This window comes from Nicotiana tomentosiformis, chromosome 11 (genome assembly GCF_000390325.3).
Source record: "Nicotiana tomentosiformis chromosome 11, ASM39032v3, whole genome shotgun sequence".
Lineage (NCBI taxonomy): Eukaryota > Viridiplantae > Streptophyta > Magnoliopsida > Solanales > Solanaceae > Nicotiana > Nicotiana tomentosiformis.
Genome location: NC_090822.1, coordinates 120,398,275 through 120,470,363, shown reverse-complemented (window position 1 = coordinate 120,470,363; position 72,089 = coordinate 120,398,275). Strand labels below are relative to the sequence as shown.

Sequence of the window (72,089 nt, the reverse complement as noted above, 5' to 3'; positions counted from 1 at the left end):
CACATAGGAATTTAAAACCTATAGGTATATTTTCTACCCTTAATATAAGTTAAATGCTATAGGCATGCTTTCTAAAGGATAGAATACCCGACCCCAACATCCAATATATCCCACATAACTATTTTTACAGGAATTATTATTACAGGCCTAACAGAAAAAGATAAAAGATAAAGATATACACTGGCCACAGGCCCAGTGATATAGTGTAACTAAATACAGTGTGAACCCAGGTGTATTTGGGCCTTCAGAACTTCCAGAAAATGGATGAGGCCCATAAGTTGCACCTACAACCCAGCAACAGTGAAAAATGGCCATGTTGCGTGTGATACTTGACTAATCTTGAAGGCAATACTCACGCAGCCCATACTCTTGACGGTTTTAGAGGACTAGGCTCAACTAGACATACATTCCCTAGAGGCAGACCTTTTAAATGCACATGCTAAACACACAGTGTATGCTTTTAGGAAATGAATCATTCAACGAGATGTGGAGAGGACGACTTCAAACAAACTGCACAAGTGATAAGCTAGGCAATGTGTGTTATACCCTATCATGCTTGTCACTAATTCAAACAAGAAAAAAAAATGAAACCAAGTCTTAATGGACCAAAATTTGCACCAAACGAGTGGCTAAAGATCTATAGGCAGATTCATTACTAACAAGAAAGAGGCAGGTCTTAAGAGGTTGTAGATATCCATTCTTACCATAAAAACTTAAGCATGAATGCACATAAAAAGATGTTTTTCAATTCCAGGCCTTACTAACGATAAAAAACAATAGGAGCAGGATTTTTAGCAAACTTAAGGTCATGGTTAAAGAGCACATGCAAGGCCTCTTGTTAAATAATAGGTGAGATGAATCTGTAAACCATACTCTATCAATCCTAATCAATTTCAATCACATTCTAAGTTTAATAGAAACTAACAAGCTATTGACATGGTAGAACAGTCATCAAAGAGTTACAAGTTAAACACCAAATTCAAACAATATCCTCATCTAGTCGATTGGCTAAATCTAATTATATAAAAAAACAATCGAGCCTAGTCCTGATTATAACAGTAAATATCAACAACTGAACTTCATAAGGTGAACCAGTAGCAAAGATTTCCTACGAGCATGCTTTGACTAAGAAAGTTAAGAAGAGAACATGATTGGAAAACCATTCACGGTAAACTCTACAATTAAGCGGACAAGAGTAAAGTGGAATGGCTAAGGATACTAATCAGCCAAGATGATAACAAGAACAAGTAGTAGAAATTGAAAAGAGTTCCAAATTTTGTTCCCAGAACCTTGAATCCTGGAAAATCAGAGTTCATGAGGACCTCCAGGGATCCCGAGCAGTGCTTATGCCGGGAAAGGTTTAAAAATTGATAACCCGTTGGCCTTGGCTTTCAGCTGGCCACAAATCAGTCAACCAAGTAGTGAAACCAGAGAGCAACAGAGCAACTAGAATCAACGAGTACAAGTGAGAGACGAATGATGTACGACCTAAGGTCTACCTCTAAAAGGGAAATGGGAGAGGGGCTTATATAATACTAGCATTAGGTGAAAAAATAAGGAAAGAAGATCAATCACATGAAAATAAGGGAAAACACCACATGCAAATCGATTTCATGTCGTATTAGGGCAACAAATGGTGCATACCCTATTTGAGCAGGAATCGATAGAGATCTGCTGAATCGAAAAGATATTCCTTTTCTTTTGATGTACATAGCCTGAATCTTGAAAAATCTCAAAAACAGGGTCCATTCGGACTCGATTCATACAAAATACACTTTACATAGAAAGAGCAGTATCAAATATTTTCATCTTTGAGAGGTAAGTACCTAGAAAAGGTGTTAGCAGTTTGGATTCAGAAGAAAAGAAGTCTACAGCTAAGAAGAAGAAGAAGAAGAAAAAACTAGGGCTAAACTATAAAAATTTCATTTCATAACCTCAATCGGATAATTACATTTGACCTGTATCCTCAGCTAACAGACAAAACTATCTAACACCATATAGGGCCCATTCTGCAAATACTAAAATATAAATAAGACATCTTAAGGGACTTAAATGTATTCAAGAGATACTTACACTATTGACCTTCTAATTAACTTAACTACTCGTACAGTTCTTTAAGAAGCTAATATTCTTCCTTAACCTTCTTCTTCTAATTTCATATCAGTCTTTCCCCTTAAGAGCTTCCTTGTCCTCAAGGAAGAAAACTAGGGAAACGAATTCTCATAGCTTGATAGTCTTCCCATGTGGCCTGGTCAAGTGGAAGCTTGTCCCATTGCACCAACACTTGAGTGATTGCCTTATTCCCTTTCTGCACCATGCGCCTATCCAAGATCTTCTGAGGTTGAGGAAAGTAGGGGCTAGAAAGCTCAACTACATAAGGATGGTTGATTATATCAGGTAAGCTATGGCATAACTTCAGCTGGGAAACATGAAAGGTGGGGTGTAACAGCAACTGAGGAGAAAGAGATAACTTGTAAGCAATAGTTCCCACTTTCTGAAGGATTTGATATGGTCCATAGTACCTAGCAGACAACTTAGAAAAATGATAGCCAACCATAGAGACTTGTCTGTAAGGTTGGACTTTTACATACACCCAATCCCCTTGTTGATACTGTTTATTAGACCTGTGCTTATTAGCCTGGTCAGTCATTCTTTGTTGTGCTCTTTGCAAATGGTACTTCAACAACTGCAACTTGAATTCTCTAGTGAGTAAACTTCTATCTACCTCTTCCATAGTAGAGTCTCCAGCAGCATAGGGTAAGTGTAAAGGGGGAGGTTGCCCATATAAAGCTTCATAAGGAGTAAATGGAATGGAGCTGTGGAAGGTGGTGTTGTACCATCATTCAGCTGTGGCCAAGTATAACTGCCAGTCACTTTGAGAATCTGAACAAAAACACCTGAGATAGGTCTCTAAGCATCTTTTGACTACTTTTGTTTGCCCATCTGTTTGGGGATGATAGACAGTAGAGGTGTTAAGGGTGAATCCCATCATTGAGAACAACTCTTGTCATACCTTACTGGTAAATATAGGGTCTCTATTATCCTCAGGTATCCCATGTAGTCTGTGAACATGTTCCATAAATAGTTTTGCTATATCACTGGCTGAGTAAGGATGAGACAGCCCTATAAAGTGTACGTATTTAGTCACCCTATCTACTATCACCCAGATTACTATCTTGCCCTTGGATTTTGGGAGACCCTCTATAAAGTCCATGCTAATGCTGCTCCAAGATGATCGTGGTACCTTGAGAGGTTGCAATAGTCCAGGATAGGGTGCAGTATCATATTTATGTCTTTGGCAAACATCACAGGCTTTGACATGCTTGTGAACATCTTCCCTCAATTCTTTCCAATGAAATAAAGCAGCTAATTTCCTGTAGGTGTGATCAATCCCTGAATGTCCCCCTACTGGAGTGTCATGCCAAAGTTGAATAATACCCTTTCTTAGTTCTGGATTAGCTCCCACTACTAACCTTCCCTTCTTTCTTAATTGGTCTTGTATCCAAGTGTATCCTTTGGCATCCTCTTCACCCTCTTTGAGCTTCTGTATCAACTCTTGTAAGTCAGGATCTTGGTTCCAGCTTTGTATGATCAAGTTTAATAACTCAGTCTTCATAGTTGATAGGGTCATAGAGGTTAATTCTATCATTGGAAGCCTGGACAAAGCATTAGTTGCCTTGTTTTTTTTTTCCTTTCTTGTACTCAATTGTAAAGTCATACTGCAATAACTTAGTGATCCACTTCAATTGAGTCCCAGTATGCAATTTCTGTTCTAACAAGAATTTAAGGGCTTTTTGATCTATCTTTATCCCAAAGGGTCTTCCTGTTAAGTATTGTGATCATTTGTTCATAGCCATCACTAATGCTAGTAACTCTTTATCATACACAGAGAGTGATTGCTGTTGAGTGGAAAGTCATTTACTGAGAAAAGCAATGGGTTGCCCCTTCTACATCAATACAGCTCCAATTCCCACATTACAAGCATCAGTCTCTACTACAAAGAGCAAGAAAAAATCAGGGAGTGCTAGTACTGGTGCAGTGGTCAACATTTCCTTGAGTCTCTTGAAAGCTCTCACTGCCTTGTCTGCCCATTTGAAATATCTTTCTTGAGCAACTCAGTGAGAGGTTTGCTAACCACTCCATAGTTCCTCATAAATCTCCTATAGTATCCAGCTAGCCCCAAAAACCCCCTCAATTGCTTGACAGAGGTAGGTTCAGGCCAATTCTGTATAGCTTCCACCTTCCTAGGATCTGTAGCTACCCCTTCTACTGAAATGTAATGTCCCAAATATTCAACCTTAGTTGCAGCAAATACACACTTGCTCTTTTTTGCTAACAACTGATTCTGAGCAAGTAATTCAAAGGTGACTCTGAGGTGATGCAAGTGATCCTCCAAACTCTTACTATACACTAAAATTTCATCAAAGAACACTAAGATAAATATCCTAAGATGTTCTTGAAATATGAGGTTCATCAAGCCTTGAAAGCTAGAGGTACATTGGTTAGCCCGAAGGGCATGGCAAAATATTCATAGTACCCAGAGTGTGTCTTGAAGGCTGTCTTAGGAATGTCAGAAGATGCCATCCTAATTTGGTGATACCCTACCCTCAGATCTATTTTGGAGTAGACTTGAGAGCCCCCCAATTCATCTAACAACTCTTCTATAACATGGATGGGAAACTTGTCTTTTACTGTCACTTTATTCAAAGCCCTATAATCAACACATAACCTCCATGAACTATCTTTGTTCCCTACTAGCACTAGTGGAGAAGCATAGGGGCTTGAGTTGTATTGAATAATCCCCTGGTTTAGCATCTCTTGAACCATCTGTTCTATGACATCTTTTTGGATAGATGAGTCTATAGGGTCTAGAGTTAACAGGAGAACTACCCTCTATTACAGGAATATGGTGATCAAACACACCTCTTGAAGGAGGTAATGCTTTTGGTTCTCCAAAGATCCCCTCAAATTCTTCAAGCAACTCCTAAACAAGTACAAGCCCCTCATTCTATTTTTCAGTTAGCTCGAGAGGTTCTGTTTCTGCACTCCTCACCTGAACCATGAAGAACTGTGAGGTTTCTACTGTTGTTTTGTTTAGTGACTTAGCATCAATAGTTTTGAATCTTGGTTGAATTCCCTATAGTGTGAGCAGTTTCCCTTGATACTCAAATTCCATCTGCAGCCTTCTAAAGTTAAATTTGATATCTTCCAAAGGGCACATCCATTGCATTCCCAAAACTACATCATTATTGACAATAGGAAATATTAAGAAATCATCCTGAAATACTGCACCTTGCATCAACCATTTAAATCCCTTGCACATCTTGTCAGTTGAGACCTCTCTCCCATCACCCACTTGTACTAACTGTGGTCTAATCTTGGTGATTTCATATCCTAACCTCACAAAACCTTCTTCATCAATGAAATTGTGGGTTGATCCACAATTAATGAACACTTCAAGAGGCTTTTGTTCTGTAAAACCTCTGAGCCTCTGAGTTTTGAACCCCATTGTACCATTGATTGCCTGTAAGGATATATCACAGTTATCCAATGCTTCTGTTAGCATTTCCTTATATTCTTCCTCATACTGTCCTTCTATTGTCTCCTCTCCTTCCTCTATATATTCTTCAACTCTATCCAGTTCCAGTGAGAATAATTATCTCTTTGCCTTGCACTTGTGACCAGGTACAAACTTATCATCACAGAAAAAACATAGGCCATGGGCCCTCTTTTCATCCATTTCTGCTGGGGTCAGTCTTCTTCTTCTATTAGTATCCATCTTGGCAGTGATAGGTCTCCTGGTAGTGCCTGTACTGCCCTTCTCTAGATTATTCTGACTGTATCCCATGCACATAGATGAATTGCTCAGATGAGTTCCTGAAGAAGTACCCCTATAGCCTTGCTTTGTGCAGCAAAATTAGATTCTTGCATCCTTTCTAGATAGTAGGCTTGGGGTAGAGTGCATGGATTTCCAACCTTTACTGCATTGCTTAGTTCAGGTTTAAGGTTGTTCAGGAAAATACTAATGGCATGCTCCACTGATAGGTTAAGTCTGGTCATGACACTGTTAAAGGCTCTTTGATACTCCTTCACTGACCTTGTGTGCTTGATATTCATGATCTCTGTTATAGCATCAGAATATTCAGCCCAAAGCTATTAGTTAAAGCCCACAGATATTCTTCCCAATTTGGAAGAGGCATTTGCCCCCTACTTCTCATGTATCCTAGGTGCCACTGCAATGCATCACCTTCAAAATGTAATGATACCAGCTTCATCTTTTGTTGGATAGAAATATCTTCCTCTGCAAAGAACTGCTCCACTTTATACAGCCATATTCTTAAGTCATCACTATTGAATTTAGAGAACTCCACCTTAGTATATTTAGTGAAAGGAATGTCGGGTAAAGTCACATTATGGTTGTTCTGGGGTGCTGGATATTGATTGATGGATGTATTGTGGTAAGGAATGGGAGTGGGCAAATATGGAGTTTGGTGATATAAGGGAGGTGGCATATGTGTCGGTTGAACATTATAAGAAAAAGGGTACTGAGTGTTTTGAGCAAAAGGATTATAAGGAGACTGCATTCCAAAGGTCATCGGATTAGCTTGGTAATACCTACCTTGGTCAGGAGGCATGTGAAAGGGCTTCGGTTGACACAAAGGTATTCTAGACTGAGGGATGTTTTGGGAACTAATATTCTGAGTAGGTGAAATATAGTGTTGTTGTGTTTGGTCTGTGTAAGAGGTAGCAAGGTGGTTGTAATTTTGGGGTAGATTTTGGTTGTGCTGAGCATAGCTACCCTGAGGTTGACTATTTTGAACAGCTATAAATTGGGAATTCAGGTTGTTGTTGAAATTGGCCATACCCTGGGAATTGGGGATTTGGGATTGATAGTATTGGATCTAGGGGTTAATGGAATTACCCCCAATTGTATGCAAGTTAGAACTAGGGGGTATAACAGGTACAGAACTTTACAATGAAATAGTACCCCTCAATGGACCAGTACTTGGTGAAGGAACACTAGTTGAGGGATTCAGTTGATGCGTATTAACAGAGTTGTGAGCATTCAGAGGAAGAGGAGATGGAATCGTCAGCTCCCCAATCGCTAGTAGAGTACCTGAAGGAGAATACAGTTCACTACCACTGGGAGTGGGGTCTTTGTCTCTTTTTGATCTTTTCCCCCCATTAACAACCTCTTGCAGATCACGCAGAGCCAGATCCTGAGCCTTGAGGACCTATTCCTGTTTTTCCTCGAATTGTTCTTGCCTACGATTAAAGTGGATCATCTCTGCGTACATTTTGTCAAGAACATCCATCACCTCCGACATCTCTGCAGCCAAGGATTCTACAGAGCCAAGATCTTACTCTGATACCACTGTTAGCAGAATGGATTCAGAAGAAAAGAAGTCTACAGCTAAGAAGTAGAAGAAGAAAAAACTAGGGCTAAACTATAAGGATTTCATTTCATAACCTCAATCGGATAATTACATTTGCCTTATATCCTCAGCTAACAGACAAAACTATCTAACACCCTGTAGGGCCCATTCTGCAAATACTAAAATATAAATAAGACGTCTTAAGGGACTTAAATGTATTCAAGAGATACTTACACTATTAACCTTCTAATTAACTTAACTACTCGTACAATTCTTTAAGCAGCTAATATTCTTCCTTAACCTTCTTCTTCTAATTTCATATCAAAAGGTAAGAAAATCTTTGACTCACAAAGTAATGAGAGGGGAAGGGTGAAAAGACATTGTGGTTGCTAGGATTCTTCATGAAAGAGAGAGAGAGAGAGAGAGAGAGAGAGAGATGAGAGGGGGTGGGTAAAGGGAAAATGGTATTAGGGTTGGGGTTCGCCGGATAAGAAAGAGGGGAAGAGTTGGGAGTCGTTGATCATTTATGACAAAGGTCAAGGATTTTTAAGGGGTGTTGGGTCGGGTGTGTCGGGTTAAGGTTCGTATTTAGATTGGGTCCATGTGTTGGGTTGCCTTGTTGGGTTCAAGGAAGTTGGGCTTAGGGGTTTTGGACCTCTTTTTTGTCTGAAGTTTAGCCTAATTGGGTTGTATTTTAAAACACATAAAACTAATTAAAAACAAATTCTAAAAATAGCTAAGAAATACATAAAAATAACATTTATGAAATTAAAGACCTTAAAATAGTAAATTATGATTATAAAAATATAAAAATATTATTTCACATAAATAGTGTAATAAATATAATAATGTGAATGTATAGGTTATTAATGCAAATAATGCACAAATAATATAAAGTGTAATACAATTGCAGGAAATGATATAAAATTGTCATAAAATATTATAAAATTATTAGTAACTATTTTGGCCAGTTGGTCACTCATAAATGATTTTAAGAAAATAATAAGTAAGTTGCTTATTAGTTGTAAAATGCTAGAATCAATTGAAAATGTTTATGATATAAATGAAAATTATTTATATAAAACCTCTATAATAATAATTTAAGAAAAATTCTTATGAAGTAATAATAAGGTAATAAATTGAAATTTTAAATATATCATGAAGTAACAATGCAGGGAAATATCCTATAAATAATACTTAAAAATATAACAGCCCACAAAGGCTAAATGAAGAAGCATGAGGGCAAAATTGAGTATCAATAGCCTGCACCCACGGTTAATACTTGACTCCAGAGGGGTGGGTCCTTGCCCAAGAGCTGATCTGATCTAAGTCAGTGATCAATATCACTTAGCCCAATATAGGGCATGGAGCATGTATCGCCTCATAATCAATACCACTTAGCCCAACATGGGGCATGGCACACGCGTCACCTCACTATCAATATCAAATCGGCTCTATGGCCAAGATCAGTCATCAATTCGCTCAAGTCTCTATATGCCAACATTTCACAGAAATATAATTCAATATACCACAAGGAATATACCAATATGCCACAATTCAGCTCAAACTCGTATCAGGCACAAGGACACCAACGACATGTGAGATAACATATAAAAAGTGCACAGAAAGAGAGAGATATAACACACGGATATAGTATCATGACTGAATAGTATGACTACGGCTAAGGCAAATAGCTCAACATAGCAAAACCAATCCTATCATGTCTAAAACAAATAAGCAAATAGCCTAGATATGATACCTAGCATAAATTATATCTCACATAGTCATACAAATAAAGAAAATATGATATCAAAGAAGTATGATAGCAAAACAAGGGATATAATAGTCTAAAATATACCAGGATCATGAATAACCACGATGCACGCATTTACGCTCGTCACCTCGCATATACTTCCCCTCCCCCAAAATAACACAAACATCACACCCTACGGGTAAATTACCCTCAAACCAAGCTTAGTCAAGATATTTGCCTCATCCGAGCTAGTCTTTAACCTCGTATCGCATCAAAACCTCGATCTAGCCATGAACCCTCGATCTTTGATGCCATAAGAACGATCTCAATCCATAAAGCTTTGATCTTTGAAGTACTTCCCAAAAGTTGATAAAAGTCAACCCAGGCCCACGTACCCAAAATCAGAAATCGATACCAAAATCTGAACACATATAACCTGCCGAGTCCAAATATGTAGTTAGTTTCCAAAACTGGGCCCAAATCAATACTCAAATCCCCAAAATACATTCTCTTAAAGTGTAGGCAAAACCCCCCAAAGTTCTTCCTTATATTTACCAGTCAAATGCCAAAATCGAAGATACAATCATGAATAATACTCAAAATCCGAGTTAAGAACACTTAACAATCGCTCCAATCTGAGCTCTCAATCTCAAAATATGATAAAATGAAGCAAATCCCTCGAATATAACATCCTGCTAGGGATTTCTGCTTCTACGGTCATAATGGTCACTCCTGCGACATTGAATCTATGGCAAAACCTTCGCAGATATGAGATTCACTTATCATGTCGGCCGCCCACTTCTATGGAAATTCGCATCTACGGATGAGCTTTTGTGCATGAACCCTCGCATACGCGGCCCCGCACTCCAACGCATATGCAATCCACCTGGACCACTGCCATCTCCCGCTTGTGTGCACAAAGACTCGCACATGCAGATCCTCAAGTGTGTTGTTACATGCCGCAGGTGCGATGCACCAGATTGCTGCCAAAAACCAGCAATGCCTAAATGTACTCAAATGATCCGAAATCAACTCGAAACACTATGGAGCCCCACAGGACCCTGTCCAATCATATCAACAAGTCCAACTATATTATTTCAAACTTATCCATAAGCCCCAAACACCGTAATTAACATCAAAACCAAGAATCATCGATCAAGATCTACCTCTTAAGTTCATAAACTTTTAACTTCAGACCAAGTATCCGATTCAAACCTAACCAATCCGGAACGAAACCAAACTTTGCACACAAATCCCAAATGATGAAACGGACCTAGGAACAACAATATTAACCCAATACCATCAAAGTCAACTCCCGGTCAAGCTTGTGAATTCTCCAAAACTTTAAATTGTCAACTTTCGCCAAATAGAGCCAAAACCTTCTAGGAACATCCAAAATCAAATTCGAACATATGCCCAAGTCCAAAATTGCCATACGAACCTATTGTAACCATCAAATCCCGATTCAGAGGTTGTTTACATAAAAGTCAAACCTTGGTCATCTCTTCCAACTTACAGCTTTTGAATTAAGTATTACTCTTCCAATTCAACTCCGGACATCTCAAAAATCAAAACCAACTATACATACAAGTCATAATGCATAATGTGAAGTTGCTAAAGGTATGAAACCCCTGAACAAACCACTGAAGCTCAAAACGACCGGTCAGGTCGTTACATTCTCCCCCACTTAAATATACGTTCGTCCTTGAAGAATCATTCCAAAGTTTCCAAATCACTGAATAACTCATCATACACATACCTATAGGTAATCTCATGACACCTCAAACCACATAAGGCCATTGCACAATCCGGACTGAAATTTCTTCCTTCAACTTTATCTTAAGAATCTATAGGACCAACTTCTAACTTCTGGAGATTTCTCTAAGATATGATTCTTAAATGAATAAACTGTATAAACCTCAACAAGCAGTATCAAAGCATACATATACTCCCAAGATGTAACCATACGATGTACCATATGACTCATATGCTTATGGTAATGACTTCTTACCACAATAGCTGCTCATTACCAAATCCGGTACCGATAATATACTCATGACATATGAAACCTTATTCCAACCCTCGCAATACTGTAAATGATGAAAGAACCGTGTAAAAACTCGTGAACCACTTATTCCCTCTTATACATCTGGTAGTACCTCCAACCCAAGTACCTGTTTTGAAGAAACCTTCTATGAATCTGAAGTCGTTCCCTTCATCTCTCAAACGCTACCTCCCAGAACCGATAATGATATAGAAATGCTTCAAGTCTCTTTCACATACCAACACAATTCTCGAATCTTTAGTCACACACAAATTCAAAAATCTTTATATACCACATATTGAATCTTGAATCCATTAGAACCTTCTCGAGAGTCACCCACTCAGTCATGTCTCGAATACATAACTAATCATGTCAGATGATTAGAGCACCTCTAGCACATAAATACTTTGAAAAAAGACAACCACTTGAATCCTTCCCTTGCACACTACCTACACATAAGAATATTAAACATGAGTCCTCCCACAGTCTCCATATATCACCAAGGTGAAATACAATACGCACCCAGCAATACCTTGCTCGAATCATCCTCAAGGTCATCCTCCTAGGATCCTATCTAATCTACAAGCATCCCTAAGTCAAGAATTTATCTCATCACATGACTAGGTGACCCAATCTCCTCTAGTAGACTCCCCCACTTGGTCTCAAGCCACAATCACGTAATCCAAGAACTCGTAATGACTGCTCCTCCTTAACTGCCATAATCCTACATTGTTACTCAGCTCAATTTCTCATAAGCCCATGCTACACCAACCATAATGTATCCCAAATCATTGACCCAAATGCACGTAGAACCTCATAAAAGTCGTGCCATTTTTCTCAAGCGATTCGAACCCATATCATAGCACATGCACCTCACCTGGTAGAAGGTAGAACCCTGCATAAAAACCTCATAAGAAATCAAGCAACCCCCAACTTTCTCACAGGAGATAGCCCACCTGCGTAATCTCATATCAACAACTTTCCATGACCTTCCATGGGTTACAACTTCCATGTAATCAATGACTCCTTCCTAGTCCACACTTGTCCACAAGCTGCAAAAATCTATTTTCCTTCCACCAATGTACAACTTGAAGACCCTTCATCACATCCAACAGAAGACGGTATGCATACCAAGATGATAATCAATCATTCACAATCCATTAGTAGCTCAAATAAACCCTTCTCGTTAAATTCGAACTCTCAAAATATAAGAAACCACCACCAATATAAAATGCCCTCAATAGTGCATAATTACCCAACTAGCTTCAAACATCCTCGAAATTCGTGTCAATCCTAGCACAAAATCCACAATGATATGCTCTTTCTTCATAACCATCTTCCGAAGTAACCACGGTCTCTGATGCTTATTCTCGACATTTTGACAATCAAACACCATGAGACATGCCCAATGAAGTTGTCTCAGAATCATTATACCTCTATATATCACCCCTACAAATAAAATACCAAAATTATGTGCCTCATCAAGGATCATCTCCCTCGAATCATCAACACTGGGAATGCAAATCCGGCCCAAAAATTGCAACACACCATCCACACTAAGAACCACCTCCTTAGCACTACCTCGCATACCGTGTCCCTGGGGACGAACAAATAGAAACCATCATTCTGACAATCCTCAATGTTCTCAAACAAATATGACCGTGCAACAACATAAGCGAGAAGTATACTAAGCTCAGAAATACCCTATCTTGCAACTCTATCAACTAAAGCCTGAACATTTATAGCACAATATCTTTCTTCCGAGGAACAAATGCCAAACTCCAAATCGTAAATCAGATAAATTTTTCTCATGGGGTTGTTACTCCCGCAAGCTTAAGCAATCACCCTGACATTCTGTACCAATACCGCATCAAGACCAACGCGTGAATCATCACAATACAATGTATAAGGCCCCAAACCCATGGACAACACCAATACTAGGGCTAAAATAGGCGGTAATTCACCTGTGAAGAGACAATAGTGGTCTGACCTTATACACAAAGGGAAAATATCCCGCACTATGTATGCATAATCATCAAATCTCGTTGGTGCCCATCTAACATCGAGTACTCAAAATCGCGTACAAAATGAGTAGGAAAGAATTGAAGATATAGGCTTAAAGCCAAGATAAAGTCGCACGATAAGGATTTAAGAAAGATGAAGTTTCCTAAAGCCCTATAGCCTCTTGAAGATAAGTACAGAAGTCTCTATACCAATTCATAAGACTCTACTAGGCAAGCTCATGACTCATGAGACATATGTGAACCTAGTGCTTTGATACCAACTTGTCACAACCCAAACTCCCACCGGAGCTGTGACACTGCCTAACCGCTTGCTAGGCAAGCCAACAATTAATGAACAATAATAAACTCAAATAACTGTATTAAATGGTCTCAATAGAGGAATAATCAATAATAACTGAAGTCCACAGTCACAATACAACTAAAACCATCCCATGAATTGTTGTCATTGAGTACATTAGCTCAATAGAACAAGTAAATACAAGATCTGAATCAAATACAATATTGTCCGAAAGACTAAACAGTGTTAACATAAAATAAGGAAAGTGACTTCAATGCTTGTGAACAGAACAGTAGTGTCACCTCAAAATCTCCAAGCTAATCCAAATTTGACTCACGCGCAACTACCACGATCAGCAACACTTAGATCCACACACGAAGTGTAGAGTGTAGTATGAGTACAACCGACCCTATGTACTCATTAAGTAGCAAGGCTAACCTCGGGCTGAAAGTAGTGACGAGTTCGTCAAGGTCCAATGCTCATTTTCCACAGACAACAATAGTAATAACAGCAGAATAATAGCATATGAAGGAAAACAACTCAAATAATAACAGACTCAGCTTAGCTCAACAGAAGGAAAAATAGACATACTTTTCAGATATAACAGTCAAGGCATCAACTTCCACAAAATCAACTTAGATAAGAATTTAACAAGATAGATAATACAACTTTATGCATGCATGTCAGTTATACATACCAAATAAACAAAGAATCACAGTTTAAACATCATGTGTATATAATCTTAGCACATTCATAGTGTCTGACACAAAGTACCCCGTAATCATACTCCAAGAACACTCACGGTGCCTGTCTTAAAGACCATGGACCCTCAGAGACACACATACACACATACATATACTCAGCACTGTACAGGTTCCTGACACAAGTATAGCTCCACTCGGGTATTGTATTTTACCTCGTATTATTATTATTTGCCGTGGATATTATTTATGGACGAGATTATTATTTTTCCTAACATTTCTGACCACCTTTAAAAGTTAAAACAATAGAGAAAAAGTCTGATAGATGATATTGTTATCTATTTGTTTTTGTATATATAACATGAATAGTGTACATAATACAAGAATTTAATTTGGGGATGCTGATCATAATTTTCTATTGGTCAATACGCACCCACATTCCACGGCTAGGCACGCCGCGGTGAACGACAAAGAGTAAGTAGTAGCCTGGAGGAGACTAATAACATATCAACCATACACCCATGTAGTCATGTCTGCCATACTACTACCAATTTTAATGTTCAAGAATACCACGCTAAGTGGCTTAAGGCATTAGTAGTTAACAAAACAATACACTCAATACCAACCTTACCAGGTTTATTTCCTATCGTAAGGCAAGGATGATGATCTCAAAAGTTTACATTTATCATCTCGTTCACGTTAGGGATGCGAAGGCGAAGCCGCCTACTCTACAATCAATCCCTGCGGTCAGTCAATTTCCAGATGTTTTCCCAAATGAACTCCCACGCCTTCCTCCTGAAAGGGAGATTGAGTTTAACATTGATGTATTACCTGACACTCAGCCAATCTCTATCCCTCCATACATGATGGCCCCGGCAGAGTTGCGAGAGTTGAAGGCGCAATTAAAGGACTTGATAGATAAGGGCTTCATTAGGCCTAGCACTTCACCTTGGGGTGCGCCAGTCTTGTTCGTGTGGAAGAAAAATGGGTCGTTAAGGATGTGTATTGATTATCTTCAGTTGAATAAGTTTACTATAAATAATAAGTATCCACTTCCAAGGATTGACGACCTGTTTGACCAACTCCAGGAGGCCAAGTATTTCTCCAAGATTGACTTACGTTCAGGGTATTATCATGTGAGGGTTAAGGAGAAGGATACTCCAAAGACGGCCTTCCGGACAAGATATGGGCACTATGAGTTCTTGGTGATGTCGTTTGGGCTAACAAATGCCCCAGCAGCTTTTATGGATCTCATGAATAGTGTATTCAGACCCTATCTTAACGTGTTCGTGATCGTATTCATTGATGATATTCTAGTGTATTCTCGTTCAGAGGCGGAACATGCAGGCCACTTATGGATAGTATTACAGACCCTTAACGATCGTAAGTTATACGTTAAGCTCTCCAAATGTGAATTCTGGCTCAACTCAGTAGAATTCCTTGGCCATGTGATATCTGACGAGGGTATTAGTGTCGACACTCAAAAGATCGATGCAGTAAAGAATTGGCCGAGACCTACAACGCCGTCAGAAGTCCGCAGCTTCGTGGAGCTAGAAGGATATTATAGGTGGTTTGTAGAAGGGATTTCCTCTATATCAGCACCATTAACTAAGTTAACACAGAAATCTACCAAGTTCCAGTGGTCTGACACTTGTGAACGTAGTTTTCAGGAGCTAAAGAATCGATTGACATATGCGCCAGTGCTCACTCTCCCAGAAGGAACAGAAGGTTATGTAGTATATTGTGATGCCCCAGGTATACGTTTGGGGTGTGCATTAATGCAATGTGGGTAGGTGATTTATTATGCATCGAGACAATTGAAGAAACATGAAAAGAATTACCCGACTCATGATTTGGAATTGGATGAAGTAATATATGCTTTGAAGATATGGCGGCACTACTTATATGGAATCCATGTTGACATTTACACATATCACAAGAGTTTACAATACATCTTCAAGCAGAGGGAGTTGAATTTGAGGCAGCGTAGGTGGCTTGAATTACTAAAAGACTACGATGTCGAGATATTGTACCATCCTGGTAAAGCCAATATTATGGCAGACGCTCTCAGTCATAAGTAAATGGGAAGCTTAGTACACATTGAGGCAGGTAGACATGGGTTGACTAAAGAGCTTCATCAGCTGGTCAATATAAGAATTAGATTGTTAGACTTTGATGAGAGAGGTGTTACTGTACAGAATACATCAGAATCATCTTTGGTAGACGAGGTAAAAACACGGCAATATGAAGATCCTACCTTTGTACGATTAAGAGAGAGCATTCAGCAGTGTAAAATTACGATTTTTGAGATCGGAGAAGATGGGGCACTGAGATACCAGGGCCGATTATGTGTTCCTAATGTGGCAGGGTTGTGAGAGAAGATTATGATTGAGATTCATCAGTCCTGATATTCCATCCATCCCAGCTCGACAAAAATGTATCATGACGTTAAGGAGCAGTATTGGTGGGAAAACATGAAGAAGTCTATTGTAGAATTTATAGCCCAACGTCCTAATTGTCAACAAGTAAAGATCGAGCATCAGAAGCCCAGTGGGTTGATTCAGAATATAGAGATTCCGGCCTGGAAATTGGAGGTGATCAATAAGGACTTCATTACTGGATTGCCTCGCTCTTATCATAAGTTTGACTCCATCTGGGTGATAGTTGCTCGACTTACAAAATTTGTCCATTTTCTACCAGTTAAGGCAACTTACACGGCTGAAGATTATGCGAGGTTGTATATCGAGGAGATTGTTAGGTTTCATGGTGTGCCGGTATCTATTATATCAGACCGAGGAGCTCAATTTACGGCTAACTTTTGGAGGTCTTTTCAGAAGGGTTTAGGCACACAAGTGAATCTCAGCACTGCATTCCATCCGCAGACTGACAGACAGGATGAACGTACCATTCAGACACTTGAAGATATGCTACGAGCATGTGTTCTAGATTTCAAGGGGAATTGGAATGACCATCTTCCACTCATAGAATTTGCCTACAATAATAGCTACCATTCCAGCATTAAAATGGCTCTATACCAGGCATTGTACGGGAGGAGATGTAGATCACCAGTTGGAAGGTTTGAAGTCAGTGAAATAGAACTATATGGGCCAGATTTGATTCACCAAGCCATTGAGAAGGTGAAAGTGATACAAGAGCGACTGAGGACGGTGCAAAGCAGGCAAAAGTCTTATTCTGATGTCCAACGTCGTGATCTGGAGTTTGAAGTTAGTGATTGGTTTTCCTAAAGGTCTCACCGATAAAGGGTGTTATGCATTTTGGGAAGAAGGATAAGCTGAGTCTGCGGTATATCGGGTCGTACAAAATTCTTTTCCATGTATCTATGTTGAGGATATGTATTGGAGACCCTTCTCGGGTCATCCCTATCAAAGATGTATAAGTTACAGAGAATCTATCATATGAAGAAGTGCATGTGGCTATATTAGATCAACAAGTCCGCAAGCTGAGAACATATAGCTTCCGTAAAAGTATTGTGGAGGAACAAGAATATGGAAGAAATGACATGGGAAACAGAAAAGGAGAGGAAGTCTAAATACCCTTACCTATTCCAGATTGAAGATATCGAGGATATCGGGGGTACGCAGGACGCATTAGAAAGTGAAACGACTCTATGAGGTAAGCAATAGCTTTAGAATACTCTTCCTTGATACAAAATAGTGATATACGGATAATGTACATATCCATAATGCTTTGTATAGCCTTGTGAGGCCATAAGTTGGGTTTAACTGCTTGCAAGTTTGGCTAGTGTCCATTTTATAGGGGAAAACTCAGCCGGAAATTTCCATCGGAATCCACGATGAGTTAGACTCCCTATAAACAATTACATTCGAGGATGAATGTTCCTAGGGGGGAGGGTGTTACAACCCATATTCGCATACGTTAATTCATGTCGTAAGTTAGTCGACGTAAATCCATGAAAAGATTATCTTTGAGATGATAAAAAGTTAATCCTATTGGTCTTAGGTATTACAAGGGTATATAAGAGTGGTTAATACGTAGCAGAAGTTAGAAGTTAAACAAATCGAAGAAAACGTGTTTCGTCGGAGGGACCAAAGTTAAGGATATTAAGAATTAAGAACAATGTCACGTATATGTCCGGAAGGATAAAGGTTAAGTGACTAGAAGAAAATGCGTTTAGACAATGTACGATAGGTAGGGTGAATATATTATTTCAAACATACATATTTTATATTACTACACATTACCATATATTATATAGATAACAATTATCTATCAACAAAGGAATGGAAAATGAGGTGTTTGCTTCACCACCACATTTAATGAGCTACTTGCTTGTCATCGCCTTGATGAGCAAGTGTATGAGTCATACAAAGCATATATATCTATTTGTGCGCCCCATAGTACATAAGGTAATTATACAACTTGAGATCTATTAGGTTGCTGATTTTTCTTCACAACAAAAACGTTCCAGCACTTTAGAGCCTCATTTAGCTTGGAAAGTTTCTCATGAACATATGTAGAAACTTAGTTGACCTTAGAAGGTTTCATACACTATTTTGGATGTTCTCTCGAACAAGAAAAAACATTTTCAAGTTGTTCCTTTTGAATCAAGGGAAAGAAGGAAAACTTCTAGCATCTTGAAGCTTCACTTTGCTCAATTAAACCCTATCCACAAGCAAGTACTAGTTGAATTAATGTGGGAATAAGAGTTATTCTTGTAAATATATGGTAATAAATCCCTCTTTCTTTATGTGTGTGAGATTTTGTAAGTGTTGGAATTATTAGTACCATAAAATCATATGGAGCAGTAACTAGAAATAGTGGACTAGTATTGGATATAGTTTCATTAGATTGTGAGAGTTGCTCTTGCATATTTTTGAAGAGGCTGAATAGGTGGTAATGGGTTATTGATATTGTATTGTTGTTGGTAGTTTAATATCATAAGTATAATGTTGTTGTGTCTGTATACATATTCACAGGAGAAGAAAGGGATTTAAACTATAGTTCGTTAATCGTAACCAAACTTACCGCTCGTAACAATTGTTAAGTTATTTGGGAGGCTTAATATGATTATTGTTGATGTTGTTTGGGATTTTTGGTGGTTGTTGTAACTGGTGGAAAGTCATATAAATAGGGAAGATGCTGTTGTTTTATAATAAAATAGGTCGTGGTCGATATATAATAGTTACGACGCTTAAACGATGATAATAGTATCATTTCTCTTATTGTAGACAAAGGAACAGTGACCTTTGCATAGCTTGAGTTTAGGCAGTATATACAAGGTATGTGAGGCTATCCCTTTCCTTCTTTTGCTTGACTCCAATTGTACATAATATAATGAACTAGCATCCAAAGATATTCCACTCTTCGAAGCCAGCAGTACTTACATTGGTTCCCTTCTTATGGAACGATTGATGTTGATGTTACTTCTCTTATTCTTATGTTATCAATGTTGTTGGTACTTCCTGATTCTTATAAGATTCTTGATGAAGAGTTAGTCCTAATAATGTGTACCGAGGTTACCGACCTTACGTCACTCCAAAAGGTTAGTAATGTGATTCCAATGAGTCTAGCATGCATTATATATATGTACCTATTTTACCCTACCGAGCTGCGCTATAGTCGGTCGGGTACGGCACCTATTGTGCAACCACTGATCGGTTGGGTTTTATCGAGCTCCACGTGGCCGAGTAGGATTTTACCGAGCCTTATGATGGACGGGTACGTTTTATCGAGCCTAATATGTTCGAGTACGATATGATGATGATGATACCCGCAGAGGCATATGTTTTGAAAGTTTATGTATATGTATATATATTTATCTACCATGTATTTCATGTCAGTAGCTCTCAGAGGTACTCAGATGTTACAGGTTATATATTTTCTATCCCTGTTTACATTATTGTTCTTATTTATGCTTTCATGCCTTACATACTTAGTACTTTATTCGTACTAATGTCCCCATTATCTTTGGATGCTACATGTCATGCTGCAGTTCCTGATAGACAGGTAGACGCAGCTCCCCCACCACAGTAGGCTGCCCAGTTCAGCGGTTATTGGCAAGATCCCTTCTTCGAAATTGTCATGGTCATGGTATGCACTTTTGTTATAGATATTATGGGTATGTCGGGGCCTTGTTCCGACAATGTTGCAGCACTTATGTTCCTTTAGAGGCTCATAGATAGGTGTCGTCTCATGTATAGTTTTGGATAACCTTGTTGGTTGGTTTTTGTTGTATATAGCTTCATGACAGACTTGTCGGCCATGTTACATGTGTTCATGTTGCTATCTATCATTGTTAATTGTTTAAAATTCATATCTACCATTTATATTGGTCTCCTCGGCCCTTATAGATAATAAAGAAGGTTAGATAAAATGTATGTTGGTGCTCGGTAGGTATGGCCCGGGTACCAGTCATGGCCCTCCAGTTTGGGTCGTGACAAACTTGGTATCAGAGCAAGTCTGTCCTAGGGATTGTCTATGAGTCGTGTCTAGTAGAGTCTTGATTATGGGTGTGTAGCATGCCACATTTATAATCAAGAGGTTACATGACATCTAGGGTTGTTACCTTCTTCGTGAATCTAGATCGTGCATAGAGTTGAGTCGTAATTATTCATCTCTAAAATTCATCTTGTTTTCTTTCAGCGATGCCTTTGACTAGGAAGCAAGCGATTAGTAGATGGCTTGATATAGCTGCGGGAGAGGGTACCATTCAAGTGCCTCCAGCCAGAGCAGGCCAAAGTGAGGCTCAGAGAGAAATGTCGTCTCATACCTCTTGTACTCCGTCTCCTCCAGAGGATATTATGAGGGACCCAACACCTCCAGTTACTCTGTCTGGAACTACAAACCACGATAAGCACAGTGCGGTGTAGTTGTTGACTAGATTGGTAGCCGCTCAGGCTCAGAGGCAGAATACCGGTACTGCTGATAAACCGGTTAGTGCGAGAATTCGTGATTTTATTAATCTTGACCCTCCAGTGTTTACCGGATCAGACCCCAAGGAGGACCCACAGACTTTTATTGATCAGGTTCATCGTACACTGCGAGTTATGCACACTAGTGATACTAAGGCAATAGAATTAGCTTTTTATCGGTTACGGGATTTAGCGATTTTCTCGTATGATAGTTGGGAGAGATCCAGGGGTCTGAATGCTCCTCCAGCTGTATGGAAAGAATTTTCTGAGGCCTTTCTTCGTCACTACTTGCCAGTTGAGATACGACGAGCTAGAGCTGATAAGTTCTTGAATCTTTGACAAGGTAATATGAGTGTGCGATAGTATAGTATGCATTTAGATTCTTTAGCAAGGTATGCTCCCCATATGGTGGCCGAGATGAGCGATAGGGTGCACATGTTTGTGAACAGGTTGGGACCACATATGATAAATGAGTGCACAACAAATTCTTTGGTGAAAGACGTGGATATTTTCCGTATTCAGGCTTATACCTAGACACTAGAGTATCGTAAGCGCCAGTAAAGTGTAAATAGGGAGCAGGATAGGGGTCAGCATAAGAGGGCAAGATTTACAGGGTATTCTGATGACTTCGGAGGTAGTATCAGGCCCCAATCTTTGAGGAGTTCGGCACCACCTATAGCTAGTTCTCCTTCACAGTTTCAGAGGCCTCGGTATGATCGATTTACCTATTTTGGTCCAGGTCAGAGTTCGTGGGCATCAGGCTCACAATATCATAGGGATACTAGTCATACAAGACCCCCAATACCCCATTGTGATTAGTGCGGCAAGGCCCACTATGGGATGTGCCTTCGAGGTTCTGATGCGTGCTATTCTTGCGGACAGCCTGGCCTGATGATGCGGGATTGTCCTAACAGAGGAGATGGTTATATGGCTCAGCCAACTGGATCTATGTCTGGTTCTTCTTCATCAGTTGAACCTTCAACACGAGGTTTTCAGCAGTCAACAGTTCATGGTAGAGGTAGAGGTGCAGTGCCGAGTTCGAGTGGTACTCAAAATCAAACCTATGCAACTAGTAGGTCGACAAGATCTCGAGTCGTCTCCGGATGTTGTTATAGATATATTGTCTGTGTTTTCTTATGATGTATATGCGCTGATTGATCCAGGATCTACATTATCATATGTTACACCCTTTGTTGCTAATAAGTTTGGAATTGAACCTGAATTGATAAGTAAACCACTTGCGGTATCTACTCCGATAGGAGATTTTGTGATTACTAGAAGGGTATATAGACAAAGGAGCAGTGACCTTTGCACAGCTTGAGGTTAGGCAGTATATACAAGGTATGTGAGGCTATCCCTTTCCTTCTTTTATACAACTCTGATTGTAAATAATATAATGAACTAGCATCCAAAGATATTCCACTCTTAGAAGCTAGCATTACTTACATTGGTTCCCTTCTTATGGAATGATTGATGTTGATGTTACTTCTCTTATTCTTATATTATCATTGTTGTTGGTACTTCCTGATTCTTATAAGATTCTTGATGAAGAATTAGTCCTAATAACGTGTACCAAGGTTACCGACTTTATGTCACTCCAAAAGGTTCAGAATGTGATTCTAATGATTTTAGTATGCATTATATATATGTACCTATTTTACTCTACCGAGTCGCACTATAGTTGGTCGGGTATAGCACCTATTGTGCAACCACTGATCAGTTGGGTTTTATCGAGCTCCACGTGGCTGGGTACGATTCTACTGAGCCTTATGATGGACGGGTACGTTTTACCGAGCCTATTATGGTCGGGTACGGTATGATGATGATGATGATGATGATACGCACAGAGGCATATATTTTGAAAGTTTATGTATATGTATATGTATTTATCTACCATGCATTTCATGTCAGTAGCTCTCAGAGGCACTCAGATGTTACAGGTTATATATTTTATATCCCTGTTTACATTACTGTTCTTATTTATGCTTTCATGCCTTACATACTCAGTACTTTATTCGTACTGACATCCCCATTATCTTTGGATGTTGCATGTCGTGCTACAGGTCCTGATAAACAGGTAGACGCAGCTCCCCCACCATAGTAGGTTGCCCAGTTCAGCGGTTATTGGCGAGATCCCTTCTTCGGAATTGTTGTGGTCATGGTATGCATTTTTGTTATAGATATTATGGGTATGTCGGGGCCTTGTTCCGACAATGTTGCAGCACTTATGTTCCTTTAGAGGCTCATAGACATGTGTCGTCTCATGTATAGTTTTAGGTAGCCTTGTCAGCTGGTTTTTGTTGTATATAGCTTCATGAAAGACTTGTCGGCCATGTTATATGTGTTCATGTCGTTATCTGTCATTGTTGATTGTTTAGGATTCATGTCTACCATTTATATTAGTCTTCTCGACCCTTATAGATAATAAGGAAGGTTAGATAAAATGTATGTTGGTGCTCGGTAAGTATGGCCCGGGTGCCAGTCATGGCCCTCCAGTTTGGGTCGTGACAAATGTTTAAGTGTGGGGTGGTGATGTTAGGCAAAAATGCTATATTTTTAGTACATTACTCGGCTTACATGTTGTTAGTTTAGTGGTTAATTGTGCGACATTTGAGCTAAATTATGTTGTTTTATGTGTAGGATCATCGAAAGACAAAGATGAGTGAAGGTTGCACAAAAAGAGGAGGAAAATGCAAGAAAAGAGCACAAAAATGACAAGTTCCCAAACCATGCTACAAACCAGGCTTCGCGAGGTCTATAGCCAGGTTGACCACGATATAGACCAGGCTTCGCGAGGTCTATAGCCAGGTTGACCGTGCTATAGACCAGGCTTCGCGAGGTCTATAGCCAGGTTGACCGCGCTATAGACCTGGCTTCGCGAGGTCTATAACCAAGTTGACCGCACTATAGACCTGGCTTCGCGAGGTCTCTAGCCAGCTTGACTGTGCTATAGATCAGGCTTCGCGAGATCTATAGCCAGCTTGACCGTGCTACAGACCAGGCTTCGCGAGGTCTATTGCCAGGTTGACCGCGCTACAGACCAGGCTTCACGAGGTCTATAGCCAGCTTGACCGCGCTATAGACCAGGCTTCGCGAGGTCTATAGCCAGGTTGTCCGCGCTATAGACCAGGCTTCGCGAGGTCCATAGCCAGGTAATTAAAAGTCGCCGGTTAAAAGACTCCGACCCAGATTTGGACTCAACCCTAGCCTATAAATACTCCCTAAACATGTCTAAAGAAGGGAGGGCCGTTTTCAGGGTGGATACAACCAAAAAGGATTGTTTTTAGGGCAGATTCAACCAAAGGGGCATTTTTGGAGATGGGATTTCGACCTAAGGAGGCAAGAACACACCAGGAGCAAGGCAGTGATTTCTTCTATGTGTTTTTCAATTCCTTCTTCCTATTTGCATTATTCGTTATGAATTCTAGTATTGTAGTTTTGTATACTATTATGAATAGCTAATTTGTTATCTAGAGTTTTGATAGAACATTTGTAGGATAAATTCTTGAACAACTGTAACTAAGCCTTAGTTCTATGTGGGATTCGACTCTGGACTTGTAAACCGGATTATATTTGCAACGACCACTTAATTCTTTCTATAAGGCATAGTTGGGCGTGATCAACCTGCAATCATGGATTCTGAAAATCATTCATGGCTGCAGGCATAGCTACGTATCGTTGGAGAATATATTGTGTACATAAAAAATTATATTTAGTATATAGGTCAAAAGTTACTTTTATATACGTAAATTAAATCTTATACTTAGCAAAAATTTTGATTTCGCCGCCGAGTAATGCAAGCAAAACTTGGTTATGGTATTGTTCGTGCAAATGTGGAGAAAAGGACATCTGGCGATTGCATAAATAACGTAACTGGCGATAATTCGATTCGAGGATGATGATAGTTGAAGCAATTTGAACCATATTCACAACTTGCTCCAAACCCTTAATCATCACCTTATGATACCTCATGGATCAAGCTCATTACTGAAAAATAGTAAATCAAAAGATATAATTTACCCAATATAAAAGGATCAAATTTGCCACTTGTACTATTTGTGCAACTTCTCAGATCTATATTGGATCACGTTGTTTAGTTCGTTTCAGTTATCGTGTTTTTCAATTGTTACTATTTGGGAGTACTACTTGTTCTTTTCTCTCTCTTTTTTTTCTTCTTCTTCTCACCTTTTCTGAGGCGGGTGACTGTTGAAAACGGCCTCTCTACCTTCACTAGGTAGGAGTAAGGTCTGCGTATACAATTTCCCTTCCAAACCTCGGCCCACCTGTGGTAATTAGGAGTTACAAACATACGGGTCGGGTTGGATATGGGCAGGTCAAAAATGGGTAATGCAAAATAGATAAATTATCCGACCCGATCTATATTTAATACGGATAAAAAATGAGTTAATCGGCGGATAATATGGATATTCATATTAATCGGGGGAAGCGGACATGGTAGTGAGGCTCGACTCACAAGTCATCCCCATAAGAGAAAGTTTTAAGTACCTAAGGTAAATCATCCAGAGAGATGGGGAGATCGACGAGGATATCACGCATCGTATTGGGGTGAAGTGGATGAATTGGCGGTTAGCGTCTGGAGTCTTGTGTGATAAGAAGGTATCACCGAAACTCAAAGGTAAGTTTTACAGAGCAGTGGTTAGACCGGCTATGTTGTATGGGGTTGAGTGTTGGCCAGTGAAGAATTCACATATCCAGAAGAAGAAAGTTGCCGAAATAAGGATGTTGAGATGGATGTGTGGGCATACTAAACTAGATAATATAAGAAATGAAGATATTCGAGAGAGGATGGGCGTTGCCCCCGTGGATGACAAGATGCGGGAAGCGAGGCTTAGGTGGTTCAGGCATGTGCGGAGGAGAACCATAGATGCCCCGATTAGGAGGTGTGAACGGTTGGCTTTGGCAGGTACGAGAAGAGGCAGAGGGTGGCCTTAGAAGTATTGGGGCGAGGTATTCAGGCAGGACATGGCGCGGCTTCAGATTTCCGAGGATATGGTTCTTGATAGGAACATATGGAGGTCGAGCATTAGGGTGGTAGGTTAGGGGGTAGTCGAGAGTTCTTCCCTCTTTGTACCAGGTAGTCTGATAGAGTTTTGTTTAGGTTTGTTAGCGGTCTATGTTGTGTCCATATTATTATTTTGCATAGTTTTATGTTATTATACTTTCACTTATTCGTTGTTATTATTATCTTTCAGGCATCTTTTGTTGTTACAGGAATTTTCTTTTGTTTTTTTTCTGATATTATTATCTCTTATGTTGAGCCGAGAGTCTCCCGGAAACAGTCTCTCTACCCTTTTCGGGGTAGATGTAAGGTCTGCGTACACTCTACTCTACCAGAGCCCACTATTGAAATTTTACTGGGTATGATATTTTTCTTGAATATGATCACTTTTGAAAAATTCCTACTCTCTAAAACTTGAGAAACTCTTAATTTAAGACTTTAAATGTAAATATTAAACTCATTAGTTATTCATTAGTTATATATCCATTTTCTAAGTAGATAATATGATTTTTATTCATATTTGACCCGTTTTTAAAAAATTTATTATCCAACCCATTTTTAGTGGATAATATATATGCATAAGTGTTTCCTTGTATCCATTTCACCACCACTAGTGGGAATCTATCTATCTATATATAATAGGAGAAGCAAATTCATATTATTATGCCAAGTGTCAAAACAATAATTGAACATGTGTTCACTTTTTGGACAAATCTCCAACGAACTTGGAGTTTAAAAAATAATTTTAAATAATGAAATATTTACAAAGAAATGGAGGGAAAAAAGAAAATAAACACCTGATATAATTCAAAAAGAATAAACGAATGCCCCCCCCCCCCCCCCAACCCACCCACACCCTTCTTTGTTAAAAACCTGTAGTTGAATTATGTGTCCACTTTTTGGACAAACCTCCAACTAAATTGGAGGTTAAAAAATAATTTAAAATAGAAATAATTTTAAATAATGAAATATTTACAAAGAAATAGGGGGGAAAAATAAAATAAACAACTGATACAATTCAAAAAGAATAAACGAGTGCCCCCCCCCCCCCCCCTCTTTGTTAAAAACCTGTAGTTGAATTATATAATATTAAATAAATTAAATTAAATTAAAATATAAGAAACCTCCCCATGATCCCACGAAATGCGAAAACTGCTGCATAAAAGTTACAATTAAACCTCTCAAAATTAAGAAATATTAATTACAAAGAAATGGGGGGAAAGAAGAAAAAACAGTTACAATTCAAAAAATAATAAACGAGGGTGTTTTTCTTTTTCCCCCTATTTCTTTGTTAAAAATCTATAGTGAATTCTATATTATTTAATTAAATTAAATTAAAAGATAAGAAACCCCACGATCCCACGAAATTGCAAAATCAAGCCTACAAAAAGGGTAACAAATTAACATAGCGAAAACTGTTGCAGAGATCAGTGTTTTCTTTTTGGGAGAAGTTTTAAACTCATCTAATTTCATCAAATGATGACTAGATCGACGAACCATAGGTTGTTCTACTATTTTCATTAATATGAATGGCAGGAGATCTGTACAAATAAGGACCAGATCGAAGAACCACCGATTCCGATGACATGACAGATTTGTGATGAACCAAAAATATCATCTTTAATTTAAATATTTATTTATGTATTTTATGAAAATGTTGGGAGCTTACCTGCTATGAGTTACGTATCACCTGAATAGTTGATGTTAATGTCGTTCCTATTCTAGAAATATATTGCTTATGAGGCCACTATTAGTATTGTTTTCATGTTATGTTACGTTGATTGGATTATGTATGTGTTGTTAGGATTGGTTTCTGGAATTCTCTGGCAGGTGGATAGTCCCAGTTACAAAGGAAACTCTGGCGAAATGTTTTGAAATTTTGGGAGTAAGTAAAATTCGGGAAATTGAAATGTGCGAAAGAAGAGATAAGTTATGTTATGTGTTTGGGGACGGACTCTACTTCTCATCCGAGGACTATTAACATGATGGATACCTATTGGATATGATAGTAAGTGTACGAGGCATATTATAAGTGATATGAGGTCTAAGAAAAGTCCTAAGTGTAAGCCAAGTTGAAAGATTTCATAATAGACTAAAGTTCCAAATGAGTACGCACAAGACCAAACTTTGGACGAGAATATCTACATATATATAAGGAGTTATGTGATGGATAACCTATCAAATGAAAGATTTTCGAGTCTAGTTTCTAACGCTTCAAACCGTTCGTCATTGGATACTCCTACAAGAAGTTATGACCAAATTACCAAACGCTAGCTATACTACCGCAGCGCCCGGCGCGCCGCGCCTATGAGAAATTCCAGAACGCTCCGAAATTTCATTTCCATAAACTTTTTGCACAGTCGCCCTACGGCGCCCCACGCGCCGCGGCTGTATAAAAATGGATTTTTATGACCCGAACCCCATTTTATTTAACTCGATTGGGGTTCATTTTTTGGGCAATTTCTGGTGTTTTAGAGAGAAAGGAGAGCAATTCTAGAGAGAGAGAAAAGGGAAGAACTAAAGATTTCACTACTCTTCCATGAATCAAACCTTGAATTCGCATCAAAGGGTTGTTAAGGCTTCAAAGAGGTAAGAATTTCTTTCCCCAATTCTTCAATTCGAAATCAAACTAGAAATGGGTAATTAGTAAGATGATTCTTGGATGTGAGAGTATTAGTTATATATGCTTGTACCAATAAAGTTTGTGAAAAGATTTTTGAGTTCAAATGGGTAAAGATTAGGTTGAAAATGGTAGAAATCTTTAAAGACTTTAATTGAGGATTTGAAAGGCAATCCGATGTCGGAATTCGATAATTTTGGCATGGTTGAACTCGTATCGGAACGGGTGTTCGAATTTCGTAAGTTTTTTCGAAATTCGAGACGTGGGTCCCACTTTAGATTATTTTTAAAGAGAATTTTGGATTTTAATCCGAAAAATTAGTAAATTCATATTGAATTAATTCCTACGATTCGTATTGAGTATATTAAATTATTTGTGACTAGATTTGAAGCTTTCGGATGCGAATTTACGAGGCAAAGGTTTATTGCAATCTTGAATTTGGTTATAAAGCGAGATAAGTGTCATGGTTAACCTTGACTTGAGGGAATTAAGAACCCGCAGACTATGTACTATGTGAATTTCCTGTGAGCGGTGTATATGCGAGGTGACGAGTGCTTATGTGCCGCCGAATTATCTGTTTTTCCGCTTTCCCTTAATTATCTCTTTCCATGTCTTAATTGTTATATGCTCTAATATATTTCCATGCTTAACTGCTACCTGTTAATCAATGTCTTCTCCTGTTAATGATCTTAGCTTTTTTCATAGTTTCATGATCTCTTACTATTTGCATAAGTTAGTTTATTTGCACCTTCTAGTTATAAATTTCTGGACTGGTCTCACTGTGTAGTATTACTTATGTAGATTGTCATGTTGTACAAGGTTTTCTATTTGGTTCAGTTTGGTATTTATTAATCGTAAAAGCTTTTTGTGATTTGAATTGTTAATTTTACTGTGCACATTGAGTATTTGGTATTGATATGGTGGGATCGGGTTGCACGCCGCAACAGGTAAAATAAGGATAGATTGACATGGTGGAATAAGGGTGAATCTGTAATGTACGGTGGGATCGGGTTGCACGCCGCAACAGGTGGAATAAGGGTGGATTGTTGGGTGAAATAAGGGTGAATTATGATACCAATATTGTGATATGGTAGGATCGGGTTGCGCGCAGCAACACACATATATATAATTTATTGTTGTTAATGTTGTTACAAGGAAATAAGAGAGAATTATGTGATGTACAGTGGGATCGGGTTGCGCGCCGCAATAACCTATGTATTTATATTTCCTTGCGCTGTGTTAGTTTACGGTATTTTCTTTTGAACTTTAAGGATTGGTAATTTTGAACGTCACTGGCCTATTTCCTAAAGTTATAGTTATTATTTTCAAATTGACTGCCTTATTTCGTTCTGTATTTCCTTTTCTGTCCTTATTATATATTGCGTACAGGTTGTAGTGTGAGTGACTCGCCTTAGCCTCGTCACTACTTCGTCGAGATTAGGCTCGGCACTTACATACTACATGGGGTCGGTTATACTCATACTACACTCTACACTTCTTGTGCAGATTTTGGCATTGGTCCCAGCTGATCGAGAGGCGTAGCAGCTCGGACTGGTTCATTGGAGACTCAAGGTAGATCTGTTGGCGTCCGCAGACCTTGAAGTCCCCTTCCATCTTTCCCTATTTTTACTATTTCTTTTCGTTCAAAACAGTTGTATTTCTTTCAGACTTTGTTTGTAGAAAATCCTAGAAGTTCGTGAATTGTGACTCGAAATCCGGATTGTAGTAAATATTATGGGCATTTATATTATTCCGCACTCGTTTTATTTCATTTTGGCTTAATTGACTTCATTGATTGAAATTGAATAATAATTGGTTTAACGATTCTTTAACGTTGGTTTACCTAGCAAGTGAAATGTTAGGCGTTATCACGGTTCCGAAGGTGAAAATTTCAGGTCATGACAAGATTGCGAAAGAAGACGACCCAATTGGTGGTTGTGGGCATGAAATCTGATGTTTGTCACATAGAAAACAGGTTCTTTGTTCTCCTTTTTTCATTTTTATTTATCTTCTATTTGAAATTTGAATTGAATTTTAGTATAGCCAAATCAATTTGGTAGACGAAATCTGGTACCCGATTTTGACTTTCGCCAAAACAATTGAGTTGAATGATGATACGAGACTTTTTAATGATTGATTGGTACAACAGACAAAAGGATACAAGAAGAATGAAGGAAGGTGTTAAGCAGAGAATCAAAAGTGTTCCTTCTCAAACATCACTTCACAAAGTGCTCAGTGTTCTCTTATTGAATGAGGTTCTTCATCCGATTTTGTGTGTTATCTGCTGTGTATAAAATACTCAGTGAATTTTTTACTATTCAGTAATCATATATTTGTTGATTTCATCCTCACCTGAATCAGAAAGTTGATAAACACAAGTTGTGGCCTCAAGAATTTTCCTTGACCAAGAAAAATGGCATTTGATTCAGGATAGTTATACTGAGTAGTGGCTAATCAGGGACTTTTTTCAGTACACATGCTCATATATTGTTGGTTAGAGATTCATTTGGAGCATTCCTATGATGGTAATTCCATTGACTGCCCGTGACTCTTTAAATCGCTATATAACTTATGCACACTTTTGTTGTTTTTTAGCATTTTCATTTTTGACTTGTGGCATAGATGGTTTATAAGGTTTAGTACATGTGTGACAAGAGGGATACATTTAAGTAATGATTAACTGGTATTTATAGTTTCATATGCCATACCTTGAAATTTGAGAATGATGGAATCAGTCTTTCCATTTCAATATGCACATAAATTTAAACTTATATATATGAATGAAGCAAATGATTTTGTTTCTCTAATCAGTTTGGTGTGCAAGAAATATATTATTTGTTTTGTAATTTTGATCTTAAAACTTTATGTGTCCTCCTTTCTTGTATCTTAATTGGCTCAATCATTCATCAAACTTTACCTCAAAGAATATATTTGAACTTTTTTGGATACTTAACTGGAGGAAAAAATGAGATATATATATATATGTGTGTGTGGAATAAAATGAATTACCTTACACTGAAGATCTGTGAAATATGATTTCAAACATGACGTTTGAGTTTTCTTTCAGAAAAGCTTTAAACACTAAACCCTCTCTATATTTTAATAGTTGGATCGCTGCTGGAAATAGAACAATCCTTAAGAAGATTGATCTAAATGCAAGTGAGGATAAAAGGAAGTATTTCATACAATCCCAAATAACTGACACTCTAAGTTTAAGTAGGCAACATCCTTTAAATTCAGACTCGACTTCATATCCCACTAACTCAAAAAAGACCAATAGTGTACAAGTAGAGAAAAATAAATAACACAAGATGCCTTCATTTCAAATCAGTGATTGATGTTTTATATGCAGAAAAAAAGAAAGATGAGTTGAATCGCTAAATTATAAAGTGGCGTGATAGTGCTATAGTAAATAAGGTTGTTCGGCCGAAAGATTTGACTGAACAACCGTGGAAATAGGTGAGAAAGAAGTTGATGAGTAAATGGTTATGAAATCACCGAATAGGTAGATTGAAGTGTGAATGTGCAGAGAAATTTGCAATTTTACTGTTCCTCCTTATGAAGAAAAGGTTTGTGTTCATGTGTTTTCTATATTAGTTGTGTGCGAATATGAATGTGATAGTGAATTTGTGGAGTTTTTGAGGTCGCTCTGTGATGTTCAAAGTTGCAAATTCAAACAAGTAGAAGGAAAATTGGCATTGTAATGTTCCAAGCAGTTTTATTTAAAAAATATTAAACTAATAAGATATCACTATATAAACCGGTCAGTCAAACCTCATAGAAGTTGTAAACATGCATTTATGAAGATTTTTCCCGGGATTGCACATGGATGGTTTGCGAGGTACAAAGATAAAAATAAATTAGTGGCTATAAGAGACTCATCAAGATATGTTGGGTGGTCCGGGAAGCATCTCAAGTGAGTTCCTCTCATTGTCATTATCTACTGCTCTATTTCGAATAGGTTATGAATGCAAAATTTAGTTATTAGATTGTGCTTCTTGGTGTTGTAATTTGGCGTGTTTACCTCTAAAGTAACTTTCACTACTAGAAAAATGCTAATTTCTAACCGAAATTTGCGACTGAATATATAATGGTTTTGTGACTGTAGTAGTCGGAAAATGATTTTAATTTTATTACCTATTTTTCTAAAATAATATTGACTGCTATTCCGACTAAAGCAGTGGAAAAACAACCCGGAAATTTCCCGCCTTCACATTTGCGATCAATTCAGTCGCAAAGTGAAAAGTCAAAAAGATATGTTGACCTCATAAACTGACTGCATCGGTCGGAAATATAAAATTTAAACAAAAAAATATATTTTTGACACTTTGCGACTGCGGTAGTCGGAAACCCAAATTAAAAAAATAGATCCCTATTTCCCCAATTTCTTTCAGCGATCTCTCACTCTCTCTCTATATTGTTCCTCTCTACTTTCTCTTCCACTGACCTATCGACTGACGGCAGCAAACAATGGTTGAAGATAACAGCAAATGGTGGATGACGACGACAGACATCAGTGCAAAGATCTGTGAAATCCCCTCTTCTCGTTAGTTTCTCTCATTCTTATAACCTAGAAACTTTGTGAGTTTAGTCATCTAGTAAAATTTCGAATTTCTTAACAAATAATTTCACTTGCATTGGTATTTATCAGTTAAATAAGTAAAAAAATATTCTGTAATTTTGCTTCATTAATGGCTATTTTGGTGAAGATTTGGTTTGCATAATTTCATGGACATATTAAGGGTGTGACTGAGATGGGATAGGAGACCATGTGGTAATGAGGAGGAAGTTCAGGCAACTCTTGTGAATTTTGAAGCTGAAACATACTGTAGTAGGGAAGGATCTGTTTTAATGAGAGGAAACAAAACTTTATACAAGAGATTTTTAAGCCTATCAGCACTTTTTTAGCACGAAATACTTTGCCAAATGGGCTGGAAGATTGATTATACAAAGGAATCTGATAAAACTTGCATAGTAGTGTTCTTTCATATTATTTTTCTTTAATGAAAATTTTGGGGCTGTGAGCCGTAAAACTTGCATATAAATCCAGTAGTTGGGGTTGTGAGCTGTGAAGCTTTGTTTATTCAAAATCATTGGGAACAAGACTATTGGTATACATCTGGGGTTCTTTCTTTTTGGATGAAAATGAGATCTAATTTTCACTACCTCATCCTAATTGTTGAGACAAAAGATGTAACTTAAGTAAGGGGTAGTTTAGTCTATTTATGTGTTAGCAAATTAGTGCATAAGTTAGTCAGTTAATAGTGCATATGATTGGTTAGAAAGGTGGTTAGAGTAGTTAGTGGAGTTGTGTATATGTACATGTTATTCAGGTAATGCAAAGGCAGAGCATTCATTTCTTTCACTGTTGCATTCATCTCGTTGCTCCTCCTCTCTTCTCTCTCTCTCTTCTCCCTTGTCAGTTAGGGCTTATCTCTCTCTTTCAATCTCCATCTCAGCATGGTATCAGAGCTCGAGCACTGAGTTGAAGCTCACAAATCGGTCTCTGCTTTCTCTCCTACTCTATCACTTTCTTCTCTACTCTGTTTTTCCTTCTCTGCAGTCTCAAACAATTGAGACCTCACTTTTCTCATTTGAGGCCCAAAATTATTCAACAATGGCGATTGATGATTTGGATCACAAAAATGCAACAGTCACAGCTGAAAATGCATCACATGCATCCTCCGATGATGAATTTGAGGAAGGAGTTACAGTTGCAGTCACTCATCCACTATACCTAGCTCCGGGTGACACAAGTGGAATATCTTTGATTTCATTCCATCTAACTGGCACTGATAATTACTCCTTATGGTATCGATCCATGCGGATTGCATTACTTGGCCGTAATAAACTGGGTATTGTTGATGGCAGGTGGCCAAAAGAGCGATTTCGTAAGAAGTATTGGTATCAATGGGAACGATGCAATGCAATTGTGTTGTCATGGATGATGAACTCAGTTGCACTAATCCTAATCAATGGTATTGCTTATGCCACTAATGCACAGAAGGTGTGGATGGATTTACAAGAGAGGTTTGACAAAGTGAATGATACTCGTTGCTACAATTTGCACAAAGAAATCGCCACCCTAAGTCAAGGTACTTCCTCTATTTCTGTCTATTATTCAAAGGTCAAGGACTTTTGGGATGAATCTGACTCTGTTATACCCACTCTTGACTGTGATTGTGTCAAGACTAAGGAGTTTATTGTGCATCTTCGAAAGCAAAAAGTGTATCAATTTCAAATGGGCTTGAAAGATTCTTACTCTCAAGCTCGTAGTCAAATACTTATGATGAAGCCACTTCCTTCAGTGAATCAAGCATATGCCATGCTTATGAGTGATGAAAGATAAAGAGTTATAGCTGCTTCTACTGGTATTTTAGGATCCTCACCTACTGTAAATGCCATGCTTATGATTCAACTACACTATATAGTGCCAAACCTAGTTTCAATCCAAAATTTAGGAAGAATTACAATATTTGAGTTTTGCAAAATGAAAGGTTACAGTAAAGAAAACTGCTACAAAATAATAAGTTATCCATTAGATCATAAATTCAAAAATAAAGGGGGAGCTGGTGCTTATAATGCAATGGTCGAATCTGGATACACTATGCCTATGTACTCCAATCATGTCTCACACCAGGCTTCTCGGCAAACTTCAATGCCTCATTTGCGTGCATATCAAAAGCCTCAACAGATCATGAATCAAGGAGTTGAATTTTCTCAAGCTGTGAATCAGGCACAGGGTCATTCTGGCATTCAAGCTCTAGCACGATCCTCCTCTACACAGGCACAGAGACCTTACACGGATTCCTTTCCACAGACTCAATGAAGTGTGTTCCCTTTCACTAAAGACCAGTATGATCAGATAATGCACATTCTGAATAACTCAACTTCAACTTCCTCTGCTCAAGCAAATGTGGCAGGTACTAGCACTGCTCTCTTAGAATCTACTAGTCCACAAGAATGGATTATTTGTAACAACCGGAAAAAAATTTTAAGTATTTTAAGACCATTAAGAAGATTGGCGGATACTAAATATATCAATTCGGGTATGAACAAGACTGGTAATTTGAATGATATCAATTTATCATGATAATATATGTATGAGGTATATTAAAAATTGTTAAGGGTCTAAGAAGAGCCCTAAGGCTAAGTCAAGTTGAAAATTATATGATTGGATAAAGTTTCAAGTAAGTTTGCATACGATCTAATTTCAAAAGATCATAACTCTTCAGATATGAGTAGTTATATGGTTTATAACCTATTAAATCAAAGCCTTTTGAGTCAAGTTTCCAACTCATCAAACCGTTCGTCATTTAGAGATTTCTACAAGAAGTTATGACCGTTTTACTAAAGAGTAGCAGAACAGCTACGCGAGTCTGCGTAGCCTACGCACCATTGCGTAGGCAAAATCAGTATGGAAGTGAAGGGGAGGGTTAAGCTGTGTATCCAATCTGCATAGGCTACGCAGCCAGCCTACGCAGCTCATTTATTTAATAAAACAGGGGAGGTTCGGGGAGAGAGAAAAAGATAATATTTTTGGCTAAGTTTTGGGTTCTAGAGAGAAGGTGGAGCATCCTCAACCCAAATACACATCAAAGGTGAGTTTTATGATATTTTTATAATGGATTAACACTATTTAATGGTAGTATTAACATCTACATGGATTGAAATTCATAGAAATTTCTCTAATCTTCAAGAATCATTCAAAAGGGTTCAAGTTAGGGTTTGAGCTACAAGAGGTAAATTCTCCACCCTACACTTAAATACAACTATGGATTAAGTATTTAGAATGTATTGTGAAGTAAAAAGTACCAATTGGTTGAAGAATTATGCTAATCCTTGAAATGGGTATTGTGAGTTAGGGTTCTTGAATGGAGAAGAAGAATAGTGAATTTTTGAATCTTGTTAGGATGGTCGGTGATTCTAGTGCTTAATAGCTTAATAATGATTAACTATTGAATCATATAACCTAGATTGGGGCTTAAAGGCTAAGGATGAAATCTATTAAGGATAAAAGGGATATGTATGGGTGAATTGGGCTTGTTGAAGACTTTAATTGAAGATTTGAGGGTCGAGTTGATGTGGGAATTTGGTGAAATTTATATGGTTGGACTCGTGGTTGGATGGGCATTCATATTTTATAATTTTTGTCGGATTCCGAGATGTAGGCCCCATGGACGATTTTTGGATGAAATTTTGGATTTTTATGAAAAAATTATATTTTGATATGGAATTAATTCCTATATTTTTTATTGACTGAATCGAATTATTTGTGCTAGATTTAAAGTGTTTGGAGGCCAATTCACGAGGCAAAAGCATAGCGAAATAGAAAATTACACAGGTTGAGGTAAGTAACAATTTTAAATCTGGTCCTAAGGGTATGAAACCCCGGATTATTGTATTATGTGAGTATTTTGGAGGTGACGCACATGCTAGGTGACAGGCGTGTGGGCATGGACCGTGGGAATTGGGACTTGGTCCATTCCGTGAAACTGGAAAGTTGAATAAGCTTGTTGTTAGCTATGTGCCCTTTCTGTGCTATAGAAATTTGACAGTGAATCATGCTTAGGCTATGTGTTGGTGCTGTAAAGACCACATAGGCCATGCACATGTTGAATTATCTGCTAAATTGTTGCTTATACTTAGTCACAGTTTACTTGTTTATTTTATCTTAGTCTCTATTGTTTATTATTGATGAATCATATTATTGTTGTTTGGGCTGATTTGCACGATCATTGAGAGCTCGAGAGACTGAAGAGATTTATGACTGAGTGAGGCCGAGGGCCTGATTGTGAGATATTATAATATAGCACGTGAGTTGTCCGTGTGGATCCAGATATTATACTATAGCACGTGAGTTGTTCGTACGGATCTAGATATTATACTATAGTACGTGAGTTATCCATGCAGCACGTGAGTTATCCGTGCGAATTCAGATATTGATAATATAGCACATGAGTTGTACGTACAACACGTGAGTTGTCCATGTGGATTATAGCGCTTGGGCTGTAGGAGCCCCTTCGGAGTCTGTACATCCCCAGTGAGCGCAGGTACCTATTGAGTATGAGTACTGAGGGCTGAGAGCTGAGTGATTGAGTTGTTGTGATGAGTTGAGTGACTGTTGCCCTGAGAGGCTGTACTTGCTTTTCATTTGTTGTTGCACTTAGTTGCTATCTGTCATTGTTGTGAAATTTCTGAAAGATTTTATATCTGGATTACCTGAACTTGAACTGTATAAAACAGATTTGATTTAAACTGCCGGATTCGAAGCATGTCTATTCTTTGCTGGATTTATTAAAAATAAATTATATTTGTATAGCTTGTCACTACCTTCTCAGTTCTTTATTTATTATTGTTACTTACTGAGTTGGTTGTACTCATACTATACCCTGCACTTCGTGTGCAGATTCAGGTGTTCTCGGACATAGAGGGTGTTGATTTCTTTTGCACAGTTGATTTTTTCGGAGATTCAGGGGTAGCTACCATCTTTCGCAGACCTTGCCTCCCCTTCCCTATCTCCTTATTTACTGTATCTGGTCTCAGACTATTATGTACTATATTTTCCAGACTTGTATTCATATTATATTCTCATGTACTCAGTGACACCGAGTTTTGAGAGTATTTATATTTATACTTGTGAGATTTCTTCCGCTAAATTAAATCATTATGTTTTCAAATTTAAAAGATATGTGATTTATTGAGATTGTCGGCTTGCCTAGTATTGAGATAGGCTCCATCACGACGGGTGAGATTTTGGGTCGTGACAAATTGGTATCAGAGCTCTAGGTAACATAGGTCTCACAAGTCATAAGCAGGTTTAGTAGAGTCTTGTGGATCGGTACGGAGACATCTGTACTTATCTTCAAGAGGCTGTCGAACCCTTAGAAAAATTTTACTTTCTTGTATTCTATCGTGCGGAATTGATTCAGCTTGAAACATAACTATTTGAATTTCTTCCACGTATTCGTGTGCACATGTGAGTGCTCGGTATCAGTTGTGTATCATCGGCTTGTGATTCCAAGAACGAGGTTCGAGATGAGTATTCTGTGTTTTGATGATGGGCCAGTCTGGAGGACTTGAGGTCGGGGTTAGACCGCATCTTAGGCTCGGTAGTTTTGATTGTGAGAACTTGTACATTGGACTCATATGTCCGGTAATGTCCCTACGAGTAGAATTTATGGCTTGATGAGCGGTGGAAATGACTATATGATGAGTATGATGTGAATGTGGCATGTGTCAGGTGGGTTGAATGAGATGGATAAAGTTTACTTGTGACTCAAGAGTCTGCTATTGGGTACTTGATACCTGTTTTGATATGATGTACAGTCTTGAGCTGTGAGTGCGTTGAGGGATCTGTCATGTTTTTTAATTATGGAGCGAAGTAGATTTTCATGTCGTGTTGATGAGTTTAAACTCAGAAATATTAAGTGATTCAGTGGTAATTGTAGGTGCGAAAGGGTATAGCAAGATGTCAATTTGAGGCTAAGCAGGTGGGTTATCTCCTGCGGAGTAATCTACGTATGTGTGCTCCTTATAATGTTGAGTGGAGAGTTTCTTTTCTACCAGCTAGACGTATGTATTGAGATTTGAATTTGAATCTTGTTGAGAAAGTTGACTTGACTGTCACAAGAATAAATATGGACTTAGCGGATGCTTGAGGTATTTTATGGTGAGTGTTGCATAAGCTTGAGAAGAATTTTCGTTGAACTGACTGTGGTATTATGGCAGTAATAAAGTATGATATTGTAAGTTATGGAGTGTTTTGTTGTATGATTTTGAGCCAAGTGGGGGAGCCTGCTATTGACAATTCAATTTCATAGATATATGTTAAATTTTAGTTTTGGTCTGAGGCATACTTGTGGGTTAGTTATGACTTGCAGAGGTGAAAATCGAGAATGACTCGGGTAAGAAAATTCCTGGATACGGGTTACATTGTACTTTATGAAAATATATAAATTATAGAATGATTAAGTTATTATTTTGAAGGATATAGTGTGCAAGAATTATGAATTTGATTGGTCATGTTAAGGTAAGATTACTTCTTTGAGTGTTGAGTGTGCTAAAGGAACACGTGTCTTTCGGCCCGTTTGGGCGGAGCAAATTAGATTTGAACAGAGTGAATGACTCTCGAGAGGGTTCTAATGGATTCAAAATGTATATGTGGCAATTGAAAAATTTTTGAATTTGTATATCACTAGAATCGGTTACTTACACTGGATAGTATCGGGACGTGCGATAATTCTGTTTGACTATGGATTCTACATTTCAGTATAAGAAAGGAAAGAGGAACAATTTTAAATTCACATAAGGTCCTTAAGAGTGGGTGTCTCGGTTGTGGTTTTTATGGAGGTGCTTAAGAAGAATATAGTGAGCTTTGGGTAAGGATCGTAGTGTTTTGACAAGGAGAAGTGTCAACATGAGGGTAATTCAGAAGAAACTAGAAGAAAAATAGGACAACTGGGTAGTAGGCTAGACCAGTATGGTAATGGTATGTTCGGTTCTTTTGGGATAATTATGATATGGTGAGACTTTACAGATATTTCTATGGCAATATTCTTGGGTTTGGTGACCTGCGTGGATTGGTCGAGTTAGAGGAATTCTGTTTTGATAGCTTGGTTATGTGCAAATGTATTTGAAAGTGTTCTTGATGGTTTCTACTATGGTTTGAACTAGATATTTCTACCTGTGTGGGAGACATGTTGTACATTGTGAATTCCTCATGGATGAGAGGAAATGGAAGGCTTCTAATTGATCGGGTATGTAATATACTTGTGACTCAGAGTTAATAAGGAGGTTCTCATGCTTGTCACATAATGGCATAATAGATGTAGTGTGTTGTGCGGGATTAAGACTTACAATACAAGGTGGCAGTTCATTCTGGAAAGCAAAACCACGAATTATGGGCAGAATGGTCGATTTCAGATGTTTAGATAGATATTATAACTACTCGGTAATCCCTGAGAAGGGTGTGTATTTCAAAAGGGGCATTGTGTTTTGACTTTCGGATGTCATCGGTATTATAGTACTCACCCGGTTGATAGACTGCTTATATTCCAATTATTGTTATGTGGCACGGAAGAATTTTGAAAGTATTCCTTATGGGAAGATCATGAATGGATGATGTGTTAGTCATTCTAGTGCTGGAGTTGGGATCAGTTATAGTGATTCATGTGTTTGATGAATTTGGAGACTGGGAGTTCTCAGAAGTATATTGTTTCGGGTTGCGGCCTGTCTGAGGTGAGTATTTTATTTTAACTCAGTGGAGTTACTAGTTGCGTTAATTATTTGTGATATCTACACGCTATAAGTGTGCATATATGTAAGGTTTGAGCCAATGTGCGGGTATCGGGGCAAGTATTCATACTCAAAAGAATGCTTAGGATATGATATGCCTAGTGTTGACTGTTAAGCGTAAAGTTATAATGTTTCTCATGTCCGTACCTTTGTTGAGAACTATCTGGGCTACATTTGAGGTTACAAAGAGGCTAATTCCCCTAAATAAACGGGATAGTTACTATTTCTGCGTTAACTTGCCCATTTGAAGTATGACAACAAACTTTGCACATGCTTATGCTATGGCGTGTTAATTATACCGGTCCAGGAGCATGAGAATATTATTTCATTATCATATACATGTGTACTTGTTTAATTGCTCTTGTATGATATGGTGGGACTGGAGGCCTGTGACCATGCTAGGCGATTTATATTATTGGCACGTGAGTTGTCTGTGCCGTGTGTGGGAATTTTATTTCAATGATAATTTATCTGATTTATTAATTTCCTTCCTCTACAATTGTGCATATGCTCCTACGATTATCCTCTTCACAAAATTTGAGGAGTTGGTTGTAACATTGCGGTTGTGGTGGTGCTTGTTGAACTTGCAATACGGTTCTCTTCCTTGAGACATCTCCTATATTTGGGTACACAGATAGCATAGTTGTGGCTTGAGTTATATTGATGTGGCGTGTCTGTGGGATAGTTGTGTTTAATAAAATAAGGTCATTGAACCTAGAATGGGTACTATCATGCTTGATTATGGTATATTCGGGAAGATAATATTGAAAGTCGGCGTAGGAGAGGATTGTGGTTTTGGTTGGGGCGAGAGAGCTCCATCACTTGTTGATCTGATAAGGGGTTATGAGATTCCACGTGTTTCTTTTATTATCAACAGTGTAGGAAAGTTTTGGAACGAGGTTTTGTGGGATGTGGGGTTTAATATAGTACTTGGTTGGTTTGGAGTAGTTACCGATATCGGAAATGGTGCTGCGAGTATGCGAGTTATGTGATATATCATATGATCACATCGTGAGTTATGGCTATGGCTTGATACAGTTTGTTCGGACTTAAACAGTGTGTGGATGTGAGATTCGGGTCTTGAAAAGAATTTTGGATGTTAGAAATGAGGCTCCAAGGTTTTTGGGCTAAGGTTAAATTAGTGATTTTCAGTTATGTTGTGTTGTCAGGCCTATATAGAATATGATGTCGTGGGATCACCCCGGATATATGCGTAGTGTGATGACCCAAAAGGTCATCTTGTGTTTTAGAACTCGAATCTGTGCTCTTAAGCCTTAAAAATCTCATTTTTATCCTCCTCGATTTGCATGCGCAGTCCGAGCATGTTTCCGGAAAGCTTTTGTGTTGAAAATTGATGAAAATAAGAATTTATGCCTTAAAAGTTGATTTTAGTAGACTTCGGTCAATATTTTTGGTAAACGGGCCAGGATCTGTATTTTGACGGTCCCGGTGGGTCCGTATCGAATTATGGGACCTAGGCGTATGCCCGGAATCGAATTCGGAGGTCCCTAGCTTGAGTTATGAATTTTTGAAAAAAATTAAAAGTGTGGAAATTAATTGATTTTAAGAATTGATTGATGTTTGGCATTGTTAGTGCTGGGTCCATATTCTGGTTCTGGAGCCCGGTACAGATTCATTATGATATTTAAGACTTGTGTGTGAAATTTGGTGAGAAACGGAATTGATTTGACGTGATTCAGACGTCCAGTTGAGAAGATATGAATTTTAAAGTGTTCTTGAGAATTTCATTTGATTTGGTACTAAATTCGGAGTTCTAGGTGTTATTTTGGCAATTTGATCGTGCGAGCAAGTTCGTATGATGTTTTTAGACTTGCGTGCATGTTTGGTTTAGAGCCCCGAGGGCTCGGGTGAGTTTCGGATAGGCCACGGGATGTTTTGGACTTTGGAAATCTGGTTTTTCTGCAGAGTCTAGGTTCTGGCATGTCCTTCTTCGCGTTCGCGAAGGTACACTCGCGAACGCGAAGAGTAAACTGATGAGGCCGGAATTTCTTCATCGCGAACGCGAAGGCTTGATTGCGAACGCGTAGCGATGGGGGCGTTACCCTTCGCGAACGCGACAAGACCATCGCGAACGCGTAGTGTTAGGCACTGGGGAGGGGGGTCAGCCTTTTCTTCATCGTGAACGCGAACAATGACTCGCGAACGCGAAGACCAGTGAAGGGTAGCCTACACGAACGCGAGCACTGTCTTGCGAATGCGAAGGCTTGGCAGTCTATACTCTTTGCGAATGCGATAGTGCTCACGCGAACGCGATGAACACTGTCGCCCAGCACTTAATAGAATCCAAAAATTTATTTTTCTCAAAAATCAAAAGGCGAGAGGCGATTTTTCAAGAGTCATTTCTTCCCCAAAGTGTTGGTAAGTAAATCTAAACCATTTTCTTTCAATTACCCATTACATTTCTTGAATTTTTAACCTATAATCTAGAGTTTTCATGGTAGAATTAGGGGTTAGGGTAGAAACTAGGAATTTCGGAAATTTGGGGATTTAGACCTCAATTTGAGGTCGGATTCCAAAACAAATTATATATTCGGGCTCGGGGATGAATAGGTAAATGGATTTTGGTCCAAACCTCGGGTTTTGACCAAGTGGGCCCAGGGTCGATTTTTCAACTTTTTAGAGGAAAATTTGGGAAATCTGTAATTATTCATTAAAGTTGATTCCTTTAGCAATATTTGATATTATTGAGTCATTTTTGAATAGATACGAGTGTTTTGGAGGTGAATTCTAAAGGAAAAGTTGTGATTGAGAATTAAGTGGCCTTCGAAGCGAGATAAGTGTCGTGTCTAACTTTGGCTTGAGGGAATAGGTATTATGGGTTCATTTGCTACGTGTTTGGTTGTTAAATACGATGTATAAGTGAGGTGACGAGCCTCTATGCATTGTTGTCAAGTCATAGCATGCGAGTGAAATTCTATTCTTGTCTATTTTGTAGCCTTAAACTCTACTATCCATGCTTAGCGGGTTATTTGAAATGTTGGGTGACTTATATCTTGTTTCACTGAGATTTGGTAACTTTCGAATATTGATTCAAGGTTGAGGTTACGTTGTGCTATTGATTATGGGTAAAATACTGGTTTCTTTATGATACTCATATCTATCCGTTGTGATTGATTCTGTGATTTGTGAGGAGGAGTGTAAAGCACGAAGGGTGATGTCGTGCATGCATTATTTATATTGTGAGAAAGAGTGTAAAAGCACGAAGGGTGATACCGTGTATATTATGTGAGGTTTAATGCACGAAGGGTGATGCCGTGTCGTTCTATTTATTTATTTGGTGAGGTTGAGAGTAAAAGCATGAAGGGTGATGCCGTGCCGTTCTATTTATTTATTTGGTGAGGTTGAGAGTAAAAGCACAAAGGGTGATATCGTACCGTTCTATTTATTTATTTGGTGAGGCTGAGAGTAAAAGCACGAAGGGTGATGTCGTGTCGTTCTATTTATTTATTTGGTGAGGTTAAGAGTAAAAGCACGAAGGGTGATGCCGTGCAGTTTTCCTTTGTTGTTTTAATTACTCAATTCATTTAAGGATTTTCGGTTTAATTCTGTCTTTTCATTATTCTTGCTCTTTATATTGTATTCCCCCACTGTATGTTCCCTTCTCATTATTTCTGCGTTATTTCTTTATTTACTGTTGTTGCCACTAGCATGATTATACTGTTCAGGTTATATGTGGGTGTCTTGTCCTAGCCTCGTCACTACTTCGCCGAGGTTAGGCTCGACACTTTTACCAGTACATGGGGTCGGTTGTACTGATGCTGCACGCTGCACTTTCTGTGCAGACTTTAATACCGGCTCATGTTGATCGAGATTTTTGCTATTGGTCCGATGTAGGGAGACTCAAGGTAGATCTGTCGGCGTTCACAGACCTTGAAGTCCCCCGCCTATCTTTTATGTCACTGTTGTTTTCTTTCATTCAGACTGTTGTATTTCTTTCAGAATATTACTTATAGTAAATTCTAGAATGCTCGTGAATTGTGACTCCAGATCCGGGTGGTAGTAATTAATGCAGTTTTCTGATATTTCGCACTTATTATATTTCATCTTAGTTAATTATTGTTAATTACTGAATGGGAATGAGGAATTGGTTTAATGATTCTCTAACGTTGGCTTGCTTAGCAAGTGAAATGTTAGGCGCCATCACGGTCCCGTCGATGGGAAATTTTGGGTCGTGACAGTTGGTATCAGAGCACTAGGTTACATAGGTCTCACGAGTCATGAGCAAGCTTAGTAGAGTCTGAAGAATTGGTACGGAGACGTCTGTACTTATCTTCCAGAGGCTACAGAGTTTAGGAATAATTCTACTTCTTACATTTCTTATCGTGCAGCATTGATTTATCTTGAAACATATCTCATATTCCTTTGTATCCAGTCGTGTATGACATTGCGCACTCGGTATCAGTTGTGCGTCGACGGTTTGTGATGCCGTAGGTGGACTACGAGAGTGCCAGAGATGCTCAACATTGCCTCAACGTGTGGTTCCAACTGAAGATGCAGACGTATCGAGAGATCAACCAGTGAATCATGTGAGGGGTGCAACGGACCTTGGCATCTGGTTGATTTATACGAGCGGTGAAGGTTAATATTATGGATCATCGGGCGTGGTGAACTATGACTTCACGTCGAGTGGGGGAGTCCACTATCAATGGATGGATTGCGGGGTCATGTGTTATATCAGTTTTGGCATGAAATTTATATATGTGGTACTGAAAGGTCATGTTTAAGGCCAGAGATTTTGTATAGGATATGGTTGGGACTTGCGGTATGTCCGCCTACTTAATAATCCTATACTTTAGTACCCAAGGAGTTAAATTTACAGAAGGTCTACTCAACGTGGATGCCATGGTTGCAGATTTTGGGGTGCTTCGGGGGAAGTACAGTGGTTGACGATATTCTGGACTATGTGGTTCGTGCCAAGATTTGTCTATATGGAGCTCTACTTTTATGATCGTTGTGTATAAATAGCGGTAAGGGTTACCCCAAAGAAGATTCAAAGATTATGTTAAGAAATGGGTCAGCTCAACAGTGTAGAGTCAGCATAACAAAAGAAGAAATTGGCCTTGGGAGGGATAATTCTCCACAGGTGTCCGTGGCAAGCCTATGAAGAGGGCAGTATGACTGTTACTCAGTATGAGTCCCGTTTTATGGATTTGGCCCGTCATGCTCTCCTTTTACTACCTACTGAGGGAGAGAGACTGAGAAGGTTTATGGAGGGACTCACTCACCCTATCAAGCTTCAAATGGCCAAGGAGACCGGAAGTGAGGTTTCTTTTCAGGCGGCTGCTAATGTTGCGAGGAGGATCGAGATGGTTCTTGCACAGGAGAGAGGGTAGAGGTCTGATAAGAGGCCTCATCAGTTCGGTGGTTTCGGTGGTGCCTCGTATGGAGGTAGGGGTACTTATGGCAGGGGTCAGGTACTTAGAGGTGGAGGTCAGACCGTTAGAGGTGGAGGACAGACGGGTAGAAGGCGTCCTAGAGGTGGAAACCCAGCCGTTGTAATATTTGTTTTATGGTATGGTGGAGGTTGTTACATCAGATGGTATCGTTATGGGTACGACCTCGATTTAAAATAAAGGAATAATTTCCTTAAATTGATTCGGTTCTGAGCATCAAGACGAGTCCTCATATTGTGCTCCACGTATGAGAAAGCTTCGTAATTCTATAATCTACTTATGTGGTTACTCCTGTTGGGAGATTCTGTGAGGATAACTACGCCTATCATTACATGTTGGTCACTAATAAGAGCTGTGAGGCTAAATGTGGCTTTCTGTTACTCATTTCGGTAAGTTTTGATATAATTTATGGATAATTAATTATAAATTATGAATTATATGCCCTATCGGTGTAGGGTTAATTATGCGTTGTGATTTGGTGTAACCGGGAAAAAAATTTAAAGAAGAAAATGGAAATTTTTGATTGGCACGATGTGCATATTACTTGTGATTCAAAACTGAGGTCGAGATCCTCACACTTTAACATAAATTGATATGTTTAAACCGGGCTACGAGCTGCGGTGGAAGTTATATAAGGATGAGATCCTTGTGAGCAAAATTCTTGTGTTTAAGTTCTCCCTTGTGAAATTAAAGTTGTACTATAGCAATAATAGGGAGTCATGCCTGTTAGGTCTAATTGAAAACTCTTGTATGAAATTCTCTGTGCATACTTGCCAAATTTGTGTTGTAATTATTGTGTTTTAACCTACGAGATAGATGCCTGCCCAGGTGGTGTTAAATGTGACTCGTTAATTTGGGTAAATAATTATGAGGTCTAATTACCATCAGTTGAAGATTAGGGCATCTGATATCCCCAAATCAGCTTTTCGGACTCGGTATGGGCATTACGAATTCCTAGTAATATCATTTGGGCTTACCAACACCCCAGCAACACTTATGGATTTGATGAATCGGGAGTACAAGCCCTATTTGGGTTCTTTTGTGGTTATATTCATTGATGATATCTTGATTCACTCCAGCAGTCGAGAGGAGCATGGGCAGCATCTTCGGAGTGTGCTTCAGACTTTGAGGAATAATCAGTGTTATGCCAAATTTTCAAAATGTGAGTTTTGGCTAGACTTAGTTGCCTTTTTGGGGCCTGTTGTATCGGCAGAAAGCATAAAGGTGGATCCTAAGAAGATTGAGGCTGTTCAGAATCGGCCTCAATTACAGAGATTCGGAGTTTCCTGGGTTTAGCATGTTACTATCGTCGGTTCATGGAAGGGCTTTCATCTATAGCAAGCCCATTGACTAGACTGACCCAGAAAGGTGTCTCGTTCAGGTGGTCAAATGAGTGTGAGGTGAGCTTCCAGAAGCTCAAGACAGCTTTGACTACGGCACCGGTATTGGTGTTACCCACAGGTTCAGGATCTTATACAGAATATTGTGACGCATCTCGTATTGGTTTGGGTGCAGTATTGATGCACGGTGGCAAGTTTATTACATATGCTTCGCGGCAGTTGAAGGTTCATGAGAAGAATTATCTTGTTCATGACTTAGAATTGGCAGCCATTGTTCATGCGCTGAAGATTTGGAGGCATTACCTCTACGATGTCTCGTGTGATGTATTTACTGATCATCGTAGCCTTCAGTACCGGTTCAAACAAAAAGATCTTAATTCGAGGCAGAGAAGATAGTTGGAGTTGTTGAAAGACTATGATATCACCATTTTGTATCACCCCGGAAAGGCCAATGTGGTGGCCGATGCTTTGAGTAGAAAGGTTGTGAGTATGGGTAGTCTTGCTTATATTCCAGTTAGTGAGAGACCACTAGCATTGGATGTTCAGGCCCTGGCCAACCAGTTCGTAAGGTTAGATATTTCTGAGCCCAGCCATGTCCTAGCTTGTACAGTTGCTCGGTCTTCTTTGTTTGAGCGCATCAGAGATAGGCAGGATGACGATCCTCATTTACTTGTCCTTAGAAACACAGTGCGGCACAGTGGTGCCAAGCAGGTTACTGTTGGAGATGACGGAGTTTTGAGGATGCAGGGTCGTATTTGTGTGCCTAATATGGATGGGCTTCATGAGTTGATTATTGGGGAGTACCACAGTTCCTGATATTCTATTCATCCGGGCGCCGCCAAAATGTATCAAGATTTGCGGCAACATTATTGGTCGAGGAGAATGAAGAAGGATATAGTTGCATATGTAGCTTGGTACCTGAATTATCAGCAAGTTAAGTACGAGTATCAGAGACCTGATGGTTTGCTTCCGAAAATAGAAATTCCTAAATAAAAGTGGGAGCGTATCACTATGGATTTTGTTGTTGGGCTCCTACGGACTCAGAGAAAATTTGACGCAGTTTGGGTCATTATGGACAGGTTGACCAAGTCAGCATATTTCATTCCAGTGGCAGTTACCTATTCTTCAGAGCGGTTAGCTGAAATTTACATTCGTGAGATTGTCCGCCTTCACGGTGTGCCCATGTCTATCATTTCTGATCGAGGTACGCATTTCACTTTGCACTTCTAGAGGGCTGTACAGCGTGAGTTGGACATGCGGGTTGAGTTGAGTACAACATTTCATCCACAAACACACGGACAGTCAGAACGCACTAATCGGATATTGGAAGATATGGTTCATGCTTGTGTTACAGACTTTGGAGGTTCTTGGGATCAATTCTTGCCACTTGCGGAGGTTGCTTGTAATAATAGCTACCAGTCGAGCATTCAGATGGCTCCATATGAGGCATTATATGGAAGGCGATATCGTTCGCCAGTTGGATGGTTTGAACCGGGAAAGGCTCAGTTGTTGGGCACAGACTTAGTACAGGATGCCTTGGATAAGGTCAAGGTTAATCAAGATCGACTTCGCACAGCTCAGTCTAGACAAAAGCGTTATGCCGACCGTAAAGTTCGTGGTATTGCATTCATGGTTGAAGAAACAGTATTGCTTCAGGTTTCACCTATGAAAGGTGTAATGAGGTTTGGAAAGAAGGGCAAGTTGAGCCCTAGGTATATCGGACATTTTGAGATTCTGGAGCGAGTGGGAGAGGTGGCTTACAGGCTTGCGTTGCCACCTAGTTTAGCATTTATTCATCCGGTATTCTATGTGTCCATGCTTCGAAAGTATCATGTCGATCCGTCCCATGTGTTAGATTTCAGCTCTATCCAGTTGGACAAGGATTTGACTTACGAGAAAGAGCCGGTGGCAATTCTATCCCGGCAAGTTCGCCAGTTGAGATCAAAGAGTTACCCTTCAGTTTGAGTGCAATGGAGAGGCTAGCCAATTGAGGCAGCTACTTCGGAGTCCGAGTCCAATATGTGGAGTAGATATCCCCACCTTTTTACCAGCCCAGGTACTTTTCTATGTCCGTTCGAGGACGAACGGTTATTTTAGAGGTGGAGAATGTGATGACCCAAAAGGTTATCTTGTATTTTAGAATTCGAATCTGCGCTCTTAAGCCTTAAAAATCTCATTTTTACCCTCCTCGATTTGCGTGCACAGTCCGGGCATGTTTCCGGAAAGCGTTTGTGTTGAAAATTGATGAAAATAAGAATTTATGCCTTAAAAGTTGATTTTAGTTGACTTTGGTCAACATTTTTGGTAAACAGGGCCGGATCCGTATTTTGACGGTCCCGCTGGATCCGTATCGAATTATGGGACCTGGGCGTATGCCCGGAATCGAATTCGGAGGTCCCTAGCTTGAGTTATGAATTTTTGATAAAAATTAAAAGTGTGAAAATTAATTATTTTTAAGAATTGATTGATGTTTGGCATTGTTAGTGCTGGGTCCGTATTCTGGTTCTGGATCCCGGTACAGGTTCATTATGATATTTAAGACTTGTCTGTGAAATTTGGTGAGAAACGGAGTTGATTTGACGTGATTCAGACGTCCAGTTGAGAAGATATGAATTTTAAAGTGTTCTTGAGAATTTCATTTGATTTGGTACTAAATTCGAAGTTCTAGGTGTTATTTTGGCAATTTGATCGTGCGAGTAAGTTCGTATGATGTTTTTAGACTTGTGTGCATGTTTGGTTTGGAGCCCCGAGGGCTCGGGTGAGTTTCGGATAGGCCACTAGATATTTTGGACTTTGGAAAACTGGTTTGTCTGTAGAGTCTGGGTTCTGGCATGTCCTTCTTCGCGTTCGCGAAGGTACTCTCGCGAACGCGAAGAGTAAACTGATGAGGCCGGAATTTCTTCTTCGCGAACGCAAAGCAATGGGGGCGTTACCCTTCGCGAACGCGACAAGACCATTGCGAACGCGTAGTGTTAGGAACTGGGGAGGGGGGGTCAGCCTTTTCTTCATCGTGAACGCGAACAATGACTCGCGAACGCGAAGACCAGTGAAGGGTAGCCTACATGAACGCGAGCACTGTCTTGCGAACGCGAAGGCTTGGCAGCCTATACTCTTCGCGAACGCGACAGTGCTCTCGTGAACGCGATGAACACTGTTGCCCAGCACTTAACAGAATCCAAAAACGGGATTTTAGCCAAAATTTTATATTTCTCAAAACCCAAACGGCGAGAGGCGATTTTTCAAGAGTCATTTCTTCCCCCAAAGTGTTGGTAAGTAAATCTAAACTATTTTCTTTCAATTACCCATTACATTTCTTGAATTTTCAACCTAAAATCTAGAGTTTTCATGGTAGAATTAGGGGTTAGGGTAGAAACTAGGGATTTCAGAAATTTGGGGATTTAGACCTCAATGTGAGGTCGGATTCCAAAACCAATTATATATTCGGGCTCGGGGATGAATGGGTAAATGAATTTTGGTCCGAACCTCGGGTTTTGACCAAGCGGGCCCAGGGTCGATTTTTCGACCTTTTGGAGGAAAATTTGAGAAATCTGTAATTATTCATTAAAGTTGATTCCTTTAGCAATATTTGATATTATTGAGTCATTTTTGAATAGATACGAGTGGTTTGGAGATGAATTCTAAAGGAAAAGCTGTGATTGAGAATTAAGTGACCTTCGGAGCGAGGTAAGTATCGTGTCTAACTTTGGTTTGAGGGAATAGGTATTATGTGTTCATTTGCTACGTGATTGGTTGTTAAATACGATGTATAGTTGAGGTGACGAGCCTCTATGCATTGTTGTCAAGTCAAAGCATGCGAGTGAAATTCTATTCTTGTCTATTTTGTAGCCTTAAACTCTACTATCCATGTTTAGCGGGTTATTTGAAATGTTAGGTGACTTATATCTGGTTTCACTGAGATTTGGTAACTTTCGAATATTGATTCAAGGCTGAGGTTACCTTGTGCTATTGATTATAGGTAAAATACTGGTTTCTTTATGATACTCATATCTATCCGTTGTGATTGATTCTGTGATTTGTGAGGAGGAGTGTAAAGCACGAAGGGTGATGTCGTGCATGCATTATTTATATTGTGAGAAAGAGTGTAAAAGCACGAAGGGTGATACCGTGTATATTATGTAAGGTTTAATGCACGAAGGGTGATGCTGTGTCGTTCTATTTATTTATTTGGTGAGGTTGAGAGTAAAAGCACGAAGGGTGATGACATGTCGTTCTATTTATTTATTTGTTGAGGTTGAGAGTAAAAGAATGAAGGGTGATATCGTGCCGTTCTATTTATTTTTTGGTGAGACTGAGAGTAAAAGCACGAAGGGTGATGCCGTGCCGTTCTATTTATTTATTTGGTGAGGTTGAGAGTAAAAGCACGAAGGGTGATGCCGTGCAGTTTTCCTTTGCTGTTTTAATTGCTCAATTCGTTTAAGGATTTTCGGTTTAATTCTGTCTTTTCATTATTCTTGCTCTTTATATTGTATTCCCCTACTGTATGTTCCCTTCCCATTATTTCTGCGTTATTTCTTTATTTACTGTTGTTGCCACTAGCATGATTATATTGTTCAGGTTATATGTGGGTGTCTTGTTCTAGCCTCGTCACTACTTCGCCGAGGTTAGGCTCGACACTTACCAGTACATGGGGTCGGTTGTACGGATGCTGCACGCTGCACTTTCTGTGCAGACTTTGATACCGGCTCATGTTGATCGAGATTTTTGCTATTGGTCCGATGTCCGAAGACTCAAGGTAGATTTGTAGGCGTTCACAGACCTTGAAGTCCCCGCCTATCTTTTATGTCATTGTTGTTTTCTTTCATTCATATAGTTGTATTTCCTTCAGAATATTACTTATAGTAAATTCTAGAATGCTCGTGAATTGTAACTCTAGATCCGGGTGGTAGTAATTAATGCAGTTTTCTGATATTTCGCACTTATATTATTTTATCTTAGTTAATTATTGTTAATTACTGAATGGGAATGAGGAATTGATTTAATGATTCTCTAACGTTGGCTTGCCTAGCAAGTGAAATGTTAGGCGCCATCACGGTTCCGTCGGTGGGAAATTTCGGGTCGTGACATGTAGTAAGGTGTAATAGTGATTCGAAGGTTTAGGAACAACTCTTAGCACGCAGTTTACATCATAGTTTTGGAGGGCAGTACGGCGAGAATTAGGTACACGGGTTCAACTGAATACAACATTTCACCTTCAGACAGACGGACAGTCCGAGCGCACTATTCAGATATTGGAAGATATACTACACGCTTGTGTTATAGATTTCGGGGGTTCTTGGGATCAATTTCTGTCAGTGACAGAGTTTGCTTACAATAACAGCTACCAATCGAGCATTCAGATAGCTCTGTATGAGGCTTTATATGGGAGATGATGCCGGTCTCCGGTGGGTTGGTTTGAGCCGGGTGAGACTAGACTATTGGGTACTGATTTGGTTCAGGATGTTTTGGAGAAGGTTAAATTGATTCAGGAGCGGCTTCGCAGGACGCAGTCTAGACAAAAGAGTTATGCCGACCGGGAGGTCCGTGATGTTGCTTACATGGTTGGGGAGAAGGTTCTACTCAATATTTCACCCATGAAGGGTGTGTTGAGGTTTGGGAAAAAGGGCAAGTTGAGCCCTCGGTATATTGGGCCTTTTGAAATACTTAAGAAGATTGGAGAGGTGGCTTATGAACTTGCATTGCCACCTAGTCTATCAAGTATTCATCTAGCATTTCATGTGTCCATGCTCCGAAAGTATGTTGGAAATCCGTCTCATATTTTGGATTTCAGTACAGTGTAGCTGGACGGTAATTTGACTTATGATGTGAAGTCGGTGGCCATTTTAGACCGACATGTTTGAGAGTTGAGAAATAAAGAAATTGCCTCCGTGAAAGTGTTATGGCGAAACCAACAGGTTGAAGAGGCCATTTGGGAAGCCGGGGAGGAAATGAAGAAGAAGAACCCTCATTTGTTTGAATAGTCATGTATTTATAAAGTTGTGTTCTACAAAAATGCTAAGAGTTACCTTCTATGAATTATGTATCAACTGTATAGCTGATGTTAAAGGTGTTCCTTTTTGGTAGTATACTGCTCGTGAGGCCACGGTTGGCATTTTTTTAATGTTATGTTGCGTCGTTGGTTCATGAATATGTTGTTAGGACTGTATTTGGTGATTCTCTGACAGGTGGTTAGGCCAATTGTAGAGGACACTCTGCCGAAATTTCTGAAAAGTTTGGGAGTTAGCCAAATTTTGGGGCCTTAAGGAAATTGAAATGTTGGAAGAATATCTAAGATCTATATGAAGTCAAGAATGATTAGAGATGATGGTTAAGGTGAAAAGAGGATAATACTATGCCTAATAATGACTTGTAAAACATTCGAGGACGAATATTCTTAAGTGGGGGAGAATGTAACACCCCGGAAGAATTTCCAAGTGTTTTAAGACCATTAAGAAGATTGGCAGATGCTAAATATATCAATTCGGGTATGAACAAGACTGGTAATTTGAATGATATCAATTGATCATGATAATATATGTATGAGGTGCATTAAAAATGGTTAAGGGTCTAAGAAGAGCCCTAAGGATAAGTCAGGTTGAAAATTATATGATTGGATAAAGTTTCACGTGAGTTTGTACAAGATCTAACTTCAAACGAGTATAACTCTCAGGATATGAAGAGTTATATGGTGTATAACTATCAAATTAAATCCCTTTGAGTCTAGTTTTCAACGCATCAAACCGTTCATCATTTGGAGATTTCTACAAGAAGTTATGACCATTTTACTAAAGAGTAGCAGAACAGCTATGCGAGTCTGCGTAGCCTACGCACCATTGCGTAGGCAAAATCAGTATGGAAGTGAAGGGGAGGGTTAAGCTGTGTAGCCAATCTGCGTAGGCTACGCAGCCAGCCTACGCAACTCATTTTTTTATAAAACATGGGAGGTTCGGGGAGAGAGAAAAAGATAAAACTTTTGGCTAAGTTTTGGGTTCTAGAGAGAAGGTGGAGCATCCTCAACCAAATAAACATCAAAGGTGAGTTTTATGATATTTTTATAATGGATTAACACTAGTTAATGGTAGTATTAACATCTACATGGATTGAAATTCATAGGGATTTTTCTAATCTTCAAGAATCATTCAAAAGGGTTCAAGTTAGGGTTTGAGCTATAAGAGGTAAATTCTCCACCCTACACTTAAATACAACTATGGATTAAGTATTTGAAATATATTGTGAATTAGAAAGTACCAATTGGTTGAAGAATTATGCTAATCCTTGAAATGGGTATTGTGAGTTAGGGTTCTTGAATGGAGAAGAAGATGAATAGTGAATTTTTGAATCTTGTTAGGATGGTTGGTGATTCTAGTGCTTCAATAGCTTAATAATGATTAACTATTGAATCATATAACCTAGATTGGGGCTTAAAGGCTAAGGATGAAATCTATTAAGGATAAAAGGGATATGTATGGGTGAATTGGGCTTGTTGAAGACTTTAATTGAAGATTTGAGGGTCGAGTTGATGTCGGAATTTGGTGAAATTTGCATGGTTGGACTCGTGGTTGGATGGGCATTCATATTTTGTAACTTTTGTTGGGTTCCGAGATGTAGGCCCCACGGGCGATTTTTGGATAAAATTTTGGATTTTTATGGAAACATTATATTTTCATATGGAATTAATTCCTAGATTTTTTATTGACTGAATCGAATTATTTGTGGCTAGATTCGAAGTGTTTGGAGGCCAATTCACGAGGCAAAAGCATAGCGGAATAGAAAATTACACAGGTTGAGGTAAGTAACAGTTTTAAATCCGGTCCTGAGGGTATAAAATCCCGGATTATTGTATTATGTGAGTATTTTGGAGGTGACGCACATGCTAGGTGACAGGCGTGTGGGCATGCACTGTGGGAATTGGGACTTGGTCCATTCCGTGAAACTAGAAAGTTGAATAAGCTTATTGTTATCTATGTGCCCTTTCTGTGCTATAGAAATTTTACAGTGAATCATGCTTAGGCTATGTGTTGGTGCTGTAAAGACCACATAGGGCGTGCACATGTTGAATTATCTGCTAAATTGTTGTCTTGTACTTAGTCACAGTTTACTTGTTTATTTTATCTTAGTCTCTATTGTTTATTATTGATGAATCATATTATTGTTGTTTGGGCTGATTTGCACGATCATTGAGAGCTCGAGAGACTGGAGAGATTTATGACTAAGTGAGACCGAGGACCTGATTGTGAGATATTATAATATAGCACGTGAGTTGTCCGTGCGGATCCAGATATTATACTATAGCATGAGAGTTGTCCGTGCAGCACGTGAGTTGTCTGTGCGGATCCAGATATTATACTATAGCACGTGAGTTGTCCGTGCAGCACGTGAGTTATCCGTGTGGATCTAGATATTGATACTATAGCACGTGAGTTGTTCGTGCAGAACGTGAGTTGTCCGTGCGGATTATAGCGCTTGGGTTGTAGGAGCCCTTCCAGAGTCTGTACACTCCCAGTAAGCACATGTACCTATTGAGTATGAGTACTGAGGGCTGAGAGCCGAGTGATTGAGCTGTTGTGATGAGTTGAGTGACTATTGCCCTGAGAGGCTGTACTTGCTTTTCATTTGTTGTTTCACTTAGTTGCTATCTGTCATTGTTGTGAAATTTCTTAAAGATTTTATATCCGGATTACCTGAACTTGAACTGTATAAAACATATTTGATTTAAACTGTCGGATTTGAAAGCATGTCTATTCTTTGCTGGAATTATTGAAAATGAACTGTATTTGTATAGCTCATCACTACCTTCTCAGTTCTTTATTTATTATTGTTACTTACTGAGTTGGTTGTACTCATACTATACCCTGCACTTCGTGTGCAGATTCAGATGTTCCCGGACATAGAGGGTGTTGATTTCTTTCGCACAGTTGATTTTTTCGGAGATTCAGGGGTAGCTACCGTCTTTCGCAGAACTTGCCTCTCCTTCCCTGTCTCCTTATTTACTCTATCTGGTCTCAGACTATTATGGACTGTATTTTCCAGACTTGTATTCATATTAGATTCTCATGTACTCAGTGACACCGGGTTTTGAGAGTATTTATATTTATACTTGTGAGATTTCTTCCGCTAAATTAAATCATTATGTTTTCAAATTTAAAATATATGCAATTTATTGAGATTGTCGGCTTGCCTAGTATTGAGATAGGCGTCATCACGATGGATGAGATTTTGGGTCGTGACATTATTGATACTGGAGCAACTAATCATATGGTGTCAGATGCTAACTTGCTTACTAAGACCTCTATAGTTACTCCTTCTAAGCTTAGGACAGTCTTGTTACCTAATGGAGATGTCACTCCAGTGACTCACACTGGTGACAGCAATATTTCGAACAGAAGCACACTTAAAGATGTATTCTATGTACCTCAGTTCAAGTTTAACTTATTATCAATCTCCAAAGTGACAAGAGACCTTAAATGATGTGCTTCCTTTTATCCTGATTTTTGTGTCTTTCAGGATCTCTTCAGTGGCAGGGTGAGGAAGATTGGCAGAGAAAGAGATGGTCTATACTTTCTGCAGAAATATGGTGGAAAGATGCTCACTGCATTATCATTAGCTACTGCTGGAATAAAGTCAAGACAGGGTGACACTACAATTGATGTTTTCTTGTGGCATAAAAGACTAGGGCATGTATCTAGTATTGTTCTTAGTAAATTGTTTGTTGCCGAACTAGCTAGTATCAATGACACTATCAATAAGTGCAGTGTATGTCCTTGTGCTAGGCAAACCAGGCTGCCATTTCCTTCTAGCTATATTAAGATTGTTACTGCATTTGATCTAATACATCTTGATGTTTGGGGTCCATATAACTATGCAACTTTTGATGGCAATAGATATTTTCTGACTGTTGTTGATGACTTTACTAGGATGACTTGGGTTTTTTTACTGAAACTCAAATCTGATGTAAGTGTGGTACTTACTCAGCTTATTGTACTCATTCAAACTCAGTTTAACAAAGTTGTAAAGGCAGTCAGGTCAGACAATGGTTCTGAGTTTGTCAACTCTACCTGTACCACATTGTTTCAGAAGTATGGTATCATTCATCAAAGAACTTGTGCCTATACTCCTCAGCAAATGGAGTTGCTGAGAGAAAGCACAGGCACATCCTAGAAGTCACGCGAGCTTTAAGGTTTCAGACCTATATTCCTATCAAGTATTGGGGGCATTATGTGCTTGCAGCAGTGTACCTCATAAATAGGATGTCATCTTCTGTTCTTCATGGCCTTTCTCCTTTTGAACTATTGTATGGTAGAGCACCTAATCTGGGTCACTTAAGAATTCTTGGATGTCTGTGCTATGCTAAGCAAGTTCATGAAACAGACAAACTCCTGCCAGAGCTAAGCCATGTGTTCTCATGGGCTTCTCTGACACTCAAAAGGCCTACATTCTACTGGATCTTACTTCTCATTGTTTTTTTATCAACAAGGATGTATCCTTTAGGGAAGATATATTTCCCTTCAAAGACATCACAGATACATCACCACCTATTTTCTTGTCTCCTGAATTGCCTAGTTCTAGCGAAGAGCAGCCTTCACTTCCTCCTGTTCCTGCTAGGCATGAGTCTACTGACTCTTCTTCTTTACACCAATCTGCAGCAGATGTGATACCTTCTATTACTCTTTCTATGCCCTCTCAACTCTCCACTGGTCTGAGGAGATCTTTGAGGACAAGGCAGACTCCTATTTGGATGAAGGACTTTGTGTCACAACCTGGACACAAATCTGTTCCCTATTCCATTGCTAACTATGTGCCCTATGATAGAATTTCTCCCAAATATCAGGTATATTTGACTGCATTCTCTTCAATACAGGAACCTACTTCTTTTGAGCAAATTGCTCAAGATCCTAGGTGGGTCGAAGCTATGCAAGCTGAAATTGCTGCACTAGAATCCAATCACACCTGGGATGTGGTGTCCTTGCCTGAAGGCAAGGTGCTTATTGGTTGTAAGTGGATCTATAAGGTGAAGTATAAAGCTACAGGAGGGGTGGAGAGGTTCAAAGCCAGGCTTGTGGCTAAAGGGTACAGTCAACAAGAGGGTATTGACTACTAAGAGACATTTAGCCCAGTTGTTAAGATGGTTACTGTTAGAACCATTCTAGCTATGGCTGCCTCTGAGCAGTGGCACATTCACCAAATGGATGTGTACAATACTTTTCTTCAGAGAGATCTCTATGATGAGATATATATGACTTTACCTCAGGGCTTTCAGAGCCAGGGGAGACAAGACCAGCATGTAGACTCATGAAATCCCTGTATGGGCTCAAACAAGCACCCAGACAGTGGAATGCTAAGTGTCTGAGGCACTTCTGGGATTTGGCTTCATGCAAAGCCAACATGATCACTCATTGTTCATCAAAGGGTCAGGGGAATATATCATAATCATCTTAGTTTATGTTAATGATATGCTAATCAATGGGCCTAATCTGACACTAATAGCTGAGATGAAGACCAAGCTGCAGCTGAAATTCAAAATGAAAGATCTAGGGGAGCTTAAATACTTTCTTGGCATTGAGTTTGCCAGGTCACAGAGAGGCATCCTGATGCACCAAAGGAAGTACACTCTAGAGCTGATTTTTGAGCTTGGACTAGGAGCTGCAAAACCTACAGCAACACCTATTGAAGCCAACATCAAATTGACCACAAAGAAATATGATGAACATACTAGCAGCTCTAGCGCAACTGATGATGAAGTGTTAGCAGACATCAGCCAGTATCAAAGATTACTAGGAAAACTACTCTACCTGACTGTCACAAGGCCAGACATAGCATATAGTATTCAGACACTAAGCCAGTTTATGTAGAAACCAAAAAGATCTCATTTGGAAGCTACTCAAAGGGTGGTTAGATATGTGAAGAATCAACCAGGTCAAGTCATATTGTTATCTAGCAAACAGAGAAATACTATCACTGCATATTGTAATGTAGACTGGGCAGCCTTCCCTATCACTAGGAAGTCAGTAACAGGATTCTTCATCAGATATGGTGATTCCTTGATATCCTGGAAGTTAAAGAAATAAAGCACTATTTCTAGGAGTTCTGCAGAATCTGAGTACAAAAGTATTGCATCAACTGTAGCTGAATTGGTGTGGATACTTGGTCTTTTCAAAGACATTGGTATAAAAGTTGACCTCCCTGTGAATATCTACATTGGCAGTAAATCAGCAATTCAAATAGCTGCTAATCCGGTGTTTCACGAACGAACCAAACACATTGAAATAGGCCATCACTTTATAAGGGAGAAGATACAGAATGGTCTGGTGCGAATAGAATATGTAGCTATAAAAGAGCAGTTAGTAGACATTCGAACCAAAGGTCTACCATAAGCACAACACGAGCATTTGCTATCCAAGCTAGGTGTACTTGATGTCTTCCTACCACCTAGCTTGAGGGGGAGTGTTGAAACAAAAGATGTAACTTGAGTAAGGGGTAGTTTAGTCTATTTATGTGTTAGCAGATTAGTGCATTAGTTAGTCAGTTAATAGTGCATATGATTGGTTAGAGAGGTGGTTAGAGTAGTTAGTGGAGTTGTGTATATATACATGTTGCTCAGGTAATGCAAAGGCAGAGCATTCATTTCTTTCACTGTTGCATTCATCTTGTTGCTCCTCCTCTCTTCTCTCTTTATTCTCCCTTGTCAGTTAGGGCTTATCTCTCTCTCTCAATCTCTATTTCAGCATTAATATGTTTGTTCTTTAATTTCCATTAGGATACAGCTATTGCTAAAACAGAAGGGCATGTTAGTATAGTTCAATGATTTTCTTTTAGTCAAAGGTTCTCATTATACTATTTTAAGGTAAGTATGAATTTGGTAAATTGAAAAGTAAGACAGGTAATGTACTATACTCAGTTAAATCATATTGATAATATAATATAAATTGAAAAGTAAGACAAGAATGTTAATGAATGAATCATGCTAGTAAAATATCAATAATAGTTCTTTAATCAGTGAAAAGTGTATTAATTGGACACTTCATATGGGCTCTTCTCTGATGGTTGGATCAGACCCATTTTTAAGTTTTTTTGTTCAAGTAATTGGACATGAGGTTTGTTACTGAGTGAAGTTATAGCAATGAGAGGAAAACAAAAGAAGAGTTGTGAAGGGATATTTATCACTTACTCAAACGCGTGATTGTTTGATTTTTAGGATAACAAACATGCTTTTCTAAGATACAAGTAGTATGTTATCAGTTGTCTTAAAGTAATTGATTTGCAGTGAAAGAGTGATTCCATATAGAGAAGTTTAGCAGTAGTTGCGCGGGGCTGAATAGTAGGCCACGCGCTAGCTAAGAATAAATTGCAATATATGTATATCTTTTGAATGACTTGATAAAGGGAAGTATGTCATTTGGAAAAAAGTACAATAGCTTTAAATGCAAAATAGATTAGAATTTAAATGCAAAATATATTAGAATTTAGAGTTTATGAGGTTTAAATCATTAAGGCTTAGATAATCTTGTTATCTTTAGTGCTATTGAATTCCATTCTGCAAATGTTAGGTTGATTATTAAGCTTTTGCTGGATATTCAGCTTTATTTTCTACTGAGTCTGTTCTTGAGTAAGTTAATATTGTAATTAACAACAACAAAATTAAAATCTTCTTACAAGCGCAAACCATGTAAAATTTTATTAGTTCAACAATATAAATCGATACACTCGCAAGATAAACAATGGAATAGAAAAAAATAATAACTACCACATTTTTTGAACATTGACACTAATTTAATGTAACTTGAATAGGTAGTTCTATGTGATATAGGTGCATGGAGTTGGCTGTGAAGAGAAAACTAAGGCATGGACTACTAAGTGCAGAGATCAGAAGACATTTCCTTACAAAAGTAGGGTTTTGATCCAAACTGAGAAATATCAGAACTCATTGCCAGTACTACTCATTATGTTTTAGGAGTATGCAAATGCTAAAAATATGGAATTTGCATGTTTTAGAAGTATGCAAAGATGTTCGGCAGTTGGCTTGACACAGAAATTTCAGGCAGTTCTATAATGTATAGGAACTAAGATTTTATTGGTGATCTCTTGTGCATAGTTAAGGTTTAGATTCAGTAACAATGACATTAAATACTATACTTTTGCAGAACACTTTAAATCACATGTCTTCTCAAATACTTATTCAGAAGAAAGATAAAACACCTATACTTCATTTCCTCAATAGTTCCATAAATAAGCAAGAATCCCAGAGTACAAAACAAAAAAAGGACCTCATTTACTTTGTTGTTCCTTACAACAGAAGTAAATGTTACTTCTATTATTCCTTGAACTTTCCCTCTAGAGTCTAGACCATATGTCGATAACAACCGGAAACTATCTTATCACACTGATGTAAACAACTACTAATTTCTTCTTGTCTGGTGATGCGAGTTATTCGCAGGATCACAAAGAGGTGGATGCATTACGAAAAGAAGTTGAAGAGTTGAAGGAGGAACGGAAAGAAGATCGCATAAATTTTAACAAATTGCAGAGTCTTGTGGAGAAATTTATGAGAAGACGTCCATTTGATCCTTTGAATGGAGAGGATGGCGGGGATAATGAGTTTTAGTTTATTATGGTTGTGATGTTTGAGACATTATTATTTGGTGTAGTTAGATGTTTAGACTTGGTAATGTTTACACTTGACTATGATTATAATATTTTAGACTAGATTGAATGGTACTAGAATGATTAACTCTTTTTGGATGTTTTAGTTACAAATATTTATGTTTTCTATAATTGTTTGCATTTTATGGATTTGATTAGTTGAAATGGTGGATTGATTGGTTAGCATTGTAGATTAATTGGTTGGCATGGTGGATTAATTGGTTAGTGGCTGTATATTTGAACTGGCAGGTGGTGCTACTTTAAAAGAGCTAGAAATTGTCAAAATATTCCGAGTTGTCTGACTGATTTCCGACCACAATAGTCGCAAAGCGCTTCAAAATTTTCCAGATTCATGAACATTTGCGACTGTTGTAGTGGCAAAGTTAAATAAAAACTAAAATATTAAATTAGATTTGCGACCATAGTAGTGGAAAATATAAATAAATAAATAATTTTAAATTAGTTTTGCGATCACAGTAGTGGGAAAACTCAAATAAAATAAAAATACTTTATATTATTTGCGACCACTCCGGTGAGAAAGATTAAATAAAATTTTAATTATATATACCGTTTGCGACCGAGGTAGTGGAAAAGTTAATATAAAATTAAAATTTAATTTAAATTGTTTGTGATCGCGTCAGTCGGACAGTTGACGACATTTATTAGTAGTTTTCTATTTTGACTTTACGACTGCTGTAGTCGCAAATTACGGACGGATTCGATCGCAAACTATTTCAAACCAGCTATTTTTGCGACTACGCATTTTCGGTCTGAAAATAATCGAAAACTAACATTTTTTGACCGCTTTCTGACCATTTAGGCGGTCAGAAAATAGCCATTTTCTAGTAGTAATTTATTGGTTTAGCTTGGATTAAACATTAATTTTTTTTATTTTTTTTTTTGGTAAAGCAAGATTAAACATCAAGTCTTAGTCTTTAGAACTAGAACAACATAAAGAATAGGAAAAAGTTGAGCTTAGAATGATCGGATGAAAACTTGCTTTTTTCAAAGTACATGCAATGAGTGATATGCTTTTGGATTGCTCGCTGCCATTATTAATCTTTAGCTTGTGGTAATTTAGGAGCTTCTCTATTCCGCATAGAGATTTTTCAGAATGTATCAATTGATAAAAAGGAATAATTAGCATCGATTTATTAATTATAACTATTTTCTTCAAGATGACCAATATTGTTGAAGGCAATTAAGGATAAAAAAAAATAATATATTCAATTTTCGATCCAGTTTTTGTATTTGTTAGACCACCAACATGATCATGAACAATTATTTTATTTTTTCTCTTTCTGACCATCATAGAAGCAAAGCTAAAAAATATAACTTCACAAATTTGTTCTCAAATGAATGTACCAACAACTTTTGGTTAATGGATCAAACCCATACTATATGTCCTTCTTTTCAAATAAATAATAATAATAAATTCTATGACATGGTAGATGTTATCAGCATGTGTCAATTAAGTCATCTTTTATGGCGATATCTTAAAGATTTTGAGCCAATAAGTAAGGAGCTTCTTCTTTACTCTCCATCCTTTTAGGAACATATACAAAAGAGAACCAAAACCCATAAGAGAGTCTTATGATTGTTTTCAGTCCATGCTGCTAACTGTATTATAACATTGAACCAACATTTCATGTTATGATAATATTTTACTTTGTTAATAAGTATCATTTGAAACCTGTAGCACTTCATATATATATATATATATATATATATATATATATATATATTAACAAATGTGATAAGACAACAGAACAAGTGAATAAAAGACAAAATAAGGTATATAAGCGTGTTAGTCGTTCTCTTCAGATCAGGGAAACATAATCTTCTTCAATATATTATTTTTCACATTTGTTTTAGGTTCGCGTCATTTGTGTCTGCTACAGAGTTGACCGATCGAATGCCTTATGGCGGTGGAACGTAATGCAAAAGAAAAGTAACTAGAAATTAAGCCTTTTATTCTGCTACAACATTTTTCTCTTGGTCTTTAAAGATTATCTTTGCATATGTTCTGGCATTTGTTTCGTTATTTTATTAAAATTTTGTCCAAAATGTGGTGCTTCTTTTTTTTTTCCCTCGGTCTCGAAGATGCATATCTTTAAAGATTTATCTTTGCATATGTTTTGGCATCTATTTCGTTATTTTATTAAAATTTTGTCTAAAATGTGGGGTTTCTCTCTTCTTCTTTTTTACTATATATTTGCCCCGTCTCAAGACATTCAGATAGACAAAGTTGTATTTGAGGAAGATGCACCTCGTGATGGAACTGCATTACTTTTTATGTTTCGCAACCAGGTTAATATTCAGTATTATTAGGTTCTTCTATTTTTGACTAGCTTTTCGCATGTGTACCATGAAGGAAGTTTAATCGTTATATTTCTTCATTCATATCATTTATCTTACATTTTAGACGTGCAAGATCAATTTTTCACTTACAGTCTAGGTCTTCCTTTCTATAATTTCTTCTATATATCATCAGCTTTTTTTGGAGATCTTTTTTTTTCTTAGCCTGATTCTTTTGTTGTTGTTATTGAAAAACAGTTCTGAAAAAAGTTTGTGCAGAGCAACAACAGATATTAGTCTTCATACTGTCAATTGGAAGTTTATTCATTGGAGTTTTATTTTGCAGGTTTTTTACATGTTTTTCCTTTCCATAAATATGGTTGCTGTCATTGAATTCTGATCCTTAGCCATACATTTTCTTATATACTTGAATGACTTGATAAGAAAAGTGAGGTGATGATATTGTTGACAAGCTTTAGTCTCAACTCTACGTCTTTCCTACTTATATACAAGTCCAGTTATTATATATTGTGAACATATTTTCGAGATACTACTAAGTAACTTTTGTGAGGCTTAATAACTATTTTTTATTTAGTTATCATTGACAAGGGTGGGTTGCTCTAGCGTCAAGCACCCTCCACTTCCAATCAAGAGATTGTGAGTTCGAGTTACCCGAAGAGTAAGGTGGTAGTTCTTGGAGGGAGGGAGCCGAGGGTCTATCCGAAACAGCCTCTCTATCTCGAGGAAACAAATGCTTATGGTCATGCGAAATAGTACATACACTAGAAGTGCAGAGCAAGGTTTGGTGTTTGAGGTTACATGGCATCGGCTCAGCCGACCGGTGCCGATGATATATATCCGGATACTTTGAATTGGAGATCTGCAATTTTGGATGGATGAATAATATCTCTATAGCTGCTTTTGCAAAAGTTGGAGATGTATTAAAGTTTCTGAAATACATTGTTATGCTGAGTGTTTTAATATGTAAACTGTATCTTATGGAGAAGAATAACTCTTTTAAATTGTTGTGAGAATTGATAAGTATTTGATGTTGTCATATGCTTTACATTGATTTTCTACTGAGTGTAATGCAAGTTTATCTGAGGTAAAAGAATATTACGCACTGGTGTTTATATGCAGCAACAAATTTATATGATAAACTAAGTATCAGTAACATCTTTATATTATCTCGATTGACAAGTTTAAGAAAGTTACCAAAATGATTTACCCGTTAAAATCATTTATTTTCCATAATATTTCCAAATTACGATCCTTCCTTTGTACGTACTCAAAATTGCACAGTTGAAGGGCGTTCACAATATGAAGAATGCGTGGAGTTTTTCAAAAATAATTTTGCATTCAAAGGTTAATTTAATTTATACAAATATAAAGTTCATTGGTTACAACATGCAAAGTAAAGTAGTTTATAATGCACTATAGTATAATTAAGGCTGCAAGAAACTCCAACAATAGAGCAGTGAAAATAACAATAAGATAACAATTTTGTGAAATTACTTTTATTTAATATTTTCGGCGCATATACTAGTATATAGAGTTTTGTTGTTGTTGTTGTTTACTATATGTGCAACTTTGCCATCTGTTGGACTTTTGGTCTGATTTTATCCCCACCGTTAAGAAAAAGTAGTCTAGTTTTTGCCTAAAATCCTAAAAGAATTCCAAAGTGAGGGTAATTTTTAATCATCGTCAAAAGTTGAGGATTGAATCTGGACTTTTTTCTCGAACAATTTGAATGGAGATCCGTTAATACAGGAGCAAATACAAGAGCTAAAAGACGGGTATTTATGGACCAAAAATGTAAAAGAAGGCAAATTTGAGCAATTCCAGAGAGTACAAAGGAATATTTGAAACTTTTCCCTTTAGTCAATAAAACGTGTGCATTACAATTAAACCAGAATAAAACATACAAATAAGACAATTAAAAGGGTGTTTGGATTGGCTTTTATCTGATCAAATCAGTTTTTAAACTCTTTTTAAATTTTTTTCAGTGTTTGGTAAAGTTAAAAAATTCTTAAAATAAGTTTAAAACTGCTTAAAACAAGCCAAAAGCAATTAGATGGGCAACCCCAACTTAGTGTTTTTTAGCTTAAAAGTTATTTTTGTATTTTTTTAAGCCAATCCAAATAGGCTATAACTCCTAGAAAACAAATACTCCCTCTTAAAACGGAGGGAGTAAGTGTTTTGACTAAATTACGCTTAATTAAAATTTGTATATTGTTAACTTGACACATTAGGATATGTAAATAAGGGCAAATTTAAAAAACTAGAGTTAATTCATTCTTGATTATGTAAAAATGACACTTATTTTGAACCAAAGTAAAAAGGTCAAATTGTCACCTATTATGGAAGGGATGGAGTATATGATACATGTTAATGTAGAGTTTCTTCTGTCTTTTGTGAGCACAAGTCGCACCTAAGGATCCAACTCCTCTCTATTTTTTTTCTCTCCATTTTTCTCAAGCTCTAGCTTAGTTTAAGGACACATGACATAAGTTAAAACTAATGGCTAAGATTAAATTGACTAAAGCAAGGCCTAACTATGGTTTAAATAATTAATAACTTGTCTATAAATATATTAAAAACTTTTCTCTCTCTTCCTAATTCTTTTCCTACGCAGTATCTATTTTCTCCTTATTAGTTTACCGATTGTTTCTCCTATTTATTTCATCTCTTTTCTCCCTCTTTGCGGCAAAACTATTTTTGAATATTCCATATACAATCTTCACTATAATTTTCTTTATTACAATTACAATGATGCCGTGTATTTTTTTTTAGTGGAGTCCAAATAAAAAATAAACGTCAAATTGCTTTAAATTGTTGGAATCAAAGTTAAAAATCTCCTTGTAATAATCCTAATAGGGATTTTGTCTTGTCGAAGTAGGAAATGAGTTAAAATATAATATTAGATATATAACTCATATTCAAAAGTGAATTGGATGAATTGTAGATACGTTATAATGTTTGTTTTTTACTTGGACTCCATGGAAGAACAAAAGTACAAGATATGTTATCTAAAACTTTTCCACAACAATCATTTCTGAAATTGAACTCTGTTTTTCATATTTTCTACTACACGTGTAACTTTTCACATCTAATTGGACATGTACGTACAAATAAGAAAATGATGAGAGGGGAAGGCTACATAATTCTTGACGTCAATTAATTAATAAACACACTAACTATAATGCAAGATCTGCAAAAAAGCTACTCTAACTTCAAGCCGTCCGCGCGCTGCATTAAAGGGTTGTTCACAGTAAAGAACTAATGGTTTTCTGTAGTAACATGCAAGCAAGTGTTCGTTTGATTTGCATTGGCTAATACGTTTTCGACAAGAAAATATCTGTAGAGAATTTTACTTTTTTCTCAGATGAGATACAATTACCACTATATGGACAAGTTCATGGGGTTTAGTTTAATGAGCATGTGATTTAAAATAAGGTTTTAGTTTTAAGTTTTACTCGTTTACTTAGATCTCAATTTTTTTAAGTGGAAGTTGAGGTTTCTCAAGTTGTTCAAGAAAGCTATTCAAAAGAATTTAAGTTCTAGGATGGTGTGATGACCCAAAAGGGTCATTTTTAAATTTAATAATAAATTTTATGTTTTAAAATCCCGAAAATTATTATTCATCATTCATCGACTTGCGTGCGCAGTCCGTATTATTTTTCGGAAGGTTTTATGTAAAAAATGGATTAAAATGTGAAATAGAGCCTTAAAACCCAATTGAGTTGACTTTGGTCAACATTTTGAGCAAACGGACTCAGATCAGTATTCTAACAGTTTCGGTAGGTCCGTATCGTAATTTGAGACTTGGGCGTATGTCCGGAATTTAATTTGGAGGTTCCTAGCTCAAGTTATGGCCATTTAATAGAAACTAGAAATTTAAAAGCTAAAAAATTTCTAAAGTTTGACTACGGATTTGACTTTTTGATATCGGGGCTAAATTTCTGGAAATTGAAATAGATCCATTATGTCATTTATAACTTGTCTGTCAAATTTAGTGAGAAACGGAGTTGATTTGACATAATTCGGACGTTCGGTTGTGAAAATAGAAGTTTTAAAATTTTCTTAAAAATTACATTTGATTTAGTGTCTAATTCGTAGTTCTAGGCATTATTTTGGTATTTTGTTCACGCGAGCGAGTTCGTATGAGATTTTTGGACCTGTGTGCATGTTTGATTTGGAGCCCGGGGGCTCGGGTGAGTTTCGGATAACCTACGGACCATTTGAACTTTGGAAAAAATTGGTTTTTGAGCTTCTGCTATCATCTGGTGCATGGTGCTCCGCGATCGCGAAGAGAAAATTGTGAACCGTGAGTTTTACCCTTCGTGTTCACGAAGATAGGCACGCAATCGCGGAAGGTTAGCTCCCAGTGCACCGCGAACGCGTAGAATGGATCGCGTTCGCGAAGAAGGAATGAGGCAAAAGCTGAAGCACAAAATTTGTGCTACGCGATCGCACAGAGTGGTCCGCGATCGCGGAAGGCTGAGAAGTTGTGCTTTGCATTCGCGAGAGCATTGCCGCATTCGCGTAGTGCAAATTGGCGGCCCGTGCGAATTGTGCTTCGCGATCGTGAAGCCATTCCCGCGATCGTGAAGAGTAAAATGGACCTAGGCAGAAATTGTTCTACGCATCGCGAACGAATTCCCGCGATCGCGATGAGTAAAAATATGGGCAAACAGAACTTAAGTTCTGAAAATGGGATTTCGTCCCATTTTTCCACTATTTACGATTTTGAGCTCGGGTAAGAAGCTTTTTGGGCGATTTTCATGGGGAAACATTGGGGTAAGTATTCCTTATCCTATATTGATTATATTTCATGATTCCATACTCATTTATACGTGACGAGTACTTATGCATTATGGTTGAGTCAAAGCATGCGGGTGAAATTTGTTTAATATGAATAATTGCCTATTTAATTAAGATATTCTTGTTTAAGTTTATTATTAATTATTTGATCATTATTCGTGAAATTATTATTCATTTAATTATTGTTGAATATTTTGGAAGGTGAAATCGGTATTCTGGTATTGAATTGATTGATAAGTGCATATCCCCGCATTTAAATACTCTTCTAAATTTATATTATTATTTTCATGGTAAGAAAGAGTGTAAAAGCACGAAGAGTGATGTCATACCGTTTTTATTATTTATAATATCATTGTTATGGTAAGGAAGAGTGTAAAAATACGAAGGGTGTTGCCGTGCCATTTGTGAGTGTAAAAGCACGAAAGGTGTTGTCGTGCCATTTGTCAGTGTAAAAGCACGAAGGGTGATGCCGTGTCATTTTTAAAAAATGTAAAAGCACGAAAGGTGATGCCGTGCCAAATGAGAATAAAAGCACGAAGGGTGGTGACATGCCCTTTTCACATTATCAATTGCTTATTTTATTGTTGATAAATTAAATGGTTGCTAAGTGATACTTCTCCTGCTGAAATTATTATGTCATTCTCCTCCGCATGTCCCCTCCCAAATTATAAATTGTTATTTGTTGTATTATTGTTACTTTGTGTTTGTATATACTTGTACAGGTGGTTTACGTACGTGTCTTGTCATAGCCTCGTCACTACTTCGTCGAGGTTAGGCTCTGTACTTACCAGTACATGGGTCAGTTGTACTCATACTACACTCTACACTTCTTGTGCAGATTTTGAAGTTGGTCCCAGTAGTGTACCATAGACGTGCTCGGATTCAGCTATTCAGAAGAGACTTGAGGTATAACTGCACAGCGTTCGCAGTTCTGAAGTCTCCTTCTATTCTATCTCAGCTATGTATTATCTTTCAAAGAGCTTGAATTTTATTTAGACCTTTATTTGTATCATTCTAGTAGCTCGTGCACTTGTGACACCCGATTCGGGGATGTATTTTGATAATTCGGCATTTATGGTCTTTCGCACTTTATTTCAGTAATTGATTTCTATTTAATTAAATTTGCTTTAAAATAGTTAAGATTATTTTAATGTTGACTTGTCTAGCAAGTGAATGTTAGGCGCCATCACGATCCTGAAGGTGAAAAATTTTGGGTCGTGACAGTTGGTATCACAGCACTAGGTTACTTAGGTCTCACGAGTCACGAACAAGCTTAGTGAGTCTGAAGGATCGGCACGGAGACGTTGGCGTGGCCCAGAATGGTACATTTCCAGTGGTACCAGCCATCTCACGGGCTGGGGGAGGAGCACAAACTCCCACTACTCTCGCTTGGAGCAAATGGCTCCCCAGAATCAAGCTCCAGCAGCCCCGACAGTTGGAGTAGTTCAGACAGTTGTTGCAGCCTAGACTGATGATAGGCCCGCCATGTCTTCTGAGGCCTTATTGAGGCTGGATAAGTTTACTAAGCTCTTTCCAATTCACTTCAGTGGTACGCCTTCTGAGGACCCACAGGACTATCTTGACTGTTCCCATGAGGTACTGGGGAACATGGGTATAGTTGAGACCAATGGGGTCGATTTTCCTGTATTTCAGATGACGGATTCCGCCAAGAGGTGGTGGGGAGATTATACATTGACCAGACCAGTTGGATCGCCTACATTGACCTAGGAGCAGTTTTCACGGCTATTTCTAGAGAAATTCCTCCCTATCACATTGAGAGAGGATTACCGCAGGCAATTTCACCGTCTACAGCAGGGCAGTATGACTGTTACTCAGTATGTGTACCGTTTTATGGATCTAGCCCGTCATGCTCTCCTTTTACTTCCTACTGAGGGAGAGAGAGTGAGGAGGTTTATTGAGGGGCTTACTCACCCTATTAGGCTTCAGATGGCCAAGAAGACCGGAAGTGAGATTTTTTTTCAGGCGGCTGCTAATGTTGCTAGGAGGATCGAGATGGTTCTTGCACATGAGAGATGGCAGGGGTCTGATAAGAGGCCTTGTCAGTTCGGTGGGTTCAGTGGTGCCTCCTCTGGAGGAAGGGGTAATTTTGGTAGGGGTCATCCTCCCAGGCCATTTCATTCAGCACTCCAGGCATCCTACAGTGCACCTCCGATCCAGAGTTCAGGGTGGTTACTCAGGTCTACAGGGACAATTTTAGGGTAAGCAGTCACAACAGCCGAGGTCCTGTTATACTTGTGATGATCCGAGGAACATTGCTAGATTTTGCCCCAGGTCTCAGGGCAGCATGTAGCAGCAGGGCTCTAGTGCTATGATTCCAGCACTAGTTGCTTCATCGCCTGCTCAGCCAGCTAGAGGTAGAGTTCAGGCAGCTAGAGGTGGAGGTCAGGCCATCAGAGGTGGAGGTCAGGCCGTTAGAGGTGGAGGCCAACTAGTTAGAGGTCGTCCCAGGGACGCAGTTCAGAGTGGTGGGGCCCAGCCCCGATTTTATGCTTTTCCAGCTAGGCCTGAGGCCGAGTCATCTAATGTTGTGATCACAGGTATTATTCTAGTTTT

The 72,089-nt window shown here is 38.4% G+C and overlaps 1 protein-coding gene and 1 long non-coding RNA gene across 2 annotated transcripts; one reads left to right on the top strand and one right to left on the bottom strand.

Annotated features, from left to right (window-relative positions):
• Nucleotides 1-2,191: 2,191 nt before the first annotated feature.
• LOC138902093 (uncharacterized) lies at nucleotides 2,192-2,734 on the bottom strand. Its single transcript, XM_070189903.1, has one exon. It carries the CDS (start codon nucleotides 2,732-2,734, stop codon nucleotides 2,192-2,194), a length of 543 nt encoding a protein of 180 aa, XP_070046004.1.
• Nucleotides 2,735-31,840: 29,106 nt separating this feature from the next.
• On the top strand, nucleotides 31,841-65,271 carry LOC138900711 (uncharacterized). The gene is made up of 2 exons (XR_011411907.1): nucleotides 31,841-32,624; nucleotides 64,950-65,271. It is a non-coding gene; the product is annotated as an uncharacterized lncRNA (long non-coding RNA).
• Nucleotides 65,272-72,089: the final 6,818 nt, after the last annotated feature.

What these genes read in the sequence shown, in the direction of transcription:
- LOC138902093 (XM_070189903.1), bottom strand. Translation starts at nt 2,734, where the DNA reads ATGGAAGAGGTAGATAGAAGTTTACTCACTAGAGAATTCAAGTTGCAG.